The sequence below is a fragment of the Leptosomus discolor genome, chromosome 11 (genome assembly GCF_034619465.1).
Source record: "Leptosomus discolor isolate bLepDis1 chromosome 11, bLepDis1.hap2, whole genome shotgun sequence".
NCBI classification, from domain to species: domain Eukaryota; kingdom Metazoa; phylum Chordata; class Aves; order Leptosomiformes; family Leptosomidae; genus Leptosomus; species Leptosomus discolor.
The window spans coordinates 329,638-393,501 of NC_141401.1; the positions used below are offsets into that span (position 1 = coordinate 329,638).

The following is a 63,864-nucleotide window of genomic DNA, read 5'->3' on the forward strand; positions in this document are numbered from 1 at the left end:
GCAACAAGGCTGTGCGTGCCCAGAAAGGACAGGTAAGCGCTCGGAGAAAGTGCCGGAGCAGAAGCACACCGGACAAGGCCCCACAGCCACAGTACCAGGCACTGGCTCGACAGCAAGCCCGCCAGTTATTGCGCTGGATCTACTGGGGGAGCCGACACCGACACAACAGAAACCAGAGAGGTGACACAGCAAGCCCAGACTTCGCACCTACCGCACCAAGGACGATCTCCTCTGCCTGACTCCCAGCTCAGTCTTCCGCCTGCACACCAAGCCCAGCGCTGCCTGCCCCCTCACAGACCTCGAGGCACGCCCAGGACAGAAAAGTGTCCCCATCAGCGACAGTTAAAGCTGTAATTCACCATCAGTGCTCTCTGCTGGTGGGACCAACAGCGCTGGCAGACCAGGCTATACAGGCATTTTACTTCATGCTCCATACAGCCCCACTATTTTCACATGAGGACAAGAGCAGGATTCCCAACTTGCTCAGGAACCATTTTCATTCCTGTGCCCTGCTGCCTCAGCACGCCAGTGCAGAACGAGACCTTAGCAAGTACACTATGAGCTTGATGGCTGATGATTTAATGAAGTAAACCATGCAAGAAGAGGAGGAGGGTTGTTTCTCCAGTCCCTTACTCTCCCCTCCCTCCTGGAAAAAACAGATCAAGCAGCAGGAAAACCTTTGCCCGAAGACCTAAAAAAGGAACAAGTTCTCTACATTCCTGCTCCTATCCCAGAAAAAAAGCCTCTGCCTTGCTCTGTAGCTATTTCTAGAGGCCATGACACACCATACTTGAACCAGGTAAAAACCTAGAGCCTCTCTGAAGTCGACAGCCACTGATGCATCAGACATGCCCAGGGAAAGCCTCATGATCTCAGGTTGTTTCTGGTGTGGGGAAAGGGAGAGGGTATAACCAAAACGTTTTTCTCTTTAAAGTAGATCCCTTATCTGACTAGATTTATATCAAGAGAGACTACAGACTCTTGATGAAACAGAACTTTTAGCTACAAGCATAACTAAGGCATCTAAAATGCAGACAGACTTGCTCTTAAACTGAAACAGGCCAGTGGAACTCTGTTCCAGTGTCAAACACTAGTAAAGGGGTTTTGCCACCACACCTGAATCAGCTCTAGTGCTGGGCTATCAAACAGCTTATGTGCCAGGAAGGTGACAACTTCCCTTACAGAAGCGGTACCAGCGAGGTTCCCGTGAGGTGCTCAGACCACACCACCACTGCACCATTACTTCTTTTCTTCAAACCGAGAGCTAGGAGAGGCTCCGACAGCAGGCGATGCCGATGGCTCTGCATCGCTCTCATTGTTTCCTGAGCTAACTGCTCCCAGGGGTCATATATTCAGACCAGCTCCCACTTGCAGAGAGTGCTGCGGGTCTCACCTTTCACTAATCACAGCAAGAAAATTAAGTGTTAATGCTGCTGGCTGTACTGTCCGAGAAAGACAAAAGCATTAACATGGCTCTGGCACATGCACAAAAAAGGTAAAGATGGTTTGGGCTTTGAGTACGGGCTATTCAGGCTTGCTAGCCCCATCGCAGGTACATGAGGAAGTACACACCAGCCGCTACAGCTAAAGGCATTCTTGCACCCTCTTCCAAGAAGGGCAGCTGTGACCTGCTACACAATCATACCAAAGGTTACCGTAATCAGCTAACGGCAATCAGAAGCTGCTGACACGCAAACTGAAACCGAGACGTAGACCTTGCCTCAAAGTGTCCTGGGACTAACCCAGCTCCCTAGACTACCCTGTATTAGCGATAAGAAACGCAATAGTAAGTTGTTTTCCCGTTCCCCAGCAGATCATTCTGGCACTGTTCAGATAAGGATGTCCACAGAGGAAAGACACTTATTCTTTGTGCCCCACTTCTGAGGTACCAGAAATTTAAGAGAGAAGAAGGTATGATCAGGTCTTGTACTAACTTTGTACCCAGTGTGACATCAACCACCAAAAGAGTGGGTTTGGGTGTTAAGAGTTTTTTATTTATTTTGTTCTTTAAACAAAGCCTGTTTTAAGTGCAGATGCACTATTTGAAAGTGCATTCGCTACAGTGGAGGGCTGGAGGACAAGGACTGTGGCAACCAAATACACTGCTGGTGGCAGCAGCCCCAGGCAGTAGAAGAGGCAGCTCTAGGAGTGGAGACCAGGGCTGCGCACCCCAGGCAGTGTTAGGTGGGAGGCCCAAGGAGTACGGGGTACCACTGCATGCAGACAGGCCACAAGGATGACTTAGCTTATAGAACCACAGCCTGATTTAAGCCAGGTCAAGTATCTGCAGGATTATAACCTTTAAGAATACACATAGGTGGCATTTCAAAATACTGATGCTGACAATGTCTTGTTGAACTACCCGACACTGCTGTTTTTAGTGGGCACTAAAAACAACCAACTCAAACAAACAAAACTCAACCCTGAAAGTTTAGGCCTTGACCAGTGAAGTACGTTTGCACGCATGACCAACGAAGTACCTTCGCCCAGAGTCACCCTCATCACGGGGGCTATTTGTATTAAGGTTATCACATACTCACACACAAAAGGTGAAAGCTGCACTCTTATCACAGACACTTAATTGCTTCAGAAGAAAAAGCACACCTATTCCACAGTTAATAATTAAAAGCTATTTGGACTCGGTGTGTCAGAGAAAGCTCTCCACGTTCTGTTAACACAGAAGTTCAGTGTGTTCACAGCCAGGAAGCTGAAGTCAAGCTCGTGAACGCACAGCTCTGTCTGTTCAAGCAGCACATTCGGTAACTCCAAATCTATCAACATCTGCAAACCCTGGCAGAGCACAGCAATGGTGGAAACATGTCACGTTCCTGACCAGGAGCTCCTTCTGCTAGACAGCGCCGTTCACAAATTTAGTAAAAACCTCTTGGCTCACCACTTTACGTCTGAGCTAGTGTTACGTTGCTCACATAGCAACTGCAGCAGTAAAATCAATTCTTGTCTTAGGAGACCGGTTTTAATGAGATTTTTAAAAGAGATTACGAGACTGGTAAATGTGAAACTTCCCAGCATCAGAGTTTCTCCGATACTGTAACTGTTAACGACGGTTTATTAACGAACAACCCGCTGCTGCTCTACCCTCCCCTCACGCCCCGGGGGCCGGTGCAGACCCAAACCCCGGCCCGGCCGGCTCGGCCGCCTCCCCAAAGGCTCCCAGGCGGGGGGCGGGAGGCCGGGGGCAGCGGCCCCGGGTGGAGCGGGCGGCGGCTCCTCCTCCGCGGGCAGCCACCGGGCTCCGGCCGGGCAGAGCGGCGCGGCCTCAGGCGGCCAAGCACCGGGCGAACCGCCCCGCGCCCAGAGCACACACCGGCGCCGCTAGGCCGGACGCGGGCAGGCGCACGGGCGGGCCAACCCGCAGCAGCCCGCCCGCTCCCCGAGACCCCACAACGGCCGGGAGGGGCTGCCGGGCCCGCTCAACCCTGGCAGGGCTGGGCCACGGCCACGGCCCCGCCCGCCGCCCCGCCGGCCCTCCCGGGCAGACCCCGCCGCAGCGCCGCGCACAGCGCCCGGCCCGGCCCGCTGCGTCCTCCGCCGAGCGGCAGCTCCCGCGCCGCGCTCGGTGGCGGGGGGCAGGCCGCGCCGGGGGAGGCCGGGTGCCCCGCGCTTGGGAGACGCGGGCGGGTGGCGGGGAGCAGGCAGGGCGGGCCGGCCGCGCAGCCCCGCGCCGGGGAGCCGGGCCGCGCCTCGCCTGGGGGCCGCCGCTGCCACCTACCCGGCGCCTCCCCGACAGTCGCCGACGAGCCGGGCCCAGCCGCGGGGCGGCCGGCCGCAGCACTCCCCCTTCCTTTCGCTTCCCTTCCCTTCCCTGCCCCGGCGCCGCCCGCCCCCGCCCCGGGCTCGGGCGCGGGCTCGGGCTCGGGCGCGGGCCCGGCGCACCGGGGATGCCCCGCCACCCGGCCGGCGGCAGCAGGGGGCGCCACGCCGGACGCCGCCATTTCCCTCCGCTCACCTGCAGCCTCCGAGCGCACCCTGCGCTGCCGGCGCGGACGCCGGCCAATCACAACCTGCTGACGGCCGCAGCCAGCCAATCGGCGGGGAGGGAGGCGGGCCGGCCGGGCCGCAGGCGGGCGCGGCGTGGCGGCCCCTGCCGGCGGCGGGGAGGGGTGCGCTGCGCGCCGGGCGTGCCGGCGCACGTGGGGCGCGGGCCCAGCGTCAGGCACCGGCAGCGCCGCCGGGGCCCGCGTTACCACGGCAACCACGCTGGCCGCCCCCGCCCCGCGGGACCCCGGGCAGGAGGGGCGGCCGCTCCTGGCGCGCCAGAGACGCCCGCCGCCGCTCCCGTCCCGCGGCATCTGCGGGGGCGGAACGCGGCGCGCTCCCTGGCCCGCCGGTGCGGCCCCGCCGGTGCCGCGAGCACGGGGTGCGCGAGCCGACCGCCCTGTCCCGGTGTGCGGGGGCCGCGGAGGGAGCGCCCGGCGCTGGGCAGCGGCACGGAGCGCGACAGAAGGGCCGGTGACCGCAGCCCGCGCCACGCTGGGCTGCCGAGAACCGGCTGCCGGCCCCGCGAGCCATCCCGAACCGCGTTCCACGTGCGGCTCCGGGCCGTCGGGGAGCCGCGTCCGCCGCTCCCGGGGCCCGCGCCCCGCCGCTCCCGGCTCCCGGTGCGCGGACTTTGCCACGGCTGCACCCTCGCCGTGCTGTACTGTGCCGTGCCTGCCCGCACCGGAGCGCGGGGCGGGGGCTTGGGGCCCGGTGCGGGGCCCGGCCCGGCCCGGGCGCAGCCGCCCCTCCGGCGCTGTCCGGCGCGCGGTGCTGAAGGCGGCGGCGGCCCCGGTGCGGCGGGCGGGGCGGGGCGGGGCGGGGCGGCCGAGCAGGTGGCGGTGCCGTCGCGGCCCCCCCCGTGCCCGGCCGGCTCCCCGCCCCCCGCGCACCCTGCCGCCGCCGCTGCCGTTCCCATTCCCGTTCCTTTCCCATTCCCATCACGTCCGCCTCCCGGCCCCGCCGCGCTCGCTCCGCCGCGCCGCCACTCCGCGATGGCCAGCACCTTCGCTCGCGCCCTCTCCGCCCGCCGCTCCGCCGGCCTCCTGGCCATGGTGGGCGCCGGCTCCCTCGCCGCCGGCTTCCTGCTCGCCCGGGACACGGTCAGCGCGGGCGACCGGCAGCGCCGGCGCTACCCGCCCAGGTACCGGCCGGGGACGGCGGGGGCGCACGGGCGGGGGGCGGCGGGCTGGGGCCGGTCCCTGCGGCACCGGCACCGGGGAGGGCGCGGGACTGCTCCTGAGCTCCAGCCGCAGCGGGGGTCCCGGGGCGGCGGGGCGGACGCTGCTCGTCCGCGGGCAGGGGTGACCGGGACGCCCAGGAACCGAGCCCGCGCCGGCCTCGGGGCGCACGGGCGGCGACGGGGACCGGGCGGCGACGGGGACCGGGCGGCGCGGCGGCGGGAGCGCGGCCGCGTTGGACGGAGCCGCCCCGCCTCGGGCCGCCGGCGCCGCGGGCCCCGCCGTAACCGCGCCCAAGGGCACCGGCGCCGCCGCGGCGGGGCCTCCGCGCCCTGCCTGGCCTCCCCGAGGGCCCGGCGGCCCCGACCGCCGCGCCGGGGCTGCGCTGGGCCCTCCCGGGCCGCCACGGGGCCCCGCCGCGGGATCCACGCCGAGCCGGGGCCGTGCGGGGCTGTCGGCGGCCCAGGGGCGTCGCAGCGCGGCGGGACAAGCCGCTGCGCGGCCAGCCCGGGGCAGGGGGCAGCGTGAGGGGGACAAGTGCTTGCCCTCAGGGCTGGGTCTGGAAGGACTTGCCGGGGCTGCCGGGCAGGCAGGCCGGCGTGGCGGGGCAGCACTGCCGGGACAGACAGCGCGGGTGGGGACATAGCCCAGGCTCGGCCCAGCTGTCGCAGGAGCCAGGGGAGACTTGCCAGTGTCCTGGTGGGAACAAGACGGAGCAAAAGGGCTTTCATTTTCTGCCCCTGGCGAAACACCCAGGAGCTCCATCCACAAGAGCCAGTGTCAGGGCAGAGACAGAGGCTCCTCGTCAGCCCCCGGGCACTGGCGGCAGCTCCTGGCCCGACCCCATCTGGCTGTACCGGCCTTCCCACGCGCCTGCCTTCGGGACAGGGACCTCTCTGTTTAAACAAAAGGGTTTCCTGGCAGGTGCTTGCTCTTCCTTCTCAGGGACAGTTCTTAAAGGCAGAGCTGGGGGGGGCTGCAGGTGCCAAGCAGGCAGCCCCCAGCCTGGATGAAGCTGAGCCCTGAGGTGTGCAACTAGGACTCCTGGGAGGCGGGCACAGAGCCGAGCCGTGGCCTGGCTTAGGGGTGCTTTTGGGGTAACGCTGGCTCTGCAAGAGCTGCGGGCCCTATTTACACAAGCTGTGCCTGATCCCTTAAGCCAGATAAGTGTCACGGCTGCAGAGCGGTGCTAAGGTCCAAGCTCCAGCACAGGCGGTCTCATGTCACTCCCCCTTCCAGCTGGTTTTTGCCAAGAGCTGCCTTGGGGAGCCCAGCCGGGCCCCAGGAGGGCCAGGCCTGTTGCCACCATGGGCGGAGGCATTATAGCCGCCCTGCTCACTGCCGCTTGCTGTAGCAATGAGGAAGCGGAGGCCTCGAGGCCAGGAGAGGTGGAGGCATGTCCTGCCTGGTGCCTGTGCTGCCTGGCCCCAAGGAGGGTGGAGAGCCAAGGCATAAGATGGGGGCTGGAGGCAGGGGCTGCCTGTGCCTCACAAGGACCGAGCAGGGTAGGGACAAGGCTGGGAAGGGAGAGGGACGTGGCGGCCGCTGGGCGGTCCTTCCGCCTTGCCCTGGCACCGGCTGCTCGGCCTGACACAGCTCATGGGCAGGTCAGGAAAGCGAGGAGCAGGTTTTCCTCCCCATCCTGATGCCGGCAGAGACTGCGTTCAGTGAAGGGACGAGCAGGGAAAGAGGCAGCACGTTACTGCTCCAAGCACATGCGGCTGCTGTGGTCCCTGCACCAAACACCGTGCAGTTAGAGAGCGGTGCTGCGCTGCATTGCAGGCTGAGAGCCCTGCTCGTGCAGAAAGAGTGTGTGTGCCGAGAGCCGGCGCTGGGGGCTCGGATGTGCTGGGTCGGGCCACAGAAACGAGGGGACGGAAATGGAGCGAGTTCGAAGAATGATGAAGGTGAATGTTAATGTTTATTCACCTCCCAAGAGGGTTGTATTTTCAAGCTTTCTGAACAACTGCAGGGCCACAGACATCAGGTCTTCACCGAGAGAGGATGGTGAGGGGAAAACACCGGGACCTGTGAGACATGCTGGCTGGCGTGGGAAAGGCAGGCACTCTGCCTGTGTCCTGCTGCTGCAAGCAAGGGGACCGGGACCTGGGGAGAGCTGGCCTGTCCCCGCCAAACCTGGACACATGAGTGTCCCCTTGCGCACACGAAACACCGGCTGTGTCGTTGTTGTGGCTGAGGGCAGGGGCCAAGCTGGCCGTGCTGCAAAGGTGTTGGGTCGGTGGCTGGAGAAAAACAGCAAGTCAGAACGCTGATGCTGAAAACAAGGACGGGGCTGAGGGCAGAGCCAGGCACCATCTGTGGGAAGGAGGGGGCTGAGGTGAGTCTGGAGGAGGGGATAAAATCAAGATAGGACATGTGGCTGAGAAGGTCTAAAATGAGCTTCCTAGGAGCATCTGTTCGGCTGGAAATGGTTTTGTGACTGTGCTGACACTTGAAAAGAGCCGGGACAGAGCCCCAGGGTGAGCTGCAGCATCCTGCTCTGTGGGGGCGAGTCAACCCACCTGGGGATTTTGCTCCTCTAGTCTCTACGTTAAATAACGAGAGACATTGGCAACAGCCTTGAGGGATCTGAGCGGCACTCCATGGCGCCGCAGTACAAATGGCCATGCGGGGGGGGGGGACCATGGGCATCCCCCCACAGGAGAGGTGGGCACGGATGTGCCCACTGCCAGGCGCAGTCCCACTCAAGGCACAGTGCCACGTTTGGACGTTTGCGCTGGGGCTCCTCGCCAAAGCGTCTGCAGACAAAGCCCGAGCCCCCTCCTCCCTGCGCAAACATGCCGTGTGCTCCACCGCCTGCAGCAACCTGCCAGCACCCGGCTCCTCCCGCCCGCTGCCACCGCGCAGGGTCTGCGCTGCTCGCCCCACGCGCCCCCACGCCTCCCCAGAGGCCGCGTGCGGCAGGGGCTGCCATCGGCGTGGGCAGCGGTGACGCCAGGGAGGGTGCTGGAGGCTGCCGGAGTAGTGGTGAAGAGCCGCGGGGCGACACAGAGGGCTGCAGCTCCCGCAGAGCCTGCCCAGGCAGTAGACGGACTAATAATGGCTGCTGGGCGCCCAGCAGGGCACCTCCCGGGTGAAGCACCTCCTGGTGCGAGGGCAGGGAGGGCAGTTGCTGCAGGCAGCTGCACCCCGGTGTCACAGGCAGGACGGCAGCGCCGAGCTGCCCCGCGGGATGGCACAGGTGGGAGCGAAGCACCCGCGCTGTGTCACGCTCCTGGGAGACGTCCACCTTCCACTGAAGATGCTTCCAGCCTCTGTGGCCGATGAGGAGCCCACCCTGTCGCTCTGTGCTGTGGCACTGGGAACAAACCGGGGTGCTGAAAGGACCATAATTTTAAAACCAGCTTTGGGCACTAAAACCAAGGGGCCAAGGCAGCCCGAGTAAGGCCAAGTTGCAGTGTCACCTTCATGCTTGTGGCAGAGGACACCTGGCCACCCAGGAGAGCACGATGGGCGCATGGTGCCCACCGCCTCAGCCCTTCTGCATCCACCCCGGGACACAGCCCAGGCTGCAGGGACAGTCTCCCCTGCAGCTCTGCGGGGCACCACTTGTGAGCACAGGAGTGTTCAGCACCTTCATGCCTGCATTGCCCTGCTGATCCTAGTTGGGGTGCTCTCTAAAGGCTGAAGAGAGATTCCCCAGATTTGCTGGCTGTGATTCAGGGCTGTTCTAGGAGAGGGTGCATTTGGACCAGGAGCTAAATCAGCACTGCAGCAGGCACAGACCCTGCAGGCAGTGGCCGGAGTCTCAGGGTTTTGGACTCTGAATGCCTCAGTGAGGGTATGGATTGCCCACAGCAGACAGCATGCTCAAACCCACAGTAATCTTCTGCTTACTAGAGGTAAGCTCGCTTCCCTTGGCCACCTTTGCTGGCTCTCTGGATGCAGTCTACTGCCACCAGGGTGGAAAGCGCAGCAGGCTGTGGTCCTGGCATGCCAGGCGGCACTAGCCGTGCTGGGGGCAGAGGAGGAGCTTGCCCGAGTGTCCCATTCTGATCAGCAAATGCTTTTTATGAGACTGTGTCTCCCTGGGGAGACGGGTCAGTTGCCAGCTGAGGTCAGGGGAAGGAGCAGCGGGAGAGGCTGGGGCAGGCTGCATCCTGCATACAAGTCAGCCTCTGCACTGGAGCATCTCAGCATGGCACAGATACTTGTGTGGGCTGGGGGACCATGTGTGGGCATTTGCCTAGAGCAAATGCCTCCTTGCACTGGTCCTGGCTGAAGCTGCCAGCGCTTCCCTACGCAGAGCAGACAATGTAAGCCCTACCTCCCTCTCTCTGCAAAGTGCAGGGCGCCACAAACAGTAGCCAAGCCGTAGGCGAGGGGCCAATGCACATTCCTTGGCCTGCAGATGTAGGGGAGGAGGTGGCGGCAACGACAGCACTCTGCATTGCAGCACCGGGGCCAGGCGCTGGCAGCCAGACCTGGCACCCTGTACGGACACTCAGCCCAGGAGCAGGACCTGAGCGCTGGGAGGGTGCCAGGACTCGCTGCTGGTGATGGTTGGCGGTTGTTGCTCCCACCAACCTGGACCTGCACTAGCCCCGGCACCACTTCTCCCACACACCCCCCCCCAAGCTGTGCCACCCCTAAGGCAGTGCCCCTCAAGGGAGAGGAGCCAGGCGTCCCCAGGGCTGCAGGATGCCCTCTGGCCGCCAGCCAGGAGTCCTGCACCGACTTACCAGGGCCAGTCCTGTCCCGCTAAGGCAAGCGGAGGCACCACCTCCCAGCGGAAGGGATTTGGCCAAGGCGAGAACTGTTGGGTCCTGCCCTGCCAATCCCCCCATGAGCGCAGAACAAGCACAAAGCCTGGCTAAAGTGGGAATGAGGTCAGGGGACAGCCTCCCACTAAGCTGATTAGAGGAAAGCATCCCCCTAATACAATAAACTGTGCCAGAGCAGTGCAGTTCCCACCGGCTGCAGATCGGGGTCAGACAATCTCCTGCCCCGCGGCATCCACAGGCAGAGGGACAGCGGTCGGGGTGCCTGGCTGGGGCCCAGGGGCCAGACACGCCAGGGCCCCCACGGGCTGTGTGCCCTGCCTCCCCTGCTCGCTGCACGGGCAGCCCCCTGGGCATCAGGAGCAGCCACCCTCTGTTTGGGTTGGGATGGGGGCAGCCCCAGGGAGGAGAAGAGGAGCGAGACCCCCCCCTTCACAGCCCAGCCACCCTGGCAGCTCAGTGCACCGGCTCCCACCATCTGCACAGGGCTGAGGCTGACGTGGCTGCCGCCGCTCGCCCGGCAAGCTCTCCCAATCCTGGGGCCCTGGTACGTGGCTGATAAGGAGCCGCACCCTAACAACTGTCCCGGCTTTTCTTGTTCACTCTTGTCCTTGTGGCCATGTCAGCCCTCAGCTTGGGCTGCTCTCTGCCCTCGCCCTGCGATGCCTTTACTGCCTTCCCATTCCCAGATGGCCTTTGCTGGTGCAGATGAGCAGAGCAGCTTGACCTGCCTCTCCAGAGCTCCCCTGCCCACACCTGCCCTGAGGGTCTCTGTGGGGCAAGGGCTCAAGCGCTGGGGTCCCTGGCCCCAAGGGACTCATCGGTCTCTCCTCCCACAGCGCCGAGTACCCCGACCTGCGGAAGCACAACAACTGCATGGCCAGCAACCTGACGCCAGCCATCTATGCCAGGCTCTGTGACAAAGCAACCCCAAACGGCTGGACCTTGGACCAGTGCATCCAGACGGGCGTTGACAACCCCGGCCACCCCTTCATCAAGACTGTGGGCATGGTAGCTGGCGATGAAGAAACCTATGAGGTGGGTGGTGGCCAGAGCCCTGCCATGCTCCAGGCTCTCCAGGGAGCCTGCAGCAGCCAGAGGAGCCCCGGTACCTGTGGTACATCCAGCAGCCTGGGATGTTACTGGCCTCTCCTCCTGCCCAGCCCGGGTGGCTGGAGAGGCCCCTTGGCCAGCCCCAGTGTGTCCCTGTGGGACACAGGGCTCCTTCAGACCAGCTCTTCCTAGAGCCCTGCAACCTCCTCCTCCTTGCCCCTGAGCCCCACTTGCCCAAGCGGCGTTGGCTCCGCGGATTGGTATTGCATGGCAGGACACACTGTGGCCCCCAGCCACCCTCTGCAGCCCCCCTGCTGCCACATCCCCCACACTGGCAGTGAGACCATGCCAAGCTCATGGCAGGGGCTTCGTGGGGCACTGGGTCTGCAGTGCTGCACATCGTCCTGCTTGCTTCCAGGTGTTCGCCGACCTGTTTGACCCCGTGATTCAGGAGCGGCACAATGGATACAACCCCCGCACCATGAAGCATGTCACAGACCTGGATGCCACCAAGGTGTGGGAGCCAGGCAGTGGTGCTGTGCCCAAGGGCCCTTCCCCAGGCCTCGGGGGACAGGGCCCCTGCCAGCACCAGTGCTGCCCTGTAAGTGCCCCACGGCTCCTGTCTGTTCCAGATAAAGTTTGGCCACTTCGATGAGCGCTATGTGCTCTCGTCCCGGGTCCGGACTGGGCGCAGCATCCGCGGGCTGAGCCTGCCGCCAGCCTGCACCCGCGCTGAGCGGCGAGAGGTGGAGAAGGTGGCGGTGGAGGCGCTGAACGGCCTCACCGGAGACCTGGCGGGCCGGTACTACCGCCTCAGCGAGATGACGGAGAAGGAGCAGCAGCAGCTCATTGATGTGAGTCAGTGCAGCTCCCAGCCAGCCACCCCGGGTGCTTGTGGAGCAGGACCCCTTCCCTGGCACTGCCTCTCCGGGAGGCCATATCCTCCTTTCCCAGCCTCGCTGCCCTGTGGGACCAGGACCCCTTTCCCCAGCGAGGCTGTCCCGTGGTGCAGAGGGTGCTCACAGTGCTGCTCAGCCCTCCCAAGCTGGGGGAGGACAGAGCTCGCTGAACACAGCCCCAGCAGCTCACGTTCCCCTCCAGCTCTTGCCCCATGTCCCTTCCCATGCCCAGGGGAAGGCAGGCTTGCAGCACACAGCCAGTGCCCCACCAGCCCCTGGTACAGGGTGGGCTGTGCACCAGCAGCCCTCTGCCTCCCTGGCCAGGAAGGCAGGGACTCCTGCCCACAGGTGGGGAGAACAAGTGAGCTTGCCCTGCCTGGGACAGCTGTGGTGCATCACCTGCATGGCAGGCTGGGACCAGTGAGACAGGGCGCCCTGGCACCAGCCATGCAGCCCTGGCGAGCCCACGCACTCTGCCTCCCTCCAGGACCACTTCCTCTTCGACAAGCCGGTGTCCCCACTCCTGACGGCAGCAGGAATGGCCCGGGACTGGCCTGACGCCCGAGGGATCTGGTGAGGATCTGTCCCAGCATTGCACAGTCAGCAGGGCAGAAAGGCGGGGGATGCTGCTGCTCCATTCGGCTGCCCCAGCCTCGCCACCCACGTTCCCCATGCTCACGGCACCACAGACCCCAGCTCAGGTGGCACCAGCACCCCTGGGCCGTGTTCACCCCGGGCCTGACCTGGGAGCCCCTTGCGCTGCAGTCAGCAGCCAGACGCTCTGTTCACAAACCACAGCGTTCCCCTGAGATGTGGGACTCCGGAGCTAGACCCTGCTGTCGATCCTGCCCACTCTTGCCATCCTGCAGCACCTTGCGCTCTAGGCTACCAAAAACCCGTAATTGCCTTCTGCTCCCCAGGCAATCCCCAGTGCTCCTCCTGGCTCACTGCACACTCTACCTGCCCCCAAACTTACCCTGCCACGATTGCATCTTACTGCTCCCTCCCAGCATCTCCGCACAGCCATGCAGCATCCCACGCTGCATCCCACACGCCTGCAGAGTGACAGCCGGCACACGCACTCGCCCACGCCGCCCTCGCTGGCACAGCACCTTTATAGCAGCCTCATGGAAAACACCTCCACAGCACACATGGTCCCCAGCTCCAGCTGCCCCCTAACCCAGCGCCCCGATGTGCACCCCATGCCTCACGGCCCCCTCCCGCTCTCTGTTGGTGCAGGAGCTGCGCTCCTGTCCCCAGCCCAGGCTGGGCTGCCACCACCCTGGCACCGCACTGCTCCTCCCCAGCAGCACTTGCCTGTGCTCACAGCCCTGGAGCCAGCACCCATCGCCCGCAGCAGTGCGTGTGGATGAACACTGGCCCACCTCCAGGAGCATCCCCTGGCTGGTGCCTGGCTGCCAGGCTGTGCTATGGCCATGTGCTCCCAGCCACGGGCGCAGGCATAGTGCCAGGACCGCAGGGCAGCACTGGCACTGTGGTCGCAAGGGCAGAAGGGGCATGGCCAGGGCTGCCGCGGGTGGGTGGGTGGGCACGGGGCCTCTGCTGGCTGCCAGCACAGCCAACGCTGCCTTGTCCCTAGGCACAACAACGAGAAGACCTTCCTGATCTGGATCAACGAGGAGGACCACACACGCATCATCTCCATGGAGAAGGGTGGCAACATGAAGCGCGTCTTTGAGCGGTTCTGCCGGGGCCTGAAGGAGGTGAGCGCCCACTGGCCCCTGCTGTGCTGGCCCCACAGACAGGCAGATAGGCGGACAGGGGCAAGCAGGGCTGCTGCGGGGCTGGCTCTCTGTGCTTGGCCAGGGGTGGGCAGTGCTGCCGTGCCGAGGGCTGTGCACCCCGTGGCTCGGGGCTGAACGGCTGCTTTTGCTTCCAACCCAGGTGGAGCGGCTAATCCAGGAGCGAGGCTGGGAGTTCATGTGGAATGAGCGCCTGGGTTACATCCTGACCTGCCCCTCCAACCTGGGCACTGGGCTGCGAGCAGGCGTCCACATCAAGCTGCCGCTGCTCAGCAAGGTATTACCATGGCTGGTTTTGTGGGGAGCCAGGCCAGGGCTGCAGGGAGCCCTGTCTGCCAGGGTGCAGGGAGCCCAGCCACACGGGAGGTGCAGGACTGCATGCGACCCGGCCCTGGACCTCACTCGGGTTCCCCCAGAAAGCATACGGTCCAGCCCCTGCCTGCATCTGTGGCTGGAGGGGCCGGGGACCCAAATGTCAACCTGGGTCTGCTCAGGACAGGGCTCCCTGCGGGGATTACGAGCCTGCTGATGGGGTCCTGTGAGCGGAGGGTGGGCTCAGTCAGCTACAGAGCCCCAACTCCCTTGCTGATGGTCCTGCTGAGCACTGACACCTTCTCTGGGCATCAGGACAGCCGCTTCCCTAAGATCCTGGAGAACCTCCGGCTACAGAAGCGTGGGACAGGCGGTGTGGACACCGCAGCGACTGGTAGCATCTTCGACATCTCCAACCTGGACCGGCTGGGGAAGTCCGAGGTGGGTGCCGGGCAGAGCTGCTTTTGGGGAGGGAGGTTCTGGAGCGTGTGTGCACGAGGCCTGCAGTGTCCAAACAGCTCCAGGGCCAGGTGCTGGGGCCAGCACGTGGGTGCTGGGGGTGGCAGTGCCTGCCCTTCATGCAGTGGGGCCAGCCAGCCGCCTTGCTGGCATGGCTACCAGGACAGCCCCCCAGTCAGGATGTGTGTGCTCCTGGTGCAGGTGGAGCTGGTGCAGCTGGTGATAGACGGTGTGAACTACCTGATTGACTGTGAGCGGCGGCTGGAGAAGGGGCAGGACATCCGCATCCCCTCCCCGGTGCCGCAGTTCCGGCACTGAGCTGGACCAAGGTAGCGCCAGCCCTGCGGGACCCAGCTGCCCCCATAGCTTATGCGATCTCTGTGCCCAGCATGTCGCTGTGTCCTGTTACCCACAACACGCCAGGACAGACCCCATAAACATGCGCTGCTGTAGCTGCGGCTCAGTCTCCTCCTTACCCCAGCACCCGCCGCCCCATCGATCTCCCCAGTGCCCTGTGCCCCTGCAGAGAGTCATCCACCTGGGTCTGGGCTGCACCCTAAGCAGCCCTCCCCAGGATTTCCCTGAGCCACTGCCACCCTGGGGGAGGGGCCTGGGGGGTCTGCTGGGGCTGCCCTGGTCTAGGGGGCTGCAAAGGACTGCGTGTGGGTAGGGAGCTGTGGAGCATCCTGCTGCAGGGTGCCAGGAGCTGCTGGGACAGTCAAGGCCAGGCAGGGAGCAGTGCTCTGGGGCCACATGTCGCTGAAGGCAGGCAGGGAGCAGAGCTCATCACTTGTGCCCATCACAAGTTTATTACTGCGATACTCACAGAAAGCAGCGGGGCAAGCAGAGGAGGAGAGCCAAGGTGAAGCCAGACCAGGGCTTGGCTCCGCTCCTGTCTGCAGGAGAGAAAGCACCGTCAGAGCTGAGTGTGCCAGCCCTGGCGCTCTGTGGAGAGGCTCACGTCCCTGCTGCTGCTGAGAGCCTTCACCGTGCTGCAAGTAGCAGGGAGGTCTCCTGGGCAGAGGTGGGATGGGACACAGCCGAGAGGCAGCGGGGCCAGCCTCCCCGTGGGGCAGCGCTGCAGGCACCAGGGCCAAACCCGCATGACCTGAGCCCTCCCGGCATCCCGGGGTGCCCGTGCTGAGCCCGGAGGTGCAGAGCCGGGACAAGGCATGACCAGGCAGAGGAGCTGCCTGCAACAGGCAGGCTAGGCACTGTGTGGGGACAGAAACCACCCTGCTACTCTCACCTTGGCCATCCTGGGCAGCTTCTCCCTCGCACTGGGCGCTGGCCAAGGCCTGGCGTTGGACGCTGCCGAGCCACCGGCGCTGCTCCAGGGTGACAGCGGCAGCCTGGGCACTGGAGAGGGTGCGCAGCTGAGCTGGGCCAAACACCACCTGCGGGGAGAGGGCAGCCAGCCACAGCGAGGCCCTGTGCCCACTCGCCGGCACAGCCAGGACACATCCCATCTCCGTGCCTCTGTGTCTGGTGGGGGGGCTCCCACCACGCTGCCCTGGCCATGGATCCCCCCTCTCCTGCATGCAGGGGGACCCCGACCGAGAGTGCCAGTGGACACCAGGAACTCACTGCAAACTTGGGTGCTGGGACAGCAGCGATGGCCCGGGGCGTGAGTGCCCAGATCTGCTCGGGGACCAGCGCAGAGAGGACAATGTCGGGGAGCCCAGCTGGGGCACAAAGGGCAGGGTCAGGACGCTGTCCTCAGGCACAGGGGCCGAGCGGGCAGGCAGCAGCAACCGCAGGGCAAGGCCCCATCCCAGCCCTCACCTGCCAGCGTCCCGACCTCCGCAAAGACTTCGGGTCCCCAGGCGGCAGCCGGGCCAAAGGCAGAGCTGGAGGTCAGGTGGGCGGCCAGCACCTCCGCCTGCTGCTCCGTGCAAGGCAGGCTCAGCGAGCCCAGGAAAGGGGCAGCCTTGCTGCGGGGAGCAGGCAGCGTCGGGTGGGCGATACCCACCCCTCTCTTCTTGGTCCCCGACTGGGAATTCAGCCCCAGGGCACACACCCACCTGAGCTCCCGGCTGTCCAGGCCCCGCAGCTCTGCTGCCGGCAGCCCGCAGAGCAGGTGCCCCAGTGCCACCAGCTCGGGCAGCCCCAGGTCCCGGGCGCTTGCCCCGCGCTGCCGCAGGAAGGCTGAGACCACGGCCCACATCTGGGGGAGAGCCCGTCACGGGGGCCAGCTGCCCCCCACCCCCCCAGCCCCTGGGGCCTTACCTGCTCGGGTGACCAGCCGTCCAGCTGCCCCAGGGTGGACAGGACTCCCCAGTCGGGGAGCAGCAGCTCCCGCAGCTCCGGCTCGCCCAGCTGAGTGGCCAGCCGGCCCAGGCGCAGGGTCTGGGCTGGCTCCAGCGCCCCAGTGCTGCCCCATAGCTGCGGCACCAGCAGCACCACGAGCTGCCGGCAGCCCCCAGCCCAGCACCGTCGGGCAGCGCCAGCACAGCCACCCCGGGCAGCACCCCAAGGCCAGCACAGCCACCCACTGATGGACCCCAAGGCCAGCACAGCCCCCAAGGACAACCTGCCCAAGGCCAGCGCAGCCCTCCCACAGGCGGCCCCCCAAGGCCACCAAAGACACCCCCCCAAGGACATTCCCCCCCCAGGCCAGCACAGCCCCACACATCCAGTACTTCCCTCCCAGGGCCAGCACAGCCCACCCGGCTCAGCAGAGCCCCCCCACCACGGACCCCCATGTCCCCCCCACTCCCATCCATGTCCCTCCTCACCCGCCGGGCCTGGGCCAGGGCAGCCTGGAGCTGGTCAGGGCGCAGCGCCGGGTCCTGGCTGAGCAGCTCCAGGCAGCCCTCCAGCTGCTGGGGGGCCATGGCAGCCAGCTGGGCCGCACTCCACGCCGCGGGGAAGGTGGCACACATGTCGGCACAGGTGGGCACAGGGGCTGCAGAGGCATCCTGAGTGGGCTGGCCCCAGCCCCAGTTCCTCCACAGCACCCACTGCAGGGTGCACGAGGGGGACACACCAGCTGGGGAGGAGATGGCATGGGGACACCGGGAACTGGGGACACAGGGCTAGCCCAGGGTGACATAGCACGGGGACACTGGGCAGCAGGGGCACAAGTGTGTGTGGGCAGGGCATGGGAGAGCACCGGGGACAGGAGATACACGAGCGGAGACAAGGCTGGGGAGGGGAGTGCACGGTCTCACCTTTGTCCCCTGGCCTGGCAGCTGACACCAGCGGGGCCACCAGCACTTCCTGGGGGCTGGGACCCTCACCCACAGTGCCAAGGGGGTGGCAGAGGCGTCCCAGCTCACTCTGCTCCCAGTCCCGCTGGCTCTGCATCAGCTGCTCCACCGTGTCTCTGCTCAGCAAGTCCTGAGGCAGCACCGGGAGAACATGGAGAGAGGGGCCAGGACAGACCCCACCAGCAGAAAGACCCAGGGGAGCAGCAAGGATGGCACAGCCACAGGGGCAGGAGTGCTGACGGGGTGGCACAGCCACAAGGACAGGGCATCAGCAGGGGCCACACAGCCCACAGGTGGGGACAGCACAGGCACATGGATGAGGCATCAGCAGGGACCACACAGCCAAGGGGACTGGGCACTGGTGGGGATGGTGCAGCCATGAGGTTGTGGTACTGCTGGGGAGAGCACAGCCACAGGGATGGGGCATCGGCAGGGACCGCACAGCCAAGGGGACGGGGCACTGGTGGGGATGGCTCAGCACCAGGACCAGGCGGAGGGGCCGTGGCACGCCCAGCTATGGGGCAGTGCGGTGGCAGTAGGATGGGACACGATGCTCACCTGGGGGATGGTGCGCAGGCTCTTGAGGGGCAGCAGGAAGACCAGGCGCCCCAGCTGCTGCAGGGTGGGCAGGCGCCAGCCTGGAGGGGGCCTGCGGGAGCGGGTGTCAAGGCAGTGCCGGCGGGGCCCCGCGCCCCCCTGCCCGACACCTACCCCAGCGCCTGCTCCGACAGCAGCAGTCGCCCCAGCTCAGCGGCCGCCTCCGCAGCCAGGCAGATGTCCTGCAGGTCCCCGAGCCGCAGCAGCAGGCTCTCGGGCCGGACACGGGCCACGCTTTCCCGGCCCAGAAACCCCAGCAGTGGGCCCAGCTGGTCCAGGTCCTCCCCAGCCAGCTCCCTCCCTGCTGGGACCTGCTGCCGAGGGGACAGCAGAGGAGTGAGGGCAGGCAGCTGTGTCTCCCTGCACCCCATGCAGGGGTCCCTGCCTTTACCAGGGCGCGCAGAGCCCTGTGGGCCAGAGCTGCCCGGCGGCTGGCTGGCAGGGCTAGCAGGCTGTGGGGCTGGTGGGTCACATGGTCCAGAACCAGTTGCATCACGGCATCAGGCAGCATCTCCACCAGCTTCGCCCTGTAGGAGCCAGAGTGCGGCTGGGCATGCGGGCTCTCTGCTCAGGGATGAACAGGGTGCCAAGCCCCATCCTGCAGACCCCCCGCCACAGCAGGGGTGCCCAGGCATCAGGCAAGGGCTGGCACCAGAGACAGCCGGGACCAGGGCTGGGGGTGCAAGGAGGGCAGTGCTGAGGGGTCTGGCCACCAGTCCCTGCCCCACTCAGGGCAGCAGGGCAGGGGCACGCTGGCCCCTTGGAGACACAAGGAGGGCAATGGGCCAAAGGAGAGGGCTGTAGGCCAGCAGGCTGTGCTCCCCCCCACACCCTGGGGAAAGGGGGAAGTGGGAGCAAAAGGGGTGGCCCATAACCTTGCATCCCAGGGCTGGCTGCTCCAGACACCTACGGTAACTCCATGAGGAACCGAGGTCCCAGCCATGCCAGCTCCTCCTCAGAGAGCACAGGACGCCTGAGCACCTCCTCCTGTACGCAGCGCCTCTGGGGACACCATTCTGTGAGCGCAGGACAGGGACAGGCTGCCGGCGAGCCACGGGGGTGGAGAAGCCTCCTCCTTACCAGGCTGGCAGGCAGGGAGCGAGGCTGCATGTAGAGGGTCCGGAGAGCCCCCAGGAAATCCTCCCGGCCCAGCTCCTGCAGCGTGGCGCAGCTCATACCCACCACCAGCGAGCCCAGGGGACTGTAGGATGATGGTGTCAGACACTGCCAGGGCTTCATCACCCCCAGCCCCACGGAGACCTGCCCAACCCTGCCCAGGGCCCTGCCAAGGCTCCTGCCTTCTGGCCAGGGGACCCATCCCTCTCCCAGCTCCCTTCCCTCTGTGGGACCCCAGAGTCTGCTCCCAGATGCCCCTGTCCCCGTGCCCCAGCTGGTGCCCGTTGGCCATCCTGGGCAGGCTGCTCTCACCCAGCAGTGCGGTGGCTGTAGTTAGTGCTGGCTCCCACCTCCCTCCAGAGGAGCTGGGCCTGTTGGGGGGGCAGTGGTGGGAGGCATGGGGGTACAGCACCTTCCCCCACAGCCCTGTGCCCAGCCTCTGACCTGCTGTGGAGACCAGGGCAGGTTCAGGTCCTGCAGAGCCCCCTGCAGAGCCCGGGCGCCGGGATGCAGGAGCTGGAGGGGCAGCAGGGGCAGCAGGCAGTGGGGCCAGGCGCCCGGGGGCTGCAGAGCCTGCAGCAGGGATGCCGTCTGCGCCGCTGAGAGCAGGGGTAGGGCTGGCCCCAGGCATGCACAGCCTTGGACACGGAGAGGAGCCAGGATGGCTGCCAGCGACGTGGGCCCCAGGCCTGGCAGCAGGGGACACAGCCTGGCTGCGTCCCTCGCCGTCACCTGCAGAGAAACGCGCTGGCCTCGCTCGGGCAGCCGTGAGGTATCAGGGCTGCACCTCGCACGGGGACCCGGTGGCAGCCCGGGCAGGTGTGAGGGTGCGAGATCTGGGGCCGTGCTCAGGCACCAGGGCACAGCACCCGCAGCCCGTCCTTGTCCTGCAGAGGCACGTCACACACTCACGTTGTCCCTCTGGAGAGCCCGTGTGAGCAGGAAGGATGCCTGGGGCAGGACACCACAGCGGTGGTCAGCAGGGCCAGTGCAGCCCAGGCAGGGTGTGAGGCTCGGAGGCTGCTTGGCTGCACTGCGCTGAGTCTCTGATGGTGCCCTGGGCCTCGGGGGCCACCGGCCCAGGGCATGTGTAGCCCGGCTGGACTCACCTGGGCACGCGTCAGCTGCGTCGGCCGCAGCTGGGGCAGAAGGGCGTCCAGCTGGGCAGCTGACAGGCGCTCCAGGAAGCCCACTCCCATCTCAGGGAGGACGCCCCTCCATGCTGGCAGCTCCTCGGGGCTCAGCATGGCCAGGCTGGTGGAGCGCAGCAAGTCTGCCAGGATGAGCATGACCTGCCGGCGCGGAGCAGGAGAGGCCGTGAGCCCAGGGCCAGTGGGCAGTTTGCCCCACACCCTGTCACAGGAGGAGCCGCAAGGCAAAAACACGGCTGCTGCTGGTGCCTGGCCTGATGTGCTGCCTGGCCAGGAGCCACTGCCCTGGCACCCTGGCACTGATGCCAGCATGTCGCGGCCAGGCTCCCCCAGAGAACAAGGGGATGTGAGCCGAGCTCCGCAGGGTGCCGGTCCATGTGGTGCCCCGGTGCAGCCCACGCACCCCTCCCAGCGGGCTGGCTCACCCGCCCGTGCTGCCGTAGGGTCCCTGCGGCTGCACACGCCAGCAGGCTCTGCTCCACTGCCCCCCGAGGGTCCTGCAGCCATCCCAGGTCCTGCAGCTCCTCGGGGCTCAGGAAGCAAGCGAGGGCCCCCAGCCTGCACAGAAAAAGCCTGTCAGCAGGCAAGGGCAGCTCCGACAGCATCCCGGCCCCGCTCGGCAGCCAGGCCACGGCCCTCGCAGCAGGACCGAGGCCCCGCACCAGCCCGGCTCAGGGCATGGCTGTGCGGCACTGGCAGCCCCATGATGTTCACCTGCACCGCGGCTCGGGGCCAGCTGCATGGCTCCTGTTCGCCAGGCTGCCTGCGACGTGGCGGCCCTGCACCAGCCCCAGCCGCAGCGCCTGCCAGTCGTCCCCGAGCCCCCAGATCTGGGCAGGCAAAAGGTGAGACTTGGCTCAGGCCTCACAACCGGACCTGGGGCTCCCAGCCAGGGCTGCGGGTTCGGCATGCAGGACCAAGGCAGGGCGTGCAGGGGTCCCAGCCAGGGGGGTGCAGGATGAGGGGTGGAGGGTTGGGCAGGGCGCGAATCCCCGGCTCAGGGGCGCAGGGATGCCTGCCTGCTGTGGGCAGGGCCGAGGGTGCAGGGGTCCCAGCTTGCCAGGTGCAGGGTTGGGATCCCCACCTGCTGCAGGGTGAGGGCGCGCTGGCTGGGCAGAGCAGCCAGTGCAGGGGCCGGGGGCTCACATCCCACCTGCTGGGGTGTGAGCTGCAGGAAGCAGCGCAGCGGCAAGTGGGGCAGCAGCGGCAGGGCAGCACGGAGGAAGCTGAGGGGCCACGCGGGCACGGGCCCGAGGAAGGGGGCCTGCAGCAGGCGCCTGGCAAAGGCGGCCTTCTGCCCCTGCGTCAGACGGGCGCTGTGAGACCGCAGGGCAGCGAGGCTGTGGGGACAGAGTGCTAGGGCTCAGCTGCGGAGAGACCTCCCAGACACGTACCGAGCCTGTGCCCACCTCAAAGGGCGCCCCAGAGACCATCGCCAAGCACGTGGCCCGCAGAGCCCAGGACCCAGGGTACCCTCTGCATGGCTATCGCACGGCCTGCTCAGGCTGGGGCTCTGCGGCAGCCAGGGCAGCACGGGGCTGGGCTGGCATCTCCGTAGGCAATGGCAATGCTGGGCACTGGCCAGAGCTGGCCACAGCACGTGTGCAGGCAACCCAGGCACCCAGCGCTGCTTACACGCTCTCGTTGGCCAGGAGGGCCGGCGGGAGCCTCCCAATGTCGGACGCGGCCATGAAGGGGATGAATTGTGACAGGCTGACAAACAGCTGGGGGGTGAGATGGGGCAATCTGCGGAGCAGCAGCACGGCCAGCGACTGCACCGCCTCCTTCTGGGACACTGGTGATGGCACCTGCAAAGCTGCATGAGCCCCAGCTCTGGCAGGACACAGCCCCGAGCAACAGGCACAGGGACGGTGCTGCCCAGCCAAGGCCTAGGAAAGCACCCCTGTGCGTGGGCTCCGCACCCCCATCCCTGTGCTCTGCACCCTCACACCCCGTGCACGGGCTCTGCAACCCCTGACACATGGGAGCTCTGGGCCCCAGTGAGCGCTAACACTGCACCTGCCCCGTGCGTGGGCCATACCCCCTCACATGCTGGGCACCCCCACACGCGGGCTCTTCCCCTGCCCCATCACACAGGTCCTGCAACCGCCACCCGTGGGCTCTGCACGCCCTGCTCCGTCCCAGCCCCTCCAACACCTCCCCACGCAGCCGGTGCCAGGAGCGGTGCAGCAGGGCCAGGAAGCGCTGCACAGCCTCGGGCCCCGCCGCCAGCAGCAGCCCCTGGAAGCTCTCCTCTGGCATCTGCAGATACTCCTGCAGGGAAGCCGCAGCTCAGCACAGCCGGCAGCAGGGACACATGCTGTGGGAGCGCGGGGGGCAGGCAAGCCCTGTGCTCTGCAGAATCCTGGGTGGGTCAGGCAGTACCTGCACCAGGATCTCCAAGGCAGGAGCACCCTCGCTGTCCTGGAGCAGGTCCCAGAGCACAACCTGCAGGAGAGGGCAGGACTGCACTCCCTGTGCCAGCCCAGACCTTCCCCCAGAGCTCCCCACCCTGTGCCCCACAGCGGGTCTGGGGCAGCCTTGCTGCCAGGAAGCTGACCCAGAGGCAAGGGCGGTGGCTTTACCCCGAGCTGCAGCCCTGACACCCCAATCCAGGACTGGCTCTTCCCAGCCACTGGTAGCTGAGCAGAGCGGTGTGCTGGTCCTGGTCCTGCTCCTACCACAGCCAGCACTGGTCAGGGACGCCAGGACTGGGGCCTGCACCGTGGTCAGACCCTGCAGCTAGTGGGATGGTTGCCCAGGTCTGCCACCCCAACCGCTGCCCCGCACCCAGGGAGGCCGTCAGTTGCCACCCCAGCACTGCCCTACTCACACTAAAGCAGTTCAGCAGCTCCCTCTTGGCCGAGGCCCTGTGCTCCCATGCCAGGTACTGGCCCATGGCTCGCAGGATGCCTGCAGACGCATTCATCCCGAGCAAGCCCCAGAAGGAGTTGTTGTCCAGGAGGCTGGAGAGGAGGATGGCCTCACTCAGCTGCTCCCTGGCTGCCTGCCCAGCCTCCGCTTGTCCAGAGAGGGCCAGGCTGCGGTCAAGCAGGCGCAGGAGGTAGTTCACATGGGGGGCCCAGTCTGGAGCCTCCTCCTGGCACCGCGGGAGCTGCGAGGCCAGCCCCAGCAGATAGGCAGCCGGGTCTGGGCAGAGCTCTGCAGCATCCGGCCCGGGGGACAGGGGAAGGAGCGCCAGGAGCTGCTGCAGCAGGCAGCGTCCCCTGGGCAAGGCACCCTGGCAGCGCACGCCAACCGCGGGCTGGCGATGCCCCAGCAGCTGCAGGAGGGAGGTGTTGGTGCACACCAGCTCCTGGAAACAGCTGGGACGCACAGTCCTGCACAGCTCCAGGCGACTGGTGCTCCCTCGCGCCCACCGGCTCCAGCCCCCGACGAAGCAGTGGTCTGCGCCCCGGGGCTCTGAGGTGCTGGGCATCTGTGCCCGGGGCTGGGGTCCGCCACACAGCTGGGAGAGCCAGGCCTGGAGGTCGGTGGGCAGCAACTCCCGACGCCCACTGCCGCAGAGCCGGGTGCCCCGGAGCACGCGGGTCCCCAGGAAGCAGCTCCAGGCGTCCTCCCAGCGCGCACCCAGCGGGCAGGGGCTGCGGCTGGGGGGCTGAGCCCCCGCCAGGCCCCGGGCCAGGTCAGCACAGAGGCGCTCCAGCAGGACCTGCTGGGGCCCTGGGGTCCCCCTCAAGGAGGTGTTGCTGCAGACAGTGCTGTTGAACCGGGCAGGGTAGCGCTCCCAGCAGGCCCGGGCCCACGCGGAGCCGCCCTCGCCCGCAGAGAGGTACCAGGCTGCGTTGGAGCAGGCAGCCCCCAGGTCCCCCGGGCGCTGGCCAGAGCCCCGGGAGCTGTTGAAGAGGTTGCAGTAGAGGTAAACCGTGAAGTTGGAGACGCCCGGCAGCCCGGGGACGCTGTCATTGCACACAGCCTCCAGGACAGGGGGCAGGAGCGAGGGCCGGCCCTGGGGCACGGCGGGTGCTGCCCGGGGGACGGGCTGGAGGCAGCCGGGGAGGGGCGGCGGAGCGGGGAGCACCCCGGCCGCGAAGCCCAGGCCCCGAGCGTCCCAGCTGAGGTTGTGGTGGAAGCCCCTGGAGGGCACAGACCAGATCAGCAACCGCGCTGGCCGGAGCAGCCCCAGCACCGCGCTCCGACAGTCGCCCACTGCAGCCCTGACCTCCCCCTCGGCTGCGGCCCCGGTGCCCGCGCTGCCGGTCCCATCCCGCCCCACGACCGGGGCGCCCAGCACGGCCCATTGACCGGCCCGGCCCGTCCTGCCAGGGCACCCAGCACGGTTCACCGCCCGTCCCATCCCGGCCCGCCCCGCTCGCCCCCGGGAGCGGCTGCTCCTGCCGTGCTGCCGGGCCGGTCGGGCGCAGGTCCGGACCCCCCGCCCGATGCAGCAGCCCCGGACCCCCGGCCGTGCCCCGAGCTCCTCCAACACCGGCCCGCAGCCCAGCCCCGCGGGGCTCAGGCGGCCCCAAAGACCCGCGGGCGGGTACCGGGCGCCCCGGGAGGGCGGGGCCGTGCGGCGGCCCGACTCACCAGAGCAGCAGCTGCGGCAGCGTCCCTGCGGGCGAGCGCGGCCGTCAGAGGCGGCGGCGGGGCACCGGGCACCGGGGACGGGCGCGGGGTCCGGCGGCGCCGCTCACCTGCGCAGCGCCCGTCGCTCTCGGGGCGCGGGGCCCCCAGCGCCCGCGCCGCCGCCCGCAGCAAGGCGTCCCGCAGCTCCGGCGCGCTGCTCCGGCGGGGCCCGCACGGCCCAGGGCCCGCGCCCCGCTCCTCCGCCCCTGCCCGGGCCGCCGGCAGCTCCCAGCGCGGCCGGGGCGCAGGGGGCGGCCTCCCGCCGGGGCGGCCCCGCAGCCCACGGGGGAGGACGAGGGGCGGGAGCGGCGGCCGCAGCGGCCCCCGCCGCTCGCCCACCGGCCCTGGGGCGGGCGGGAGGCCGGGGAGCTCTTCCGCGCCCCGCCGAGGGCTTCGCGGGACCGAGGCAGTCCCGCTCGCCGGCCGGGCACCCACGGCCTCCAGCGGGACAGCCGGGACGGCGCCGCCCGGTCGCGGTCTGGGCCGGGCCTGGCGGACGGGCAGGAGGTGTCGGGGCGCGGTGCCGCTCCCTCCCGAAACAGCTCCTGCGGGGCAGGGTCCGGCTGGCCGCACGCCGCACGGCCCGGTCCCCGCCAGCCCCGGGCCCGGCCCGCGGTCCCTGCGTCCCTCGGGGGCCCTGCGACCACCGTCCCCCCGCACGGCCCTGCAGGCAGCGTCGGCAGCCAGCGGGCACAACCCCCCCTCCCTTGGGACCTCTCCAGCTCTGCCCTGCTCCGCAGCGTGTCGCCACCCGCGACCACCACCCGCATGTCCAGAGCTGGCGGGATCCCCGCCCCCCCCCGTGGCTGGACCGTCGCAGGGGACCAGCCTGGCCCGGGAGCGCAGCAGCCCACCCGCGGAAGCGGGATCTCTGCCCCGGGAGCCGCACGGGGGGCAGGGACTGTCGGAGCGGGACAGACCCTCGAGTGCGGCTCCATCCCAGCGGAGTCTGCGGTACCGGAGAGTCACGCTCACTCACCGGAGCTGGCGTCCCACAGCAAGAGCAGGAGCAGCAGCCCAAAGCTAGTAAGGGAAGCAGCCATTCCTGCGTCCTGCGCCCCGCGGGAGCAAGTGAGGATGGGGCAGAGGGGGCTCCCACGTAGCTTGGCTCCGGATCTTCTGCGGCTCCCAGCCTTCCTCCGACAGAAGCAGCCCCGAAGACCTCCTGTCCAACAGACTGCGGAGATGGAGCCCTGCCCCTGCCCAGCCCCTGCCCGTGCCCGTGCCCAGCCCCAGCCCCAGCCCCAGCCCCAGCCCCAGCCCCAGCCCCAGCCCCAGCCCGCTCACGCCGCTCCTGCCGCCGGGGCTGGAAGCGCCTGGCGCGGCGGGGCTGACTCCCGCAGGCCCGGCTCGGCGCTGTAACCCGAGGCCGCCACCGACGGCGCCGCGCTCTTGCATTATTGATGCCAGGGCCGCGGCGGGGGCGGCCGGGCTGCGGGGCACCGCGGGGCTGCGGGGCACCGCGAGGTCCGAGGGCAGCCCGCCCGGCCGGTCCGGCTGCGGGAGCAGCTCCCGCGCGGGGTCTCCCCGGTGCGAGGCGGCGGGACCCGCGGGGCGGACCGGAGCGGGACGGCACCCCCCGCCTCCGCCGAGGGCCGTCCCGGCGCGGTCGGCAGCGCCCCCTGCCGGCCCCGGGGCGCGTCGGCGCGGAGTAACGGGACAGCCGGGCTCCCGGGGCAGGAGCAGGGACAGGCCTTGCCTTACTGGTGTTTTGGGGCAAAAAAGCACCCTGCGAGCTGTCTGGGGGGCCCTGCAGAAGGAGGCCCACGGCTGGCCCTGGCTCAGCGCTCGCCCGTGATGGTCACAAAGGCGTTCTTGAAGAGAAAGGACACAATCAGCAGCCAGAGGATGACGTAGGTTCTGCTATGAAGTTGCATTATTCCACATTTCCTGGAGCAGGTTAAGACACTGGTCCTTGGTGAAGAGAATGAAGACAGTCGTTGCAGCATCGGTAAAACTACCGCAAGAAGAAAATGGCTCTGTCACACGTGGCCTCTGCGTGCTCCTGTCTGTTGGCCGTGTGAGGTGGGGCAGGGCGAAGCACAGTCCCTGCAGGGTCTGGCTGCCTCCAGCATGTCCCGCTGCCCGCTCAGCCCTGCTGCCTGACGGCTCTGGGCTGCACAGCCTGCGAGCACCCATGTCCATGTGGGTATTCAGGGTGCAACTCACACACTCCTGTCCCAGGGGTGCAAGGTGTAGCTGAGCTCCTCCAGACCAGCAGGACAGCAGAGACCTCACAGGGGCTGGAGCCAGTCCTCCTGGTGGAAGCTGGAGCACGGGTTGGCAGAGGAGGCTGTGGGGCTTTCCCCTCAGCCTTGCGGAGCTACTCCCCTGCCCCAGCCTTGCTCTGCCTGCACCCGCTGTGGCTGTGTGCACGGGAGGGCCCTCAGCAGCACTTCCAGCAGCCCAAGGTGTGCGGCACCCAGGTAGTGCCAGTGACTGGTACCACCATCGCAGCCTTGGTCTTGCCAAGGGTTCCTGCTGGGCTGGAGAGAGCAGCAGCAGGAGCCTGGGGCAGAGAAGGAACGCTGGAGCGTGGAGGCACATCTGAGGCGCTGTACCTGAAGCAGTCCTTGTAGATTTGATCCGCATAGTGAGAGTGGGTGCAGTCCTCAAAGGAGACACCAGAGATGGCAGAAGAAAATGATCAGGAACGGGAGGACACAGGTCATGGCCTGGCAGCGCGGATTTGGAACTGCTATACGGTGAGCATCACCACAAACGAGATCGCCAACAGCGGGCAGATTCGTGTGGGTCTTGTGTTGTATTCCTCATACGGGAACAGCGCGGGACCGTGGTGCTACCAGGGCACGGTGGCCCTGACAGGGCAGCAGGGCGTGCCTGCTCAGAGCCGCCCGGTGACACCGAGCACTGCCGCAGGGACTCCCGACAGCGAGGAGGGGGCTTCTGGCCGCGCAGCGAAGTTGCAAACGCGGACTGATGCGGCAACGTGGGGGCGACCAGACCCTGGGCTCGGCTACGGGCACGCGAGCGCTGGGAGCCGCGGTGCGCCGGGCCCGGTGTGCGAGGGGAGCGGCCGCACGTCCCGCAGCCCCCGCTAACGGACACGTAGGGTGACGCGAACGAGACTCCCCGAGCCTGGCAGCCATGTCGGCAGCGGGCGGCTCCCGGCAACCCCGCGCCCGCAGCCAAGGCTCGGCGGGACTCGGGGCTGGGCCAGGCGGCGGGAGGCAGCCCAGGACTACGCCGTGGCTCGGGGATGGCGCCGAGCCCTGAGCACAGCCGCCCCAGGAGCGGTCGGCGCAGCCGAGAAGGCCGGTCCCGCCGACGCCGCCCCCGCCGCGGCCCGTGCAGCGCCGAGACCCGGCGGCCGGGGCGGGGAGAAGGCAGGGGCGCCGCAGCTGGCCCCGCCCACCCCTGCCGGCAGCCCATTGGCCGGGGACGGCGTGACGCGCGGCACAGGGCCCAACGGGAAGCTGCCACACGGCAGATCCGGCTGGGGAGGCGGGACTTCCGGCCTGCGGCCCCCGGCGCCTGTTCAGCCGCCGCCGCCGCCGAGGAGGGAGCGCCGCGCCGCCCGCCATGTCCGTGCCGCGGCCGCTGCCCGCCGCGCTGCTGCTGCTCCCGCTCCTCGCCCTCACTGCCCGCGCCTCCGATGTGGTGGAGCTCAGCGATGCCGACTTCGAGAGCGGCCTGGCCGAGCGCCCGGGACTGGTGCTCGTGGAGTTCTTCGCGCCCTGGTGAGGGGCCGCCTGGGGCAGGCGGGAGCGGCGGAGCGGGGCCCTGCGGGGCGCCGGCGGGTGGGGGGCTGGGCCGGGGGGAGGGGAGGGAAGGGAAGGGAAGGGGAGGAGAAGAGAGGGGAGGGGAGGGGGCGGGAAGGGGCGCTCCTGGCCGGCCTAAACCCCCCCCCCCGTCCTCCCAGGTGCGGGCACTGCAAGCGGCTGGCGCCGGAGTACGAGTCGGCAGCGACCAGGCTGAAGGGGATCGTGCCGCTCGTGAAGGTGAGGACGTGCCGCACCGGCCCTTCCCGGGCGGTGCCGCCCCGCGGGCGGCTGGCGGGCAGGCTTGGGTCACAGAAAAGGTTTGCCGTTGCTGTCCGCGCTTGACGCCTGCCAGTGTGCGCACCGGGCCTGCCCCAGGCTCTCCAGAGCTCTGACCAGCTTCGCCCCTTCGAAGACTTAGACGCCAGGGAGCGATCTGGAAGCTGAACCCTGCGAGGGTTGCTGCCACTGAGATGGCGTGCAGACCGTGAAATGGGTGTGTACGAACGTGTAAAAGAGGGCTCGCCCGAACTGGGAGGCAAAAGTCGTCTTTGAGCCGTATTAATCTAGCCTGAGAACTAGCGTTGTGCTTTACTTCATGCCTTGTCCCTTGGCTTAGAAAGTAAGGGTGGTTGTCCAAGAGCTTGCTTTTCCACCTGAAAACTGGTGTAGTTTTGCCAAATCAGGGTATTCCTCTTCCTTTCTGGGAAGTGGTACGGACTCAACACTGTGGCCTCCTGGTCAGCTGAGGTCAGCCTGTGTTCTTCAGGCACTGAAGGAACTTCAGGGTGGGTGAAGTGCTGAGAACACTTCATTGCTGTCAAGCCTGTCATTGATTACCAGAATCTACCCTTTCTAGTATTTTTTTCTGCATTCTGTGGCCGAACTCACAACTACTTAATCTTTCCAGTATTTCCTCAAATATTTTTCAGGGCCTGGTATTACACCTATGCTACCTCCTTCCCCAGTCTTGACCCTCCATCTTTTGGTCTTGTAGATGCTCTGTGGATGCTTACACTTTATGTGAAAGGAATCCAGCCTTGGTTAAAGACACGCAGGAGCTTTCAGACCCTCTAGACTTTATCTGTATGTGACAATGTGAGCAATGGCAAAGCTGCTTTCGTTTCTGCATGGCTGCGTCGCTGAGTAGCAATGTTTCTCTTCTTTTAGGTTGACTGTACAGCAAACTCCAACACTTGTAATAAGTATGGAGTCAGTGGATATCCCACGTTAAAGATTTTTCGAGATGGAGAAGAGGCAGGAACCTATGATGGGCCCAGGACAGCAGGTAAGAGCTTGTCCACAAGCATCTGGCTTGCTGGAAGGCAGACCCGCGTGTGATAGACTTGTATCAGGGATGTTACTTGTGTTGAGGGACACAAAGAAGGTTCCCACCTACACACACACCCCCTGTTAACCTTTCCGGAACTCATTGTGCTGGCAGAGCCCTGGATGTTTATTGTCCCTTAGAACTCTCTTTTAAAGGTGAAGGTTTCCACCTTATCTCTGACTTTTCGTACCCTTGATGTGCCCACGGGTGTCTGGAAAATGGTAGAAAGTTCCTATGTGAAGTTGGAGGTAGCACTCCTTCAATTCGTGTCGTATCTGTTGCATGGGAGAGGTGTATGGGCTTTGCAGAAGCAGCTTTTGCTTTGGCAAGCTTGGACAATGTCTTGTAGAACTTTCTATTAATCCCTTTAATCATTTAACTTTTCTTTTAAGATGGGATTGTCAGTCATCTCAAGAAACAGGCGGGACCTGCTTCGGTGGCTCTCAGTTCTGTGGCTGATTTTGAGAAATTCATAGGCGATAAAGATGCTTCTGTAGTGGGTGAGTAGATGCAGCGCGGTACTGAGATGGGTGGATGCTCGGCTCCGGGAGGCTCTTGGGGAATATACTGTGAAAGGATAAGGAGCACCTTATCGCCAGCTGTAGCAAGAGAAATTCCGGCTGGACGTGAGCAAAGAGGTTTTTCACAATGAGATGATAAAGTGTGGAACGTGTGCCCAGAGGGATTTCAAAACATTCAGGCTTTCAAAACTCAGTTGGACAAAGCTCTGGGCGACCTGAGCTAGCTTCGAAGCTGGTCCTGCTTTGAGCAGGAGGTGGGACTCGGTGACCCCTGCTCCCCCTGCCCCGCTGTGATTCTTCAACTGTCTGTCAGACCTCCTGGCACCGTAGGGCAGCTTTTTTAAAGCTTGTTGGTCTTTTGGCTGGCTGACGACAGGTGGCTTTGGGTTGCTGGAAAGTACGTTGGGGTGCTGCCCCGTGACACCGGTAGGCTGTCAGCGCCATATGATTTGGCCATGGTTTACGAGTGGCAACAGCAGCTCTCCTTTGTGCAGATCAGATGGCATCTTACAAATGTGGGTGGATGAGTATCGATCAGCATTCCCAAACTTACCTTTATGAAGTGCTGTTGGCGGTTTTTATCACTGGTAGTGTCACCTGCTTACAAATGGGTATCTTGGTGCTCAGAGGGGCAGACTCTTGAGTACTTTCTGCTGGTAGAAGGGAGGGAGTGTAGAAGAGTTCCAGTAAGAATGTGAGAGCTGTCAGAGATGAGGGCCTGAACGTGCATTGGAGGACTTGATTCAGAAGTGATCTTTCGGTGTGTTGTAGAGAGAAACGATGAGGGCTGCGCGGTGACTGCTGCTGAGTCGCTTTGGGGTCACCATCTGTCTTTCTGCTGCAGGCTTCTTTGGAGATGCATCTGGTGATGCTTATTCAGAATTCATGAAAGCTGCCAACAGCCTGAGAGATAACTACCGCTTTGCACACACCAGTGAGGACCAGTTGGTGCAGAAGTATGAGGAAGATGGAGAGTAAGTTCCTTAACACAAAGGTTTCTTGTTATTGAGGCATCTGGAACAAGTTAATGGATTCCAGTTGTTAACTGGATTCACGTTCTGAACATAGCTTGGGGTCTTGTTTCTTCCCCACCTGCCAGTGGCGTCTCTTTTGGACCTATTTGGAACTGAGGTGTAAAGGTACAGATGGTTGCAGGCGCTGGAGGGTTAGCGTCTGCCTCCGGGCGGGAAGTGTCTCAACAGAGGCATTTTGCTTCCCTGTTGCTTGTTACGGTGGGGTTTTTGTGTTTCTCATTGTGGCCTGTCTGGGTAACAGAGAAGGGTCTGCCAGGTAGGTCTAATGCAGTAGTGCCACGAGGAAGCTGGACAGTCGTGTTGAAGCTGTGAACGTGGAGGTTGGGTTCTTGCCTCACCTAGCTGCCGTCCTTGGAAACCCAGGGACACTTCAAGCTAATTCACAATACCTCCTTCCCCTCAGGGGAATCGTCTTATTCCGTCCTCCACGCCTGACAAACAAGTTTGAGGACAGCTCTGTCAAGTACACAGAAGACAAAATCACCAGTGGAAAGATCAAGAAATTCATCCAGGAGAACATGTGAGTGATGCCTCACCAGGGAACGCGATAGGCTGACCCCGGCTGGATTCGCCCCTGTCACAACTTGTTTTCTCTAGCTGGCCCTGCTGCCACTCCCTGCTTGGTGTCCAAAAGAGCTATCTTACCCACACCCTCCTCTGGAGATGACCAGAATTCCTGGAAGTCCGGGCATGGCTGTTGGCATTTACTCTCCCTGTTCCAACAGCCACCCTTCCATTTAAAAACTGTGAACTTCCTGAGAAGTTGGCCAGTTTTGGCCTTACTTAGGTCAGATACGGCCACTGATGTTGTGGCTAGAGATGGAGATTTGACTTAAGAGCAACATGGTGCATGAAAGGGCAAAGTGTTTCTTACTTTGGCCATATTGAGTACTGGCATTTCATGTTCTTGGGTGGGAAACAATGTGCTGCCTCGAGCCCCTTCCTGGGAGGCGGTGGACTCTGAGTGCTGAAACCGCAGCTGCTGCTAACACCGGTCTCATTGATAGCTTTGGCATCTGCCCACACATGACTGAAGACAACAAAGACTTGATCCAGGGGAAGGACTTGCTGGTGGCCTACTATGATGTGGACTATGAGAAGAACGCGAAGGGTTCCAACTACTGGCGCAACAGGTATGCAGCGGCGGGGGTTAATCGGCCTCTCCCTTGTCCCTGTGCTGGTGCTCTTCCACAGCTCGGTTGACAAAGTTTCTCCTCTTGTTCAGATGTGATTTTTTTTTTTTTTTTTTTTTTTTTTTTTTTTTTTTTTTTTTTTCCTCCCAGAAAGCTTCCAGCTGAGTTTCTAATCAGAGCTGTTGGGGTGGCGCTGCCTGCAGAGCCCAAAGCGTGCAATGTGGCTGTCCTTTGAGACCCCACCTGCTTGCTTTCGGATCCCTAGTCCTTAGACCTTAATAACTTCCTTACTGGTGCTGTGTGGGATTCTACCCTTTGTATTCCCCGGTGCCTGAGATCCTGGTGGTTGTGCTGATGGGTGGAGGCTGAAAGCACGCGGCGTTTGCACAGGGCTCGTTCGCAACAGACACAAGTTTACTCCCCTGCTTCTCAGCACCGCAGGTTCTTGGCCTATGCAGAACACGGCACAGCATTGAATTCCTTGTCCAGAGTGTGCTTCAACTCGAAGGGTGGAAGAAAACGTTCCAAGGAGTCATGCTTTGTGTTTTCTGTTTTGTTTTTTTCCCCCCAGAGTTATGATGATTGCGAAGAAGTTCTTAGATGCTGGCCACAAACTGTCTTTCGCTGTCGCTAGTCGGAAAACATTTGGCCATGAGCTTTCAGAATTTGGTCTAGACAGCAGTGTGGGTGAGGCTCCGGTTGTTGCCATCAGAACTGCTAAAGGAGATAAATACGTCATGCAGGAAGAATTCTCGTAAGTTTTTGAACTTGGCAGAGTTGCCTTTCGCTTGATGGACTTTGGTCTGGGGGTCTGTGAGCAGATCTTCCTTCCTTAGCTTGGAGGAAATGGGAAAGCTGGATGTTCCAGCTGGAAGAAATGATTGCTGGGTCAAAATGGCTCCTACTCAGGTATTTTCTTGCCCTCTAGAGAGCTTGCAGCCCCTCCTGTTGTGCAGAGAATTTAGAGAATTGAATTCAAGATATTTGAGTGTCTTGGTCTAGGAGCTAAGATGCATTAAAGGGCCGAGGAAATAGTTGTACCTTTCTTCTTGAGACAAGAAGTGTAAGGGTGCTGGAAGGCCTAGAATGGGATGTGCATCCAGCCTCCTGTCAGAACTCTTAAGGGCGTCTTTGCACTTGTTCTGGGGTCTTCTAAGCCAGCCCCAGACTGGTGCTCTTGGAGATGCAGGTGGCATCTGTTCTGTGGGTGGAAGGAGCTTAAATCAGCCTTGAGAAAGTTTTCTTCTCTCATCGTGTTTGTGCAATGATGGCTGTAAAATGTCACTTCGCTTTCAGCCGTGATGGAAAGGCTCTGGAGAGATTCCTGCAAGATTACTTCGATGGAAACCTGAAAAAGTATCTGAAATCGGAGCCTGTCCCTGAGAGCAACGATGGCCCTGTGAAGGTGAGTGCCGTGTCAGGCGTAGCAGCAGCTCCTACCAGTGGATACAGAAACACTGTTCAGCAGCAGCTTCTGGTCCATGCCGGTGTCCCGTGCTGCAGGCGCCGGGTCGTGGCGTCTTGAGAAGCCTCTGCTATGACAGAAGAGTTCACTCCCTCTCTGTATCGCAGCTCTCTGAGCCAAAGCAGAAATGCAGCTTGCTGTTCCGATGCCATTTTGTTCTCTGCTTGAGCACGCTGGTGCTGTGCTCCGCAAGTGCAGGGTCACGCAGGTTTACGGGTGACGCAAAGGCCCCCGCCTTGGCTTGTGCACCCGCACAGCGTGGCCTTCAAGTCGGCTGCAGCTACACTGTTCCTGGGGGGGGGGGTGTGTAACTCCTGCCTTTCATTCCTCCCAGTAAATTCTGCCCTGAATGAAAGTGTTCCGTGGCCCAGCTTGGTGATGAGGCCCTTGTCACTGCTGCTTGGTTTTGTGTGGATGGGGATGGCCTCAGCCAGTCTTGCCAGACCCGATTCCTCAGCCTGGAACTTGCTGGGATGAAAAAGAAACTATTTTGTCCTCCTCCTGTGAGGATACCAGATGCAAACCTCACTTGTGGGTAGTGCTGGTACCTTATGACAGGTTTTTACTTTCAATGTGAGGCTGTTGCAGCTTGGTGAAGAGTCGTGTGTTTCGTCGTTCTGTTGCTTGCTGTGTCGGTGCAGTGTGACTGGTGTGGGAAGGCCAGGCCTCCTTGGGCAGTGTGTGGAGCAGGTCCTGTTACAGCCTCGCTCCTGACTTGGAACAAGCTAACTTGTGTGATCAAACATTACCAGGTGGTTGTTGCTGAGAACTTTGATGAAATTGTTAACGCAGAAGACAAAGATGTCCTGATAGAGTTTTATGCACCCTGGTGCGGCCATTGCAAGAATCTGGAGCCCAAATACAAAGAACTGGGGGAGAAGGTAGGTCTGGGACTCTGTTGCAAACACAAGCTAGAATTTTGCAGCACTAAACAATCCAGCAGGTTCTGTCTGTCCGGCCTTTATGGTAACAGGGCATAATGGTGCCTTCCTGAGAACCGTGAGTTTTGGCATCTCCTGTGAGTGCAGAAGTGCGTTGGCAGGACCTGGAGCGTGGTAGCAACCACACTCGTGGGTTTAGCCTGTGCCCTTTGCTGTGGCACATAAATATTCCGTGATTCGGTGACTGGTCTCAACTGCCAAAGCTCCTTTCTGGGTCTTTTCCCTCTGCATGGTTATAGTCTCCCATCTGGTGCAGGGTGGTGCTGCCCCGCACACTTGTGCAGTAAACAAACGTGTTCTCCCAGGTCTGACCAGCCTTTTGCGGTTTGGCTGTCAGGCAGCCCTGCTTCCTGAGCGCCGCAGGTCCTCACAGCTCACTGACCAAGGTGGGGGGGTGAGTGGTTGCTCTGGGGTAAGCACCCTCCAGAAGTTACGCCAGACCGATTCGGCAGGTACCGCTGGGAGGTGTGCGCAGCTGGCTGAGGAGGGACTTTGTTCCCTGGGCCCCTCTTGAGGCCCCTCTTGAGGCACAAGTAAACTGCTCGGAAGAAACTTGCTGGCCTCTCAGCGTGCTGTGTGCCCTCTCTGGCGTCCCTGTCTCAGATGAGGTTGGTTGGCGAGTTCCTGGTGTTACTGCTGTGGGTTGGTTACTAACACGCTCTTTCTGCCAACAGCTCAGTAAAGACCCCAATATCATCATTGCCAAAATGGATGCTACAGCCAATGATGTGCCTTCTCCGTATGAAGTCAGAGGGTAGGTCTGACTGTTGTTACACCACTGCGTCAGTGGATGAGTTCAGGCTCCTGTCTCTGACCAGCAACCACAACAAAGCGCTGAAAGTCTCACGGGGAGGATGGGTGGGGGCGATTGGCATGCGATGGCCAGGCGTTTGCTTAGTGTGAAGAAATCGAGTGTGAAAACAAAGGACATCCGTCTGCCCGGCTTCTCTGGGATTCTGGTGCCCCGGCTGTGCCTGGGGGTCTGCCTCGCTGCATTTGCCTCTGCGGTGATTCGTTCACAGCAATGCGAAAACAACGCTGGGCTCGCTGTTCTGGAAACAGTTCAGCCAGCAAACTTGGGCGTGGTTGAGCTCAGCCAGCCCTGTGGATGTGGCCAGGCTTTTGGAGGCCACACCTGCTGGTTTAAGAGCTGCTGAAGCCGTTGCCATGTTCAGGCAGGGGAGTGCAGGGTGTGAGTCCCTTTGGTGAGAGCTAGCCTGCTGCTCCAGAAGAACACAGCACGTCAGGAGCTCAGACATCTCTTCTCTCTCCTCAGCTTCCCCACCATCTACTTTGCTCCAGCTGGCAAGAAGCAGAGTCCAAAGAAGTACGAGGTGAGTATTTTGCTGCTCTGGCTGCTTTGAGAATAAGTGAAGTGGCTTCCAGGTGTCCAGGTCATGCCGAGCCTCTCTGGAGTTGCCGGTGGCCCTCTGTCCCGGTACCCTGGGAACACAGCCAGTGGTGCCTGCTGGCAGTGCTCTGCTGGCAGTCACTCTGGTCCCCTGCCTGGCACCTGAACCCCTCCTCGCCACGGGAGGCCTGCAGGGAGCACAGGCACTGCCTTACTGTCTCGTGCTTTCTGCAGGGTGGCAGAGAAGTGAGCGACTTCGTTAGCTACTTGAAGCGGGAGGCGACAAACACTCCCGTGCTGCAGGAGGAAGATAAACCCAAGAAGTCCAAGAAGAAGGTGAAAGAGGATTTGTAAAGTACCCGCTCGCCATCTTGTCAGGATGAGCTCTGTGTGAATTGGGGAAGCACTGGGCAGATGGGGGCCAATTCTGGGTTGAGGAGAGCCAGTGACCATGTGGGCCGAGGGGACCCAGCTGCTGTATCTAGTTCTGTTTAATTTCCTGCCGTCTCTTAGCTGCACTGTTGTGGGGCTGCCCAGGCTGGTTTGTTTTGTGGTTTGGGAGGGGGTGGGGGTAGGGTTATTTTCTAATTTTTTTTGTACATTTGGAGAAGTGAAACAATAAAATGACCCCCTTAAGACCAAGTGTCACCTGTCCTATGGAGACCTGTCAAACCCAACACCAGGATCCTGCTCTTTGTAGGCAGCAGCTTCCTACTGTGAGTCTAGTTTCCTTCAGTGAGCCTTTGGAAATCTTTCTAAATATTAAGCTCAGGCTTTAGCCTGTTCTGCTCCTTCCTCAGCTAAACCAGAGTCCTTCCAGAACGTGGTGGTGGCAGCAGCAGCTGTCCCAGTGTGCTGGGCTTCAGGTGCTACATTTACGCAGATTTTGGGCTCAGGGTCTCTGGTCACAAATGCTTTTGCTGCCTGCGTGCTGCCTCAGCGAGTTTAGAGGTAGGTGGTACTTGGCGTGACTCGGATCTAGACAAGTGCGGGCCTACAGAGCGTAGGGCTTGCTCAGCAGCATACAAGCAACAGCAGTAAATCAGCTTTTAAGCTGGTGCAGAGGTAGGCAAGTGCAGGGGAGGAGCGCTACTGACCGCATACTCAACCCAGATGCGGGTAGGGCCGGTGCCGAGGGTGTTTCTCACAGCCAGTAGGCTTGTCTGTGGCTTGGGTGTGGTTAGGACAGTTAAGACCAGTTAATTGCAAGATCATTATTCCTCTTGGTAGAAGGCAGGCTGGTAGCCGTGGCTTTCCCTTCGGGAAGGAGAGGAATAGGATCCTATGCTGCAGGTGGATGGTGTGGGCTGTGACCGACCATCTCTGGGTCCAGGCAGTCCCTTTGGCCCAGAATGTGCTGACTGGGAAGGTCGGGAGTGAGATGGTGGGTGAACAGCGGTGGGCTGTGGCCCTGGCGCTCTGCATTTCTTGGCCTGCCTGTGAGTTGAAGTGAGGATCAGCAGACTCGCAAGGCGCTGCTGTGTTGAGCAGTTACCATGGTAAGAGCCAGAGCTTTCTCTGGATTCCTCCTCCGCAATCCTGAAGGCTGTGTAACAATTATTTATTGCTGCTGGAATTCTCCAGGTACGGTAGATCATGCAACGCTCAGCAAGTGGTTCTGTCTACAGCAGCTGTGCAGTACAACAATTTCTTCCCCAGCTACATCAGAATCTGAAACCACATCTACCTGCTGTCCTCTGCTGCTGGCTAGCACGTGCTGTGTCCCAGCACAAACATCAGGGCACCCTGGGGGGGACTACGTGTGTGATGCTGAGTGGCCCTTGCACCTCAGGCTGGCAGGACCCCTGCAGCTGGCTCCAGGCACCAGTGCAAGGAACAGAGGAAGACAACAGGCTCTACTGACTGCTGACGACCTCCTCCTGTAACACTGAACTGGAGCACTGCTCCCGTAACGGAGAGGCTACTGCCCTGTGTAGTACTGTACTTCCCAGGGAGGGAGAGCTGGAGGAAGCTTCTCTGATCCTCGCTTTGCTCCCTAGTCTGTGACTTCAGACCTGGTGGCAGCTGGACACTGAGCACGAGTTAAATCCCTTGGCAGGTTTGGCCCAGAGCCCTCTCTTGGTGCTGGTGCCTGGACCAGCAGAAGCAAAGTAAGCCCAGACCTGGTGAAGCTTTCTGGCAAGAGGGACGAAGGACATGAGAAGACATTGCGCAGGGCAGCGCTGCTGGCTGCTCGGGTGTCCCCTGACGTGTGCACAATTAACTGGAGCTAATGAGGCTTCAGTTGAGGAGAAGCAGACATCTGAGGAAGGCTCGTAGGTTAACTCAGCAAACATGACTGACACAGGCCTTGCTTTTAGCGAGAGACCTGTGTGGAAAGCTGGACCAACCCTGTGAGAGGGCAGCCACCACCCAAAAGTTTACGTAACACATCCACGAGGGTTGGCTCACACCTTGGCAAAGGGTCTCCGAGTGCCCGGCTCTGCCTCCCCTCTGCAGCCAAGGCCTCCTCTCTCCTGCAGGGAGCAGGAAACCAGCTGCCCCAGGCACCCAGGGCAGCAGGAGCTGCCTGGCAGCTGGGCTGTGGGGCACTGGGGGAAGTGCTGACGGCAGGAGGGCACTCCTAAACCTTGTCTTTAATCTAATGCACCCTCAGGGATCTGCTTCCTCCACCACTCCAGGGACAGGTCCTGATAAGAAGAGTTGCAGCAGCGGTTTGCGTAGGAGCTCCCACTTCCTTCAAACTGTAGAGTCGGGCTTTTGATGTGAGACAGCTTCTGGCAGAGGTATTCACAGCGACTCTTCTGCTGGTAGTTCGGATAAGTCTGAAGGGGGGAAAAAAAGTACGAATGGATCAGCTCCAGCAGGGAACCCCGTCCCTGCCCTTCATCCAGCGTCACCTTCCTGAAGCGGCTGTACTCATGCACAATTGTAGCTTCAAGTGCCTGAAACCTGAAAGAAGAGGGTGAGCAGAACCGGAGCATGGCCGTATCGTGCCATCATGCCCCAGGTCTCCCACTTGTCTCACGTTCCTCCGTTCCCTGTTTCAATGTCTTCATTCTGGCTCCCAGCTGAATGAATTTCCAGCTCACGTTACCAACGTGAGCGCTCAGACTGCAGTATCTGTGTCGTCTGCACCAAACGCTGCCCCGTGAGCCCTGTGCTGCTCCGCGGAGTGGATGCTCCGGTATTTGCTGCTGTGAGAATCTCGTTCTCCCTGGACCTGCAAGACCCCTGCAGCAGAGCAGAGCCCTTGCTCTTGGCGGGGCGGGGGCTGGAGGTGCTGTGTCATCTCACTGAGGCCCTTGGCACGAGGGCAGCAAGCAGCAGGGCTGTGCCCTGGCTGCGCCTGGGGCCTGGCTGGCAGCCCTTTTGCTGCTGCCGCTGGAGGTAGCTCATCTCAGCCCGCTGATGCTGCGGGGCTGGGCCAAATCACAGTAAGCAACAGGCAGCCCCATGGCAGCGAGTGCCAAGCTGTCTTACCACAAGTCATCCGGGATCTCTGCTAGCCTGGGATCCAGTGTCTGGCAGGGAGCAGAAGATCACAGGTTAAAGCTCTCTGGAGCACCTCTCCTCCACCTCAGCGAGGACCTGTCCTGCTCCTGGGCTCACTGCAAGGCCCCTTCTCCAAAGCCAAGGCTGCAGTCGTGTGGCTCTGGTAGCCATAGAGCCCCTGGCTCACCAGGGAGATGCCAGGGGTCTTTCGGGGGACGGTGGCATGCAGGGTGCGGGGGCTGCCCTGCTCGGCCACGCAGCTGCAGCAGAAACAGCCTCGGGTCACGAGGCTGGGCAGTTCACTCAGGTTTGCACGGTCCCCGTGTTTGCCCTGGCCTCCTGGCCAAGACCTCTCTGCTTGTCAGGACTCCTGCTTTGTCAGGACTCCAGAGGCCCCATGCTCCCAGGGGAACCTTGCTACTGGGGTGTCACAGGAGGGCATCCCCCCCATCCCTCCTGCTGCTGCACTGTGCCCAGGGGTGACCAGGACACGAGGCAGGGGCAGAGCCCAGAGCCCTGGAGTGTTTGTTTGGGCTGCAGGGTGAGGGGGGATTTTCTGGGAAGGAGGCGCAGAGGAAGAAGCCTGATGGTTTCGGGAAGCAGCTACACTGAACAGGACTCTCCCCACACACACATACCCCTCAGGGGCTTTCTGCTGCCGGAGCCCACGAGCACTTACCATCCCCAGAAGGTTTCTGCCGGTGGCCTGAGGGGAGCCTTGCTCTGGAGGCTGCTGTAGAGGCACCAGGAAGGATGGGGCCAGGGATCTGCAGTCCTGACTCCTGGGGCACAAGAGACAGCAGAGACCAAGGCTGGGGAAAGTGTCTCCAAACGCAAGTGATCGAGCAGCAGAGGGGTGGGTCCAGTCTCACCCAAAGGGTGCAGAGTACCTGGGAGTAAATGCACCATGCCCATGGCTGGACTCCAGCAGCGATCAAGCACCCCCAGACCCCATCGCTCTCGCTGCTGCTTGCCCTGGGGCCCCTGCTCTACCTGCGCTGCAGCAGGGCAGCCTGCTGCTGCTCCTGGACCACACACCCCTCCGGCCGCTGCAGGAGCTCCTGCTCGTGACAGGGCCGCAGGGCCCGGGGCTGAGACAGGCTTTGGGGAGAAGCCCTGGGGCTGGCTGTTGCAGTCCTCCAGTTCCTGCTCTCTGGGACATGGCAGACAGAGCCCTGCCCTGGCACGCCAGTCATGCCAGCCTTCTCAGGAGCCACAATGACTTCGCCTGCAGACACATTGGGTGGAATGGGGTCAGCCCCCAAGGAGAACCACACCAGGTTCTGCTTTCCTCCCCCAGCAGTCCTGACACACAGCCCCCTGAGCCCTGTGCCCACAGCCCGCCACGGCCACCCCCGCCCCAGCTGATGGGACAGGGACACCAGACAGCTCTGCCAGGGCCACTGCTACCTCCTGCTCACTGGTGCAGCCCGAGACCCCCAGATGTGCAGAGCTGACGCCCTGGCCACAGTGAGCAGTGGCCACCACAGCCCAGGGCCAGCTGGTCCCGGAGGAGGCAGCACTGTTGTCCCAAGGGGAGAGCAGGGCCCCCGCAGTCATCAGACCCCAGCACTCTGGACGCCCCTACGGGCACTGGTAGCTCAGGATGCCGTGAGCTCGGGAAGGGCATCGGGGACTTTTAGACCCCGAAAGCACTGGGCTGCTCAGCCGGGAACATCGGGGGCCGCACAACGAGCAGGAGCGAACCCGACGGAGGACCCGGCACCCCGGGGCAGCCCTCCCACCCCTCCGTGCCCGCGGCCCCGCCAGTGGAGCAGGGCTGGGGCCGACCTCGCGGTGGTGCCGCCGGCGCAGGCCCGAGCGCGGAGGGACCGGAGGGCGGGCGGCCGGGACTTCGGGGTCCGGCGGGCTCACCGGGGCACGGCCAGCCGCACGCACGCGGAGCTGGCCCCGGGATCGTCCCGGCTGCAGCGGGAGAGGGAGAAGGCGACCCGCCGCGGGGGAGTCCCGGGGCCCCCCGGCACCGTCAGGCACTGCCGGCGGGACGGGCCGTTAGGGCCGCGGCCCCCCCGACCGTCCCCCGTCCCCCTGGGCGCGGCGACCCACCCCGCGGCACCGCCCGCCGCCCCCTGCTGCCACCGGCCCGGCCCGCAGGGACCCGTCTCGTCCCTTCCAGCTTCCAGGTCCCTCGATCCACTCGCCCTCGGCCTCCCTGGTTTCCCCGCCCCCCCCCACGCTGTGGCTGCCCTGGGTTCCCCGATACAACCCGACCTCTCCCGTGCCCCGAGGCCTCGGCTGCCCCGGCGCCCCCTGCAACAACAGCGGGCGCCGATGAGTCCCGCCTGCGCCCGCCCCCCGGTTCCCCCGGCCCGCCACGCCCGGTCCCACCTGCGGCCGCCCGCAGCCGCGCCGCCGCCGAGAGCCGCACGTGGAGGATGCTGATGCGGGGGTCCGTCCCGCAGCCCCGGTACCGGGGCCGCCCGCACAGCTCCGCCCGCGGCCACGGCATGGCCCGAAGCGCGGGACGGCGGCGGGTGGGGCGGGACGGGCGGTCCCTGGCCGGTCCCGGGGGGCAGCGGCGGGGCGGGCTGGCGGGAGCCCCGCGGCTGGGCTCGGCCTGAGCCGGCTATTTTTGCCTCCCTCGGGCTAATCCCCTGAGCGGCTTCCCGGCATTAAGTAACGGCGCGGCGGGATGCGCTCGGCGGCGGCCCCGGCCCGGGCGGTCCCGGGCAGTCGCGGCGCGGCGGGGCCGGCGGCGACGCGCCCGGTGCGGGCTGGGGACCCCGGGGGGGCCGGACTGAGGCCGGCTGGTAGCGGCGGACGGTGGGGCGGGTCGGGGGCGGGCATGCTGGGACCCTCGCCCGGCGGCTCCCCGGAGAGGGAGGCGGGAGCCGGGGGGCGGCCGCGGGGAGCCGGCCGGGGCAGGCGGGTGCGGTTCCGCCTGCCCCACACCGCCATCGCGCTGCCGTCGGTGCGCGAGGAGGAGCGGCTCTTCTACCGGCGGCTGGAGGCGCTGGCGGCTCCGGGCCCCGGCGGCTTCGGGCCGCTCTTCGCGGCCGACGGCTGGAGCGACCTGACGGGTGAGCGCCCGCGGGCGGCCCCAGGGAGAGCCGGGCCGAGGAGGGAGGGCCGCGGGGGTCCCGGGGCGGCTCTCAGGGCCGCCGCCGCCCGCAGAGGACCGGCTGCTGCGGAAGCGCCTGGTGCGGGACGGGCAGGGCGGGCCGCCGCCGCGGCCGGGCCAGGAGGTGTCGGTGAAGGTGCTGGGCGCCCTGGAGGACGGCGGGCTGGTGGAGCGGGACCCGCGGCTCACCTTTGTGCCGGGCCACGGCGACGTCGTGCAGGTCAGCCCCGGCCGGGGTGCGGGGCGGGCTGGGCGCCGCCCGCTGCCGCGCCCGGCCAGCCCCACCGTGACTACGTCCGCAGGCCCTGGAGCTGGGCGTCCCTACCATGCAGCCCGGGGAGGTCTCCTTCTTCCTCGCCGCCTTCCCCTACGCCTACGGCCGCCCGGGCAGGTAGGACGGGCGAGCAGGGGCCGGGGGACCCGGTAGGCGGCAGCCAGGGCGGGCAAAGACAGGGGGGCCGGCAGGGGCTGGGCAGGAGCCGGAGCAGGCAGGGGCAAGGAGCCGGGGGGCCAAGGTTCCGGGGGGGCAGCGGCGGGGGCAGCCGGCGCTGTGCCCACAGGGAACCCGACGTGCCGCCCGAGGCCCCGCTGCTGTTCGAGGTGACGCTGCTGGAGGTGCGGGACGGCCCCGAGGCGCGGCCGCTGTCCCCCGCCGCCCGCCTGCGCCTAGGCTCGCAGCGGAGGGAGCGGGGCAACTTCCACTTCGCGAGGGGCGACTTCGTGGCGGCGCTGCGCTCCTACCGCCTGGCCCTGCGCGCCCTCGACGGGCCCGCCGACGGTGAGACCGGGCGGGGGGGGGGGGGGGGGGGGTGGCCGGGGCTGCGGTGCGGGGGCGCTGAGGCCGCTCTCGCGCCGCAGCGCCGCCCGGGCCGGAGGAGGAAGAGGAGCTGCGGGAGCAGCGCGTCAAGTGCCTCAACAACTGCGCGGCCGCCGAGGTGAAGCTGGAGCGGACGGGCGAGGCGCTGGCGGCCTGCGAGGCGGTGCTCCGCATCAGCCCGGACAACGGCCGGGCGCTGCTCCGGCGGGGGCAGGTGAGCCCCGCATCACCCCGCCACCCCCCCCCGGCCCGGCCGCCCGCTCCCGCCCGCTCCTCTCCCCGCAGCTGCTGGCGCAGGAGGGCCGGGACGCGGAGGCCGCGCTTGTCCTGCGGAGAGCCCTGGAGGTGGACCCCACCAGCAAGGTCCGGCCCGACCGGGTGCGGGGGCGCCGAGGCGGGCGGGGATCCCGACGGAGCCCGGCTCGAGGGGGCACGTGGACGGTCGGTGGTTCCGAGGGAGCCCTGCCCGCCGCAGCCGCCCCGCTGCCCGCAGGTGATCCACGCCGAGCTCTCGCGGCTGGTGAAGCGCCTGAGCCCCCCGGCCAGCACCGCCCCCCAGGAGCCCCGCCACAGCCCGATGCCACCGCCGAGCCCCGGGTGCGTAGGCGCTCCGGCGGACCGGGCCGCCCAGGGACGGGCCGTCGGTGGATGGGGGTTATGTGTTAAAGCCCGTCCGGGCCTCGCTCGGCCCCGGCGGCGCGGGTGGCGCTCACGGCGGTCCCTCCCCGCAGAGCCCCGGCACCGCCCGCGGCGGAATGAACGGCTTGAACGGCGCCCCAGAGGAGCCGCCCCACCGGGACGGACGGACCTCGGGGCCGCAGCAGCTCCGGGCCCCGCCCCGCGCGGCCCCGCCCCCGTGTCGCACCGGTTCCCGCGGCCCCGCTCATCCGACGCGCCGCGGCAGGGCGTGGTCCCGCCGTGCCCCACCCCCTGGCGCGTGGGCGCGGCTCTGGCGCCTGCGCCCCAGCTTCCGGCTTTTTCTCCCCCGCCGGCAGAATGGCAGTCGTAGCCCGCGGCCAATCAGGCGGAGCCTAGCGAAGCGGCGCGCCAATAAGAGGGCGGCGGAGGTGGGCGCGGCGCGGCGATTGGCCGCGCCGCGCCCTTAAAGAGCGGCGCGGGGCGGGGCGTGGGGGGGGTCAGTGCGGGACGTGGCGGCGGAGCGGAGGGCGGGAGGGAGCGGCGCCATGACCCGTGAGTGCAGGCCGGGGCCGGGCACGGGCCGTGCCGCGCCGCGGGCAGCTGCGCTGTGATCCGCCCTGCAGGCCGGGGCCGGCCTGGGGGGTGGGGGGTGGCGCCGTGAGCGCGGGGCCGGGGCGCGGGCTGGGTCGTGGGGCTGGGCCCGGGGCCGGGCCCTGGGGCCGGGCCGTTCTCAGGCAGCGGCGCCGTCGCAGGCGGGAACCAGCGCGAACTGGCGCGGCAGAAGAACCTGAAGAAGCAGAGCGACTCGGGCAAGGGCAAGCGGCGGGACGACGGGCTCTCGGCTGCCGCCCGCAAGCAGAGGTGAGCACTGGGCCGGCCCCGCCGCCCCCCCCCCCCCCCCCCCCCCCCACCCCGATCCACGGGCCCATCCCGGTGGTGGTGCCGGTACCGCTGCCAGCCCGCGACGCGCTCTCCCGCAGGGACTCGGAGATCATGCAGCAGAAGCAGAAGAAGGCCGACGAGAAGAAGGAGGGCGCCAAGTAGCCCGCGGCTGGGCCGGGCCGCCGCCGCCGCCCCGGGGCCGGGCCGCCCGCCGGCAGGATGCCCAGCGCAGCCCCGGGGCCGGGCCGCCTCGCCGCGGACCCCGGCACCGCCCTGCGCCCGCCTCGGGTCCATCTCCTATTAAAGTAGCTTGTGGAGCCCTGCAGGCCCCGTCTCCTCCCTCCTTGCGCCCGAGCGGGGGGGTGGCTGGGGCTCCCGGGGAAGCGGGAGGGGGCACCACAGCCGTGGCCCCCCGCCGGAAGGGAGCGTTTGCGGCCGTGTTCGGTACTGGTGAAGAAGAGGAATGGACAAAACACGACTGTTGTGTGGAGCAGCTGCATTTTCATGGTGAGGAACAAAGATGGTCCTGGCCTGGGAGATGTCCGTGGGCATCACCTGGGGGGCCGGAGCGGCCGGTGGGACCCCGAGTGCAGCGTGTGGGGAGCCTCGGAGGTGAGGTGTGGGCAGAGGGAGGCGAGGGGTAAACGTCCTGGGGTGGGTGGGGTGGCTGGAAGCCCCGGGGAACGAAGCCAGGAGAGGTTTGTGCAGGTGAGGGTGGGTGGGGGGTGGTCAGCACGAGGCGATGCGGGGCTGGGGGATGGCGGCCAGGCCTGTGCACCGGCTGAGCCGCTCCTGCCGCTGTGGGACCAGCAGGCGGGAGCTGAAGCTGGGTGAGCTGCCTGCTCCACAGCACCTCCGCGGGCACCCTCGGAGCGGGTGGTTGTTGGCAGAGAAGACGTGAAGCTGGTGGCTGGCCCATCGCCGGTGCTAGGTCCAGCAGCAGCGCGGGGCTGCCCTCGGGGGGACGCTGAGGTCCAGTCCAGCGCTGTGGTCTCTGCTCTGGCCCACCATCCTCTTCACTTCCCTGCAGGGCCAGGAGCAGCGGTGTCAGCCGGTCCTGCCGCCCCAGCAGGAGGGAGCTGGGTGCCGCGGCAGGCTCGGCTCCTCACCGGGCGAGGTGCAGCACCGCCTCCACCATGTTGGTGCCGTCCTTGGCGCTGGTCTCACAGAACAGGGAGCTGTGGGCCTGGGGGGCGCAGCAGGTGTTGGTGGGGTCCCTGCTGCCCCGGGGGCCCCGAGGTGTGCCTGCTCACCATAGCCAGCTGCTGCCCGTGGGCTGTGTGGACTCCTGCTGCCTCTGGCAGGCCGGGCCGCAGGTCTGTCTTGTTCCCCACCAACATGAGCGGCAGTGGCTTCTCGGTGGCCTGTGGGAGGGAAGGGCAGGTGGCTCAGGGCTCTGCTGTGGCCAGTCTCCCTGGGAGCCGCAGGGCTCTGCCGCGCACACCGGCTGTCTGCCATCACACCCCTGTGCTGTGCCCGGGAGCAGAGCGTGGTTGCAGATGTGACACGAGCCAGCAGAAGGGAGAAGTTGGGGGGGAAGTGCTCCCAGGGGCTGGCCCCCCACCTTGCTTAGCAAGCAGCCCGGCTCACTCCTGTCTTGTTCCTGCTCCCCCAGGACCGTCTGGGGCACAGCACAGCCCACCTGTCCCTGAGGAAGCCCCAAAGCTCCTACCCCTCTCTGTGGGGGCTGGGTGCCTGTCAGACCCTTCCCCTACCTTGATGTCCTCAATCCACTGGCCGGCGCTGAGGAAGCTGCTTGGGGAGCTGATGTCGTAGAGGAGGAGCACGCCCTGGGCCTTGTGGAAGTAGGACTGGGCGATGCTCCGGTACCTGGGGCCGGGGGCATCGCTGCTGTGGGGCTGGGCCGGGCCTGCTGCCTTGCTGCTGGTGCAGGGACTGCCAGGCTGCGGGGCTGCTGCTGGAGCAGGACCCAGCCCTGGCTGGCCCAGCACGGCAGCAGGACCCCCACCCCTGTGCTCTCACCTCTCCTGCCCGGCTGTGTCCCAGATCTGTAATGTGGTTTGCTCCCCATCCACCAGCAGCTGCTGTATCTGGAAGTCCACCCCTGCAGGGAGGGACAGTTGGGTGCTGCGCCTGTGCTTCTGCCCCAGCCGGGTACCAAGGGTGCTTGGGGTTACCAAGGGTGCTGGGGATGTCTCCTCTGAACTTGTTCGTGCAGAGGCGCAGCAGGAAGCTGGACTTCCCCGTGCCCCTGTCCCCTGCCAACACCAGCTGGTACATGGGGCAGGGGGGTGCGGGTTCCTCTCTCCTCTCGCACCCCTGGCAAGGGAAGCGGCGGTGGGGTGCCGGCACGGGGTGTGGGTGCGCCCCGCCTCCCCTCCAGCCTGGCCCTTCGCACCGGATGGGGAGTTGCTGGTTACCTCTGGCGTGAAGGTGGGAAGCTTCCTCTTGCCGAAGCGCCTGGTGGAGTGGTGGGGTCCCTCTGCCTTGACGGCTGGGGGCCTGCTGGGTGACAGACATCACTGTGAGGGCCTAGAGCCTGGGAGCTGTGTCCCTCTTCCCCAGCCCAGGGTGCCAGGCTGGGGACAGATCCCTCACCTCGGTGCCCTGGGAGCTGGGGGGAGGCCCATCCTCCGAGCTGCGGCTGCCCATGCTGCTGAGCGAGGTGGCTGCGTCCGTGCTGGAGGCCGAGCTCCACTGCTGCCCGAGGCTGGCACTGACACAGCCCAGGTCCCCATCTGCCCAGGAGGCTGTGTTGGGGAGCGGGCATTGTGGGGAGTTGTCCCCCCAGCTCGTGTGCCGGGGGCCAGTGCTCAGGGAGGGGGTCTGCAGCGAGTGCTGCCCCTGCACCCTCCATCGCTCACCTGCTGCACGTGCCCTCCAGGCAGGCGGCGAGGGGGCTGCGTAGCTGGGCTGGGGGCGATGGCTGTGAGGCAGAAGGCATTCAGGCACCCTGTGGGGGTACCCGTGGGGGGGGGTGTGTGTGTGCTCTGTGGCCTCCAGCTCCAGGGGCTCACGCAGGTCCCAGTGTCCTGGCAGCAGCCCATGTGCTGTGTCCCCATGAGCCGGGGGTACCAGCAGGGCAAGCAAGGGCAGCCTGGCCCTGTGCCCTGCGGGGCTGGCCAGCACCCAGCATCCCTGCCCTCCCCTGCCTGGGTGGGTGCCAGTCCTGGCCCTGCCCTGCCCTCCTGCACGGGTGCCAGCCCCAGGCTCTGCAGCGGCTGCGGGGCTCACCGCTCGCAGGTCCCCGTGCAGGGGCTGAGCGAGGGCTGCTGCTGTTCTCGCAGAGGCTCCTGTTCATTGTCCTGCAGGCAGGGAGCAGCTTGAGGCCCGGAGCAGCAGGGTCTGACCCAGGGGAGGTCTCTGCCCACTGCAGTGGCACCCCCCGGGCAGGATCACATCCCCGGCTGCCCCAGTGGCTGCTCCCCTGCTGCTGCCCAGCCAGGATGGGTGGGACATGCTGCAGCAACCTGGCGTAGCTTGCAAACGTCAGGTTCTCCTCTGCCATCTCCCGCAGGGACACGTGCTCCCTGCAGGGACACAGCACCCTCATGGCATGGCCCCCGAGGGGACCTCCACCTTGGCTGGCACAGGGGCTGTGTGTGGCTTTCCAGCCCCAACCCAGCGGGCACCCTGCTCCTGGAGTGGCAGGGGTGCCTGTGGAGGGGCTGGAACAGCCAGGGAGCCCCAAGGACACACAGCATCACAGGACTTGCCAACGGCAGGGCTGGAGGGATGTGCCAGCAGCTCTGGGCAAGCTTCCCAGCTGCCCACGCTCATGACGGGGCCAAGCAAGGCAGCATTTCCCAGAGGGGCGCTTTGCCCTCCCCGCGGCAGCAGGGCAGGCAGGAGCGCACAGGGTCTGGCAGAGCCCCCCGCCTGCGGCCGGGCTCTGTGGGGCACCTCTGGCAGTGCTGCCTGCCTGGCGGCCGGAGCAGTGCATGGGGCTGGTGCTGGGCCGTGCATGGGCAGGGTCTCCTACAGAGCTGGGGTCATCCCTGTCCCCTGAAATGCCACCTCTTGTGCTGCTGGGCCTGCTCGAAGTCCCCCTGCAGCCACTCCAGCTCCGCCTGCAGCTGGGAGACGTCGCACTTGGCCTCACGCAGGGCACGACGCTGCCGGTCGTTCTCCTGGGCAGGGCGAGATGGGTCCCTGCTGGGGCACAGCCCACTGCACTGGGGAGCCCTCGGGTGCCTGGGGCTGCAGGGACCCCCACCCAGCCCTACCTGGGCGATGTCCTCAAGCTGGTGCTGCAGCCACCCAACGCCTGTCCCCAAGCCCTGAGTGGGTCCCTCCATCTCCTGGAGAGGGAGGGGTGTGCTGGGCACTCCAGCCCGCTGCACTCGCCGCTCCCAGTGCAGCCCCAGCTGCTCCAGTTGGGGACCCCACGGCGGCTGCACGGCCACACCAGGATCAGGACCCGGACAGACCCTGGTGTCACCCACCCCGTGGTGCTGCCCTCAGCTCCTGTGGGACTGTATCCTGCCGGCTGCACCAGGCTGGTGGGCGAGGGGCCTGGCGGGAGCCCTGGCCACGGGTGTCGGTCCCCGTCTGGCACCAGCCGCTGCCACCACGGTGTGGGGCCCGTCGGGTGCAGCTGGTGCTGCCGGGCCCCACGGAACCGCCCCACCATGTTTTGCTCTGCAGGCGGGGTGGGGGCCCAGGGCAGCCTGCCACCCTGCTGCACCGCAGCTGCCGCGCCAGCCGGGCTGGGCCACCCTGATGCCCCGGCTCGCACCAGTACCCTCACCGGTACCCCCACCCAGTGCCTCCAGCTCCCCCTGGTCCCCCCTCCTGCCGGGATCAGATGGGGTGGAGGGCAGTCTGGGGGTGCTGTGGCCACGGTCCCCAGGGAGAGGCGCAGCTGCTCTGGTGGGATGGGAAGGGATGGGACAGGAGCAGCTGGAGCCGGGGCTGGGCATGGTGCCTGGTGTCCTGGCAGGTCCTTGGCCAGGCAGCTCGGGGCAGTCCCTACTGCCTGGGCAGGTGCTCATCTGGGGCTCCCGTCCCTGTGCTGGCCCTACTGCTGGGCTGGGCCGGTGCCCTGATGGCTCACAGGGCCAGTGCACCCAGCGCCATGTCATGCTGGAGCCATCCCTGTGTCCTGGGGGGCAGCTGGCTCCTCCAGGGGCTCAGCTGGGAGCATGCTGGGAGCACCGGCCATGGGCTGCACTCCCTCCTGGAGCTCCAGACCCCAGACCAGTGCTCCCTGCTCTGCCACTCCCTAGCTCGTCCCCCCACCTCCAGCAGAGCTGCCCCGAAGGTGCCCTCGGCCATGGATGCTGCATGGATGGGGCCAGTGCTGGGATGCTTTGGGCACCTCCATGCGCAGCCCCGTGGCTGTGGCCTGTGTGGGGGTGGATGGCATAGGCTCAGCTCAGAGTTTTATATAAAAATGTATTCAAGGAGGTATTTACAATGAGCACACCGCTGGCGGGTGAGTGGAGGTGCGGAGGCGGCCAGGACAGAGCCCTGCTCCCCCGGCAGGCCCCAGGCCAGGGCAGCCGGGCTGGCAGCCGGCAAGTGGCAGGAGCGGCTCCCTGCCCGGAGGGGGTCTGGCAGCGGCCACGGCTGAGCACCCACCACCCCAGCTCGCTCCGGCCGGCCCCCTCGGGTGGCCCCAGCTCGGTGCAGGACCCATGTCCCTGGGAGCGCCCACCTCCTGGGTCCCCCTCAGGCTCTCGGATGCCGCCGTCTCCTGGGACAGGGGTCAGGGGAGGCCAGTGGGACCAGGGCACAGGCACGGGGCATGGCAGGGACCGGCCCCAGCTGCTGCATGCACAGGGCTGGCCACAGTCTGTCCCAGCAGGGACTACGTGGAGACGCTGATGCGCTGTGGAGCGCGTCGTCGCCGCAGGACGCGCACAGCCGGGCTGCTGCGCCGGCGCGGGGGCGAGCCATGGAGGCAGAGGGGGCTCAGCAGCAGCCACAGGTAGAGCAGGACACAGGCCCAGCACGAGGACACCTTCACCCAGAAGGTCGACCAGCTGCCGTGGGTGAAGGTGGTCTCCAGCACCGCGTTCTCGTAGCTGGTGGGAGAAGGTAGGTGTTGGGTGCCCAAGGGACCCCAGCACCAGCCACAGCCACCAGGTCACCCCGTGTCCCAGCAGCTGCGTGCCCCTGGGCACCTACTACCTGCCACGGAGCCCCCCCCCGGCCCCACAGACCCCAGCCCATCTCGCTGCAGCGCAGGTCTGCCGCTGGCAGGGGCTGTTGGTCGGAGCAGTGCGGGTCTGCAGGCGCCAGCCCGGTGACACCGGCCCGGCCCGGAGCAGAGGTCCAGTGAGGAGTGCGATGCTGCAGCCTGAGCCCGCGTGGGGAGCGGGTCAGAGCTGGGGGGTAACAACACTGAGGGGGTGACGACACTGGGGGGGTGACGACACTGGCGGGGTGCAGTCCAGGGTGGGCGGCTGCACTAGCAGGAGGGAAGGGGAGTGAGAGCAAGGAGGGCTGGGCAGCAGCACGGGGCCCTACCTGAACCAGTTGGTGAGGGTCATCATGACGTAGAGTGAGGCGAGGAAGAAGACGAAGTGGAAGGCTGAGTAGCTGTAGACCACCCGGTCTTGCTCGTCCTGGACGAGGCACTGTCCCCCATCGGTCTCGTCCACTTGCTCACACGTTGGCTCTGCGCCTGGGAGAGCACAGGGGCACGGCAGCTCCTGCACCCCCTCCTCGCCAGCACCCCAGGCTGGGACAGGAGCCCGAGGGCAGGCTCTGCCTGCCCACCCAGCATCCACCCAGCACCCACCTCTCAGCTCCTCCTCCATCTTCTCAGGGCAGCAGAAGCAACAGGAGGGTTTCTGCAGAGAGAGCAGTGTGGTGGCCACTGCTGCCGGGGCAGGGTGGTCTGGCCCCATGGCCACTGCTGCTGGGCTGAGCCCTGCCACAGGATCCGGCCCTGCCTAGCCCTGGGGCTGCCTGGCTCCAAGGAGCCAGCGTGGGCAGGGGAGCGCCGTGGGAAGCCCCCCATGTTTGGCTGGACAAACCTGCCCCAGGCTGGGATGGCAGCTTGGGGTGGTGGGTCTGGGGTGCCCATGGCAGGAGGACACTGGGCACAGCTGGGCGGGGGGCAGCTTCCCTACTCACTTTAAACTCGAAGCTGTAGACTTTGACCATCCAGAGCGGCCCAAAGACCTCAGCGAGGTAGGAGGCTTCATTACTGTGCGCAGGAGAGAGGCAGAAATTGTAACATCGGCACCCACCACCCTGTTCCAGGCCCCCAGCCCACCCCCTGGATCCAACGTGGCCGCAGGAGACCTGCTGTGCCATGGCCATCCGCACAAACTCCTGCCCACCCGCTCTGGCCCTGCCATCCCTTGGGACATCCCCCAGCTCTGCTGGCCGTGCCACAGGCCGGGGACACGGTCCCTGTGCGGTGCCTGGCCGTGCCTGGAAGGGACGGTGCTGCGGGTGCCTTGCCCGCCCCGTGCCACGGGCACACGCACCATGCGAAGAGCACGCAGGCGTACATGATGGCAGCGCCCAGGATGGCGACGGTGGTGTCCTCCGTCTGCAGCTCGTCCTGCCGGACGCCCGGGAAGCAGACGGTGAGGTTCTGCCCCTTGTAGAGCACTGCGGGGAGGCGGAGGTGAGACGGGCTCGCACTCCGGCAGGGGGGCTGCCGGCGGCAGGCAGAAGCACCCACCTCTCTCTGGGGGACGGCTGGACAGTGCGGAGAAGGTGAGGTACATCACGTAGCAGCTGATGATTGAGGACTGCAGCAGCCCCGACCGTGGCTGCTCTGCAAGGGTGGGGTCAGAGGCCTTGCTGGAGCCCCCGCAGTGCCACAAGCTGGCGGATGGGCTCCCCATGGGCCCCGGGCAGCCCCCTCCCACCACCCTCGTGCCCACCGCCCTGCACCGAGGCACAGGAGAATCCAGCAGGAGGCCTGAGGAGCTGGGTCCTCCCCAGGTGCCCGAGTGCTGGCCCCAAGCTGGGACCCCACAGCTGCTCCCCCAGCCCCAGGATGTGGCTGGCCCTGCAACACGGCAGGCTCTGCCGTGCCGTGCCGTGCTGTACTCACTGAGCCGCACACAGGGCGTGACGGAGACGAAGGACATGATGCCGCAGAGGCTGCCGTTGATGGTGAGCAGTGCCTTGTTGAGGTGGCAGGCGGCCGGGTGGGTGTAGTACTTGTAGAGGAAGGAGAAGGCGGCGGAGGCGAGGGTGTAGAAGGCGGCCGTGGCCAGCAGCACGGCCAGGTACCAGCGCTTGTCCTGCGTGGCGCCCGTCAGCCTGCCGGGAGAGCGGGTGAGAAGCGGCAGCGGGCAGGAGCCCGCCCAGCACCGCGGCACTCACCAGTTCTTGTTCCAGGTGTGCGCGAAGGCGGTGATCAGCACCAGCTGGATGAGGATGAAGGCGAAGCCCCCGCAGACGCCCGTGTAGTGCCAGGCTGGGGGGAGAGGGCAGTGGTAGGGCTAGCACAGGGGGCCATGGGGGCTGCCCGGGGTGCTGGCTTGGGCGGGGTGGGGGACGCACCTCGGATGAAGCCGTCCTCGGGGATGAAGAAGCTGGCGGCACAGAGCCCCACCAGCGCCAGCAGCTTTGGGAGCCAGAACCTGTGGGGCAGCGAGCATCAGGGAGACCGGGCCCCCGGCAGCCCCCAGCAGCTCGGCCCACCCCTGCACCCCGTGTCCGCACCCGTTGTGGAGCTGAGCACGGCAGTCGGTGCTGGAGCGGACGTTGAGGAGCAGGGCAGCCTGCGCCAGGTGGAAGCAGGAGGTGCCGAAGCAGACCCGGTACACGGCCGAGGAGCCCACCAGCCGCTCGCAGTCTGTGCCCCCGGGCAGGTGTTCGCACAGCACCGCCGAGAAGGGCACCTGCAGGCACAGCGAGCGACGGGGTGGCGTGCTGGTGTGCACAGCACCCCTCGGCACCCATAGCATTCAGCACCCCCGGACTCCTGACAAGCCCAGCATTCCCAATACCTTCTACAGCCCAGCACCCCTGGGACGCCCAGGACCCTGGCATCCGCAGCGCACTGGGCAAGTCCTACATCTTTTTGTGCCCCTGGCACCCCTTCCCCCTTGGCCCCGTCAGCACCCTTGGCACTCCCAGCAGCCCTGTTACTCCCAGTATCCCCAGCAGCACCGTACTGCTGGCCCCTCTGGCAATTCTGGCACCCCCAGTGCCCATGGGACGCCTGACACCCTGGTGTCACCAGCACCCCAGTGCCCCTGGGACCTTCAGCACCCCCAGCACTCATGATAACTCTGGGACCCCCAGCAGCCCCAGTGCCCCTGGGACACCCCCCCCCCCGGCACCCCAGCACCCCCCAGCACCCTGGGTGTCCCAAGTCCCGCCGTCACCTTCTCCCTGACGGCCTGGGCCACGGTGCGGGACAGCATGAGGCAGCACACGGCAGAGGCCAGGACATGCAGGAGCGTGTAGAGGACGCGGGTGCCCGTGGACACACGGAGCCCACGGCAGGAGCTGCAGCCACAACCGCAGCACAGCTGGGGGGAGCATGGTCAGGGGGGACCCCATCAGCGTCAGAGCTGCCCCCCAGCCTGGCCTGGCATCCCCCACCCCTGTCCAGCCCCACTCCGCCCTGACAGTCCCCTTGGTCCCACCTGGCAGAGCAGCGAGTGCAGGAGGCGGCCGTGCGCCCTTGTGCCCGCCATGGCCCGGCTCGGCTCTGCGCGGCCCCCACTGCCCTGATGGGATTAGGGGGATTGTCGGCTCGGCCCGCCCTGCCATCTGCTCGCTGCTACCTCCTGGCAGCCACCATTGGGGCAGGGAGCCTGTCCAGCGTCCACCAGTGACCCCTGCCCATGGGGACCCCTATCTGGGATGCCATGGCAGCCGGCTTGGGCATGGGCTGGCACGGGGGGCCACGTGGGGTCCGCAGGGTGCCGTCAGCTGTGTGGTGATGGCCGGTCCCTGGGCGGTGGTGCTGGGGGTTGTGGGGGTACCAAAGGGCTGGAGGGATGCAAAGGCACCCGTGGGCGCAGGGGAACAAGGGTACCCCACGGGGCAGGGGCTGAGCAGGCAGGGGGATGGCAGGAGGCACATCCAGCTGGGGAGCGAACGGGAGCTGGGGACAAGCCAGGGGGTGCACGGGGCCCGTTGCTGCCGCAGAGGCCTTGTGCTGGCGTCACCCTCCTCCAGTTCCTCCCCAGCTGTTCTGGCTTTGTGGGGGTGTTTGGGCTGTGGCTGCGCCCGGCTCGCCCAGCGTCAAGGCTCTCCCTTTTCCCATTCTCCCCTGCAGCGAGGAGGCTGGGAGGGGGCAGAACCAGGACGGCTGACCCCAGTGGCCAAAGGGACGGTCCGTGGCACAGCATCGTCCTCGGCAGCGGGAAGGGTTTCGGCTCCCAGTGTGGCTGTTGCTTGGAGACTGGCTGGGCACCCGGCTGCTGGTGGGAGGCGATGAGCGACTGCCTTTACAGCGCTGGGTGTGTTTTATTTTTCCCACTTCCTTCACACATTGAAGAGTATCTCAACTCACAAGTGGTTTTGCTTTTGCTCTTCCCATTCTCTCCCCATCCCACTGCGGGGGTGTGTGAGCAGCTGTGTGAGTGCTCAGCTGCTGGCCAGGATCGGGGCACCACAGACCCCCAGATCCCAGGGCTCACCCCAGGCACATGTCCCTGCACTAGGAGTGGCAGGAGGCTGGGAGCAGGGGGTGGAAGGGCCAGGAGGCTCCCACAGAAGTGGGTGCAGCACGTGGCACAGCAGGCACAGGGGATGGAGGAGCTGGCGCGGGGCTGGCAGACACAAGTCCAAGTCCCGTACAGGAGGCCGCTCTCGGGGCAGGTTTCTGTCGGACTCCCTGGCAGGTCTGCCAGGCCGGCATGGCACGGCCGCTGTCAGCCCCAGGCACGATGGGGACAGGGCAGACACTCAGGCTGGTCGGTAGGTGCCGCAGGGCCGGCGCGAGGCGCCGGTGCCGACCCGTAAAGCTGGAAGCAGAGCTGTCCCCGGCCGGTGGCAGAGCCCAGCAGCGGCGGTGGCGCAGGGTCCCCGGCTGCCCGGCGAGGCCAGCGAGTCAGGCACAGCCTGTGCTCGCCCACCCCGCTCCTGGGGACACGAGCAGGTCAGCCCAGACGAGGTGCGCTGTGGAGCCAGCGCCACGGGCAGTGCCCGGTGCTGTCCCGGGGCCGCAGCAGAGCCCTGCACCACCCCGGTCGGCAGCACTGGGCTCTCGTACAGAACCCCGGAGAGCCGGGGCGGCCACTCTGCCCCGCAGGGACGAGGGGGTGGCTGCAGTCCCACGGGGACGCTCCTCGGCTCAGGGCGGGGGCCGGGGAGCGCTGCGCCCGCCGCCCCTTCCCCCGGGGTCTGCAGCCCCCCCGTCTCCCCACCGCCCCAGCCCGGGCACCCGGCCCTGCCGAGAAGGCACGGGGCTGCCACCGCCGTTTGGCCCACCCGGGCCGGGGATGACGGCAGCGTCCAGACGGCACCGGGGCTGCCCGGCGGCCCGGCAGCTGCGCGGCCCTGCAGGGAAGGGCGCTCCCGGCACCGGCAGGGCCCCGCGGGCCATCCGGGCACCCACCGACCGCCCCACGACCGCCCCGGGTAGGGACGCGCCCCTCCGCCGTGCGCTGGCTCTGCCTGCCGGTGGCGTGCGATTGCGGCGGGAGCCGAACCGGGATCCCCAGCCCTCTTACCCGGCTTAGCGCCGGCGGGCGGCCCGGGGTGGCGGGCAGCGCGGGCAGCGCCCCGGAGGACCCCCCCGCCGCTCGGCCCGCCGGGCTCCGCAGCGCCCGCCGGCGGCGGGACGGGGCCGCTGCCCGGGGCGGGGCGGCGGGGCCGGGGCGAGCCAGGGGGCGGGGCTCGCCCCCCGCCGCCGCGCTTGTCCTGCCGGCGCACGCTGCTGGCTGCTTCCGGCGGCGCACGTGACCGGAAGCGGGGCGGCGGCGGGATGGCGGCGGAGGGTGATGTGGAGCTGGAGCTGGAGACGGAGCCCAACGGCTCCGGCGGCGGCGGCGATGGGGCGGGCGGGCGCGCGGCCGAGAAGCCGCGGAAGCACGACAGCGGCGCGGCGGACCTGGAGCGCGTCACCGACTACGCGGAGGAGAAGGAGATCCAGAGCTCCAACCTGGAGACGGTGCGGCGGGCGGGCGGGACCGGGACGGGACCGGGAGGGGGGCCGAGCCGGGCCCTGAGCACCGCGCCTGCACGGCCGCCGCGGGGCCCGTCCCGGCGGGCGCGGCGCTGAGCCGCCCGGTGCTGCGCAGCACGGTGACCGCGCTCGTCCTGGCAGGCCATGTCGGTGATCGGAGACCGGAGGTCCCGGGAGCAGAAGGCGAAGCAGGAGAGGTAACCGCCCGTGCGCGCTCGGGGCTCTGGGGAGCGGCCCAGTCCGCGCCCGTCACGGCCCGGACAACGGCCCACGGCTTCCCGGTCGCCGCCCCAGCCCTTCCCCCGGAGCCGCGCCGGGCCTCCCCCCAGCGCACGCCCCGCTGCGGTCACTGGAGAGGGGGTGGGCCGTCGGTTACCGGAGGTTTGCCCGTCTCTTGCCGCAGGGAGAAGGAACTGGCCAAAGTGACCATCAAGAAGGAGGACCTGGAGCTGATCGTGAGTAGGGGGGCACTGGGCGGGCGGTGGTGTGTCCCCAACCCTGGGTGCAGCCGGCGGCTGGTCACCGAACCCGCCCCCGAAGACGAGGCTGGTGACTGCCGGATGCGCCGCCCCGCTGCCGACCCCGGCCCGTCCCGTGGCTGTTTTCCTGCAGATGACGGAGATGGAGATCTCGCGGGCGGCCGCCGAGCGCAGCCTGCGGGAGCACATGGGGAACGTGGTGGAGGCGCTCATCACCCTCACCAACTGAGCGCCGCCTGTTCCCTCCCCAATAAAGGCACTGGTGGGAGCGGGGTGTCGGTGTGGTCTGCGCAGCGCCTGGGGCCTGCCCGGTGGGTTGCCCGTGGGACAGGGCCGTGTCCCGGGAGCCACGGCAGGAACCTCATGTTGCCTGTCCTTGGGGAGCTGCAGCCCCCGGCACGAGGACGAGGGAGTGGGAGGGAGCCAGGTGTGGGGACAGCCAGGCGTGGGGACAGCCGCCCTCGCCTGCCCTGGCCGGTGCCTCCCAGCTCCCAGGAAGGTGCAGAAGGGGACGGCCATGTTCCACAGACAACACAGCCAGAACGTGTAAGAAAACGACTGCTTTAATCAAACCCACCCCCCCCACGCAGGTAGAAAAGCTGACACACCCCCCAGGACCAGGGCGAGGAGACAGAGTCACCCCTGGTCCACGCCCAGAAACGGGCCCACACTGACACTGGGGAAAGTACAAGCAATAGGGAGGTGCTGTGGACCAGACAGGTATAAAAGTCCGTTAATTGCTCCAGAAGTGGGCATGCTGGAGCTGGGGATGCTGCCACAGTCCCACAGCGCTGTCGGGCACCGCGGAGGCTCTCTGGGCGGCTGCTGACGGGACGGCAGCCTGGCCACGGGCCTGGCCAGCACGGAGCGGCCATCCTCCTCCACAGCACCCAGGCAGGCAGCCCACTGGGTCTCCGCAGCACCGCATCAGCAGGGCAGAGGAAGGGCTTGTTGCCACACGAGTCCTGGCACAGCGCTATGTCCCTTCTGTCCCTGCCCGGCCCCCGGCAGCTGGCACAGAAGCACCGGCCGCGCTGCGCCCTCCTGCCTGCGCCCTTAAGTGGTTTTTCGCTTCTTGGCCGAGGGTCTCTCAAAGACGTCCCGCACACCCGCCGCCTTCTGCTTGAAGAACTTGGTGTTCTGCGCGCTCTCCTGGCCCCACGCAGAGTCGAAGGAGGTGGTGTCCTGGTCCACCAAGTGCGTGTACTTTGTCCGCCCTGAGCGCCCGAAGTTCTTGACCTGGGGAGCAGAAGAGCTCGTCAGCAGCTGTCCAGGGAGGACAGGACCTGCGGCTCCCCCCGCCCCCGCCAAGGAACCGGGACCCCTCGGCGCGGCACCCAGGCCAGGCACCCCTGGCCAGCACACCCACCTGCATGACTTTGGGCAGGATGGTCTTGTTGAAGTGGTCCTCGAGGGTCGGGGCGCTGAAGTCCCTCTTGTACACCTCCTCGTCCTCATCCTGTGGGAGAGGGACAAGCCTGCTCAGCCCCCAGCTTTCCAGCGAGAGCTGCCGCGGTGCTTGCAGCCCTATTAACCTACTGCCAAAGGTGGGGGGCGCCAGTGTTGTCCCCCAGGAAAACCCTTTCAGGCCACTTCTCCAGAGCCTGGGCCATAGCCCACACGTAGCTGGCTCGGTTCTGAGAGTGTCTGTCAGCAGTGTGGGGACAGCCCTGCTGCTTCGGCTCTGCCTCGACTGGGAACCCTCGACCCCCTGTGCTCTGGTGAGGCAGCACAGGCCGGTTCTGGGCGGAACTGCGCCCATCCTACTCAGGCTCCTGGCAGGCCCCCATGGTGTCACCACTCACCCTCTCCTGCCCATGTTGGTGTCACCGCTCACCCCCTGCCACAAGAGCCAGCCGAGTTCAGATCACCCTCTGCTGCCTCTGAGGGCCGGCCCTTGTCCCCCGGCACCCCCAGCCCCAGGGCACTGCGGTGCAGGGCTCCCCACGGGGTGAGGACGTCCCTGCGGTCTCACACGGCCCCAGCCCCTGCTGCCAGCGCGGCTGGGCCCAGCCCCTCGCAGCACCACTCACCATGAAGAAGGCGCCGCGGTGGTAGTACTTCTGCAGGAACTTGTACTTGCCCTTCACCGCCTTGTTGGTGATGACCTTGCCGTTGGCCCGAAGCTCGGCGCGGCGCTCCTCCTCCGTCAGGTTCCGCATACGCTCGATCTCCGCCTTCTCCTTCTCCATGCTGGGCGGGAGAGGAACCCCTGAGCGCCCGCAGCCCCCTCCTGGGAGAGCTGCTGGGGCCAGCTGCCCTCTGAGGGAGCGCACGTGCAGGGGCTCCAGGGGAGCAGGGGCACCCGAGGGCGGTCAGGAAGGGCTTTGGGCACCTGGTCCAGCCAAGCCTGAGCCAGGGAGGCCTCCACTGCCCGCAGGGCCCGGGGCTCTCAGCCTCGTGTCAGCACTGTCGATACTTACGCTTCTCGCTCTTCACGGTCCCGTTTGATCCGCTTCAGCTCACGCACTTTCCAGGCCTCGTACTCCTCCTCGTCATTCTCATCGTCCGTATCAAGCGCGTCCAGTGCTGCCAGCGAGCGCTTGTTCTCCTCAAACTCCTTCTTTGCCTCCTCCTCCACGATCTGCAGCAAGGACCAAGCTAAGCTTGCTGCGGTGGCTGACCCCCACTGCGATCCCCCGCCCGCCCCTCGGCACCTTGAGCGTGTACTTGCGCCTCTCCTCCGCCAGCCTCTTTGCCTCCTGCTCCAGCTCCTTCTGCCTCAGGGCTTCTGCCTCCCGCTCCTGGACCGTGATCCGGTCCTTCCTGCAGGCAGGGACCACAGCAGCCTTCAGCCCTCCCGTCGGCCACACCTCCCCCCACTGCACCACGGCTGCTTTCAGCCGGACAGGCCGCAGCCCAGGGCTCTCCCCAGTGCCACCACCACGCCGCTCCCCCGCAGCTGCAGGCGTGAGCAACGGGAGACCGAGCCACTGGCTGTGGGACACAGCCCCCGGCAGCTCCCCTTCACCACCATACGGCACTCCGGTCAGACCGGAGGCAGCTGACGAGGGGCTGTCGGCGCAGGGACCGTCCCTCGCTCCCCAACGGTGACCTGCCAGGCTGCGGCCAGTGCTCCCCTCCAGGGAGGCGAGGAGCGGGGAGACCACAGCAGCGGCGCCTGCCCGGCCCCCAGCACCCGACCCCCGTGTCCTCACCCAGGGCTGCCCCACGCGGCCGCGTCACCCACTTGCGGATGAAGACAGGTTTGAGACGCGGCTCCATCTCATCCTCGCTGTCCGTGTACTCCTCGTACTCAGACTCTGACTCGGACTCTTCCCCGGATCGACCCTCGTCCTCCAGCTCCATAACTTCCATCTCCTCGGTTTTCCTCTCCTGTGCTCGCTGACGCATCATCCCACGCCGACGCTCGATCTCCTAACGGGGACAAACGCAGAGCGGTCGGCCGGCCAGCCCTGCCACCGCTTCCCTACCGCCCTTCTGTCCAGAACGTGCCACATCTGGAGAGCTGGCTAAGAGACGGCACACCCATCCCTCCAGGGGCAGGGCAGCCTCTCCCGCCATCCTGCCCCGCGTCAGAGGAGGTAACCCACGAGTGGAGTCACGGCCAGCTGTGACACTTGCCCAGCTGTGACACTTGCCCAGCTCCGCCAGACAGCCCACACGTCCATGAAAAGGCAGCTCCAGCCTGGGCCACCCAGGGGCTTCCCTGGGCCCGCTTTTTGGCTCTGCAAGCGCACCTCATCATCGATCTCTTCCTCTTCCTCTTCGCTGGTGTCCTCCCGCTCCAGGCGCCAAGCCTCCCCCTCCACCTCTGAATCACTTTCTCCAACCACTTCAGGCTCCACGATTTTACGGTGCCTCGCCAGCCTGCAACAGACCCCGGTGACACGACGGCGCTTTGAGCACAAAGAGGCTGCAAGAAGCTGGCTAATCACGAGCCGTTTCTGGCAAGGCTGTGGTTAATGCTGGGGCTGCCAAGCGTGGGAAGACCCCGCACGTTCCTCTCTGGGACGCTGGAGTGGCCACACGCGGGCACGGGGCTGTGCCCTGGGAAACGGTGACTCTGGGTGGGCAGGGCTGCTCATGGCAGGGCCAGAGCCTGAGGCACGGGGCAGCACGGGTGCGAGAACAGCCAGAGCCTCTCCCGTGCTGCCTGGAGAGCTCTCCCAGCTTCTGCCCCTCGCTGCAGGGCGGCAGGCGGGGTCTGTGCTCCCCAGCCCCCTGCGAGGCCAAACCCGCCAGGGCCCAGCTCCTCACTGACCCAGCACTCACCGCTCCTCCACATCCTCGGCGATGCGGTTCTGGAGGCGCCGGAGCCGGGGGTCGTTGGCGAGCTCCTCCTCCTGCTCCTCGGGCTCCACCTCCTGCTCCTTCGCCTTCTTGATGAACTGGAACTCCTCGTCCTCCTCCTCCGAGGACTCCATGGGCGCGTAGTCGGGTCGCTTCCCCGACACGTACCGCTTCACCTTCACCTTCTCCATGGAGAGCTCCCCTGCGGGCGCCGGGCCGTCACCAGGGGCCCCGCGCCCGGACCCGCGTTCCCCCGCCGCCACGGCTGGGCCGGCCCCGGCCGCGGCCCCCCCACTCACCCTTCTCGTTGCGGACGGGCACGGCGCCCGCCGTGGACTGGATCGGCGGCTGCTTCATGAGGGCGCTGGGGACCGACATGGTGGCGGCGGGGCCGGCGCCGGGACAGGCCGCGCCGGGGTCGAGTAGCGGCGGCTGAGAACGGCTCCTTGCAGCCGCTCACCCGGAACTGCGATCCGCCACTTCCGCCGGAAGCGGAACCCGCCAGCGGCCTGCGGCGGTGGCCGGAAGCGATTCCCTGCGTGGGGGTCACTTCCGGGGCGCCGCGGGCCCCTGCGGGCGGTGTCTGCCCGGTGCTGCGGGCCCGGCTCGTCCTCCGCGGAGCCGGTGGCGGCCTCGGCCGGGCCCGGAGCCGCCCGGCGGGGTGTGCGGGGCCCTGGCGCTGTGCCTGGCGGGGGCCCCGGGTGCTCGGGGACGGACGGGCGCTGTGGTCTCCCGGCCCGGCCGGGGCCGGTTCCTTTCCCGGCGGGACGGTGCGATTTTTCCGTTACCTGCAGAGGCGTTAAGGCGGGGCGCGGGTAGAGCTCCGGCCGCAGGGAAAGGCCGTGGCAGGCCGGGGCCCTTCGGGCGGCACCGAGGCGCCCCGTGTAGGGTTCCCGCTGACCGGCCGGAGGAGCCTGGCTCCAGCCCGGCCTCCCGCCTGGGGCGCGACTCGCCGGGGCACCCAGCTGTGTCTGACCGGTGCCGTGGAGGCCGCGGCGCTGGCTTTAAGGCCCCGGCCGCCGCCTGCTGCCACCCTCTTGGGTGTGGGAGTGTTCCCCGCGGGGCTGGGCTGGAAGTGATCAACGCGGGGGCTCAGCCGGGCGCCGCTGGCCTGGACGCCGAGTGCTCGGTGTCACCCGTGACCACCGTGGGGCCTCGCCGGCCTGCGGGACACGTCTTGTGCCTGGCGGAGTTGACAAATTCCCCCTGGCACAGCCTGGGAAAACCACCGCTCCCTCGCCGTGGTGGCAGAGCCGCCGGTGGGTCTGCGCTGTGCCGCTGCCGGAGCCGGGCGGTCGTGGCTGCCCCCGCCGAGCCCCAGCCCTCCTGCTCTGCCCCAGCGCTGCCGCCTGGCTCCCACCTGCGGGGCGGTGAGGACGAGCGGCCTCTGCACCGCCTGTCCGCGCAGCCCTCGGGGGAGCCGGCGCTGGGAGGCAGGGCTGCTCCCGGTGCAGCAGGGGCCTCCCGCTGTGCTGCGGTGCAGGGCCGGGAGAGCCCCTGGGCTTCCCGCTGGCACCGACGGTAGAACGTGTGTCAGGAAGGGCTGGGGCCACGGCTGCTTTGTGGCAGGTGTGAGGGGTTTTCTGTGAGCGGCCGAGCGCTTCCCACACCCCCACACGTCAGCCTCCGAGAGGTGTCTTAGAGGAAAGTGGGGAGGGCAGA

The 63,864-nt window shown here is 66.1% G+C and overlaps 8 protein-coding genes across 9 annotated transcripts; 5 read left to right on the plus strand and 3 right to left on the minus strand.

Moving 5' to 3' along the window:
- The first annotated feature begins 4,991 nt into the window (after window positions 1-4,991).
- CKMT1A (creatine kinase, mitochondrial 1A) lies at window positions 4,992-14,723 on the plus strand. The gene is made up of 9 exons (XM_086471418.1): window positions 4,992-5,140; window positions 10,759-10,957; window positions 11,391-11,486; window positions 11,605-11,826; window positions 12,359-12,444; window positions 13,472-13,595; window positions 13,777-13,911; window positions 14,262-14,387; window positions 14,607-14,723. Exons 1-9 carry the CDS (start codon window positions 4,992-4,994, stop codon window positions 14,721-14,723), a joined length of 1,254 nt encoding a protein of 417 aa, XP_086327544.1.
- A 320-nt stretch (window positions 14,724-15,043) lies between these two features.
- On the minus strand, window positions 15,044-24,799 carry STRC (stereocilin). The gene is made up of 25 exons (XM_086471767.1): window positions 23,315-24,799; window positions 22,867-22,929; window positions 22,610-22,755; window positions 22,117-22,314; window positions 21,566-21,821; window positions 21,196-21,311; window positions 20,907-21,039; window positions 20,440-20,622; window positions 20,243-20,281; window positions 19,775-20,062; window positions 19,643-19,701; window positions 19,295-19,415; window positions 19,125-19,216; window positions 18,606-18,741; window positions 18,329-18,528; window positions 18,176-18,266; window positions 17,579-17,747; window positions 17,144-17,397; window positions 16,635-16,790; window positions 16,430-16,572; window positions 16,191-16,339; window positions 15,993-16,090; window positions 15,655-15,802; window positions 15,232-15,301; window positions 15,044-15,164 (listed from the first exon to the last, which is right to left on the minus strand). Exons 1-25 carry the CDS (start codon window positions 24,797-24,799, stop codon window positions 15,044-15,046), a joined length of 4,914 nt encoding a protein of 1,637 aa, XP_086327893.1.
- A 3,815-nt stretch (window positions 24,800-28,614) lies between these two features.
- On the plus strand, window positions 28,615-37,210 carry PDIA3 (protein disulfide isomerase family A member 3). Its single transcript, XM_086471482.1, has 13 exons — window positions 28,615-28,772; window positions 28,955-29,033; window positions 29,964-30,081; window positions 30,516-30,623; window positions 31,489-31,618; window positions 32,082-32,198; window positions 32,686-32,811; window positions 33,383-33,565; window positions 34,108-34,216; window positions 35,029-35,157; window positions 35,892-35,971; window positions 36,494-36,551; window positions 36,803-37,210. Exons 1-13 carry the CDS (start codon window positions 28,615-28,617, stop codon window positions 36,920-36,922), a joined length of 1,515 nt encoding a protein of 504 aa, XP_086327608.1. The 3' UTR covers window positions 36,923-37,210.
- A 4,257-nt stretch (window positions 37,211-41,467) lies between these two features.
- LOC147414666 (uncharacterized) lies at window positions 41,468-45,029 on the plus strand. Its single transcript, XM_086471768.1, is given in 10 exon segments — window positions 41,468-42,010; window positions 42,274-42,502; window positions 42,608-42,763; window positions 42,766-43,065; window positions 43,160-43,394; window positions 43,396-43,497; window positions 43,965-44,179; window positions 44,182-44,286; window positions 44,417-44,520; window positions 44,655-45,029. Coding segments are annotated over 10 exon segments (2,364 nt in total).
- Window positions 45,030-45,080: 51 nt separating this feature from the next.
- On the plus strand, window positions 45,081-45,626 carry SERF2 (small EDRK-rich factor 2). The gene is made up of 3 exons (XM_086471680.1): window positions 45,081-45,114; window positions 45,315-45,423; window positions 45,543-45,626. Exons 1-3 carry the CDS (start codon window positions 45,108-45,110, stop codon window positions 45,604-45,606), a joined length of 180 nt encoding a protein of 59 aa, XP_086327806.1. The 5' UTR covers window positions 45,081-45,107; the 3' UTR covers window positions 45,607-45,626.
- A 5,591-nt stretch (window positions 45,627-51,217) lies between these two features.
- Window positions 51,218-55,028, minus strand: SERINC4 (serine incorporator 4). The gene is made up of 12 exons (XM_086471709.1): window positions 54,978-55,028; window positions 54,714-54,860; window positions 54,046-54,224; window positions 53,858-53,963; window positions 53,704-53,822; window positions 53,429-53,640; window positions 53,051-53,146; window positions 52,851-52,977; window positions 52,492-52,564; window positions 52,154-52,205; window positions 51,880-52,036; window positions 51,218-51,434 (listed from the first exon to the last, which is right to left on the minus strand). Exons 1-12 carry the CDS (start codon window positions 55,026-55,028, stop codon window positions 51,218-51,220), a joined length of 1,536 nt encoding a protein of 511 aa, XP_086327835.1.
- A 2,225-nt stretch (window positions 55,029-57,253) lies between these two features.
- Window positions 57,254-58,216, plus strand: HYPK (huntingtin interacting protein K). Of its 2 annotated transcripts, XM_086471760.1 has the most exons (4): window positions 57,269-57,454; window positions 57,611-57,666; window positions 57,873-57,924; window positions 58,082-58,216. In XM_086471760.1, the coding sequence occupies exons 1-4, from the start codon at window positions 57,269-57,271 to the stop codon at window positions 58,175-58,177; spliced, it is 390 nt and encodes a 129-aa protein (XP_086327886.1). In that variant the 3' UTR covers window positions 58,178-58,216. The 2 variants fall into 2 exon arrangements, with proteins under 2 accessions (XP_086327887.1, XP_086327886.1); XM_086471761.1 differs by lacking the exons at window positions 57,611-57,666; window positions 58,082-58,216 and having other exon boundaries at window positions 57,254-57,454; window positions 57,873-57,932.
- Window positions 58,217-58,493: 277 nt separating this feature from the next.
- On the minus strand, window positions 58,494-62,580 carry MFAP1 (microfibril associated protein 1). The gene is made up of 9 exons (XM_086471549.1): window positions 62,502-62,580; window positions 62,185-62,404; window positions 61,650-61,779; window positions 61,139-61,326; window positions 60,606-60,714; window positions 60,372-60,532; window positions 59,982-60,141; window positions 59,318-59,407; window positions 58,494-59,187 (listed from the first exon to the last, which is right to left on the minus strand). The coding sequence occupies exons 1-9, from the start codon at window positions 62,578-62,580 to the stop codon at window positions 59,005-59,007; spliced, it is 1,320 nt and encodes a 439-aa protein (XP_086327675.1). The 3' UTR covers window positions 58,494-59,004.
- Window positions 62,581-63,864: the final 1,284 nt, after the last annotated feature.

What these genes read in the sequence shown, in the direction of transcription:
- CKMT1A (XM_086471418.1), top strand. Translation starts at nt 4,992, where the DNA reads ATGGCCAGCACCTTCGCTCGCGCCCTCTCCGCCCGCCGCTCCGCCGGC. An exon ending in CGCCGGCGCTACCCGCCCAG is followed by an intron (nt 5,141 to 10,758) that starts GTACCGGCCGGG and finishes CTCCTCCCACAG; the next exon opens with CGCCGAGTACCCCGACCTGC. An exon ending in TCTGCCGGGGCCTGAAGGAG is followed by an intron (nt 13,596 to 13,776) that starts GTGAGCGCCCAC and finishes CTTCCAACCCAG; the next exon opens with GTGGAGCGGCTAATCCAGGA.
- HYPK (XM_086471760.1), top strand. Translation starts at nt 57,269, where the DNA reads ATGGCGGCGGAGGGTGATGTGGAGCTGGAGCTGGAGACGGAGCCCAAC. An exon ending in CAGAAGGCGAAGCAGGAGAG is followed by an intron (nt 57,667 to 57,872) that starts GTAACCGCCCGT and finishes CTCTTGCCGCAG; the next exon opens with GGAGAAGGAACTGGCCAAAG. An exon ending in AGGAGGACCTGGAGCTGATC is followed by an intron (nt 57,925 to 58,081) that starts GTGAGTAGGGGG and finishes GTTTTCCTGCAG; the next exon opens with ATGACGGAGATGGAGATCTC.
- PDIA3 (XM_086471482.1), top strand. Translation starts at nt 28,615, where the DNA reads ATGTCCGTGCCGCGGCCGCTGCCCGCCGCGCTGCTGCTGCTCCCGCTC. An exon ending in AAGTATGAGGAAGATGGAGA is followed by an intron (nt 31,619 to 32,081) that starts GTAAGTTCCTTA and finishes CCTTCCCCTCAG; the next exon opens with GGGAATCGTCTTATTCCGTC. An exon ending in TCCAACTACTGGCGCAACAG is followed by an intron (nt 32,812 to 33,382) that starts GTATGCAGCGGC and finishes TTTTCCCCCCAG; the next exon opens with AGTTATGATGATTGCGAAGA.
- STRC (XM_086471767.1), bottom strand. Translation starts at nt 24,799, where the DNA reads ATGGGACGGGCGGTGAACCGTGCTGGGTGCCCTGGCAGGACGGGCCGG. An exon ending in CGGTTCCTCATGGAGTTACC is followed by an intron (nt 18,742 to 19,124) that starts GTAGGTGTCTGG and finishes TGGCTCCTACAG; the next exon opens with GGCGAAGCTGGTGGAGATGC. An exon ending in CTGGACAGCCGGGAGCTCAG is followed by an intron (nt 16,340 to 16,429) that starts GTGGGTGTGTGC and finishes TGCTCCCCGCAG; the next exon opens with CAAGGCTGCCCCTTTCCTGG.
- SERINC4 (XM_086471709.1), bottom strand. Translation starts at nt 55,028, where the DNA reads ATGGCGGGCACAAGGGCGCACGGCCGCCTCCTGCACTCGCTGCTCTGC. An exon ending in CGTGCTCAGCTCCACAACGG is followed by an intron (nt 53,964 to 54,045) that starts GTGCGGACACGG and finishes GCTGCCCCACAG; the next exon opens with GTTCTGGCTCCCAAAGCTGC. An exon ending in GCCTGCGTGCTCTTCGCATG is followed by an intron (nt 52,565 to 52,850) that starts GTGCGTGTGCCC and finishes TCCTGCGCACAG; the next exon opens with TAATGAAGCCTCCTACCTCG.
- SERF2 (XM_086471680.1), top strand. An exon ending in GCTGCCGCCCGCAAGCAGAG is followed by an intron (nt 45,424 to 45,542) that starts GTGAGCACTGGG and finishes GCTCTCCCGCAG; the next exon opens with GGACTCGGAGATCATGCAGC.
- MFAP1 (XM_086471549.1), bottom strand. Translation starts at nt 62,580, where the DNA reads ATGTCGGTCCCCAGCGCCCTCATGAAGCAGCCGCCGATCCAGTCCACG. An exon ending in AAACCTGTCTTCATCCGCAA is followed by an intron (nt 60,715 to 61,138) that starts GTGGGTGACGCG and finishes CCCTGCCTGCAG; the next exon opens with GAAGGACCGGATCACGGTCC. An exon ending in GGCGCAAGTACACGCTCAAG is followed by an intron (nt 60,533 to 60,605) that starts GTGCCGAGGGGC and finishes TCCTTGCTGCAG; the next exon opens with ATCGTGGAGGAGGAGGCAAA.